The following is a 66,458-nucleotide window of genomic DNA, read 5'->3' as shown; positions in this document are numbered from 1 at the left end:
TCTCCCGCAATAACCTAATCTCAACTCATTCCTTTTTACAAGCCTTCCTTAGAGTTATAAAAATAATTACAGTGCTCACTTTTTCACGCTTAGCATTTGGCAATTTTTCCACTTAATATCTAACATAAAGGAGGCAAGATACCCAGCAAAAATTGTTTTCTATTAGTATCAGGCAAACTTCTTTTTTCTAGATTCCAAAGTCCTAATCGACCAAAGGAAAATGTATTGTTTCAAATATTTACTTCTTGATTATATTACCTTCGATTTGGTCAGTATTAGCTGCAGAAATCGGGCTGTAATATTAAACTATGATTAACAGTTAACAGTGTAATCATTATATGGTCACTAACATTAGTAAATGAAAGTATATTAATAGAGAATTAAATTAGAAAAGATTGAAAAAGTTAGTCGATGTTATCATATGCTTTTTTCGTTTTTTTTGTTCATGATTAGTGTTGGTGAAAAAGAACGACAAGTAAATTCTTATTTTTGCTCTTGACGTCTTGAGTTTTTGGAAAACAGTCAGACTTAAAGGGGCTTGCTTAATATTAGGTACTCGTTGTTTAATGTAACTGTGTTCTGATATTTACCAATTTGGTTTATAGGTTAATCTCCAGCAGTAATGGCTTCCGGAAAACCACGCCAAGATCCCTCTAGTCTGGACACTGAGAGGAAAGCGAAAATGCATCAAACGCCAGCATCCATTGAAGCTTTGAAAACATTCAATGAATCTTCGGCAATCACAACACATTCTGCGATGGCCTCACTTGAAGCTTCGGCATTCACAGTTGAAGATGCGGCAATCGTTTTGAATGAGGGTGAAGCTTCCTTGAGAGCAGTAATGGCCTTGGACGAGCAAGAAGCTGACTTGGGTACGAAATTGTCCGAAAATCCTATTCCTATCCGTCCGGGTACTCAAGAAAAATGCCGTCTGAAGAAGTAAGAAAGAACAACAGGTTGAAATGCAAGGAGAAGGAGTAGTGGATCCGAGCAAGCCCTGTTTGGTGGTAACAGTTACACAAAACGTGCTTCAAATAGTGGTTGTCCACCAGCCATCAGAATCAGATGTTGAAATGTCAGCTACAGCTACACTGGTTCAACCAATCCAAGAAGGAGAGCAGGCGAATCAACTGATGGATTCGCAGCTCGTGCCACCATCAGCTCATTTCGTCCTGCCACTTGCTGACTTGGAGTCGGATAGAGAAACCGTAGGTGAATCTATGATTTCTGAAGAAGCTCCTCAGTAACCTCCTCATCAGGCCCTTGATCTGTTAATTTTGGAAAAATTTTAAATTGCAGTAGTCGTTCTTTTTTTGTAAATGTTAATTTTTTTTTATTAATTTGCAGAAATCCTCGTAGGCCTACTGAGCAAAACAAGTTATGTCTCAACATGCAATGCAATGTAAACGAACATGCAATAGAGATATCATGGGTATCATTGCGCGCCGATGAGTTGCGCTGGGCGTCGTTGCGCTGGGCGTTGTTGCGCTGGGCGTCGTTGCGAAGGTATCATTGCGCGCCGATGAGTTGCGCTGGGCGTCGTTGCGCGCCAATGAGTTGCGCTGGGCGTCGTTGCGCTGCGCGTCGTTTAGCTGGGCGTCGTTTCGCTGGGTGTCGTTGCAAGCCGACGAGTTGCGCTGGTTGCCGTTGCGATGGGCGTCGTTTCGCGCCGCGTCATTTCGCTGGGTGTCGTTGCAAGCCGACGAGTTGCGCTGGGCGTCGTTTCGGTGGGCGTCGTTGCGCTTGGTGTCGTTGCTCGCCGACGAGTTGAGCTGGGCGTCGTTGCGCTGGGCATCGTTTCGCTGGGTGTCGTTGCAAGCCGACGAGTTGCGCTGGGCGTCATTTCACTGGGCGTCGTTGCGCTTGGTGTCGTTGCGCTGGGCATCGTTTCGCTGGGTGTCGTTTCAAGCCGACGAGTAGCGTTGGGCGTCGTTTCACTGGGCTTCGTTGCGCTGGGTATCATTGCGCGCCGATGAGTTGCGCTGGGCGTCGTTGCGCTGGGCGTCGTTGCGCTGGGCGTCGTTGCGCTGGGCGTCGTTGCGCGCCGCGTCGTTGCGCGCCGCGTCGTTGCGCGCCGCGTCGTTGCGCGCCGCGTCGTTGCGCGCCGCGTCGTTGCGCGCCGCGTCGTTGCGCGCCGCGTCGTTGCGCGCCGCGTCGTTGCGCGCCGCGTCGTTGCGCGCCGCGTCGTTGCGCGCCCCGTCGTTGCGCGCCGCGTCGTTGCGCGCCGCGTCGTTGCTCGCAATGTTTAACTCTAATATTTGCTACGAATAATACAATTACGGATAGCTTAAAAATTTTGATTTAAAAAATAAATATTTATGAATTACCAGAGATTTGTTATCCAGCAACACTTCAAATTTCTCAATCCCCAAAACGGTGGTTTTCATCAAGCGCAAAGCTGCTAGAACATTTCGGAGTAGCCAATTTTGTTGCAATAGAATAGTATTTGGATATGGAGTTTGCGAATTTCATTGCATGATATTTCTTTAGTCGCCTGTTCAAATATGAAGGGTCATTGAATGGTCTTTCACAGAATTCACACCACTTTTCTTTAGCTTTCGGAGGATGTTCATTCATTCGGTGATGTGCAACCTGTCCATTTGTATGGAAAACATCTGGCATTAATGATCTTATTTCATCTGTAATTCATAAATTTTTATCAGTAATTTAATTATGTTAATTTTTATTAAACTTATACCTAGTATCCTGTCTGCAATTTCGGTTTTTTCTTTCATTGCGGTAAATTTCTTTTGTTTTCTAAAGATAGCATCTATTGCACTAGCAAGCGCCAACTTTTCAAAACAGATCTGTCTCTCTTTAGTTATTTTCTAAATTAAAATAAAATAAAAGTTAATTGCTAACTAATTGATTATTAGATAACTGAATATACCCCGTAAACTTCGCGGAAAGTAATGTTCATGGTATTTGAATTGTACATTTGAAAAGCAAATAGATCGCTTAGCATGGCGACACATCCAAAGGGAGTAAAACCCACAATATGATTGATTTTTTTCAGGATTTCTTCAATTTTATTTCTTTTCTCTTTATATTCCATCAAAAGCTTGTTAATCTGTTTTAAAAATTAAAAATATTTAGTAAATATAACAAATGTTAGTAATTGAATTATTCAAACTCGTCAACCTTCCTCGGATTCGGTAAACTAGACATTTTTAAAAAATAATTCATTTACATTTTCCATCACTAATCTTCTTTTATTACAATATTTAGGCTAGGAAATTAAACAATGTTGTTGGATTGAAATCAAACTCGAGTTAGGACATTCCAGGCTCTAGCCCTGAAGTTATGGACGAAATGAACGTCGATATTCTCTCCATGGGCGTCTCGAACAACGGCCCGACACTGCTCTCAACCCTCATGCACCGACCAATTATAACGCTCACGGTACATAACCCAGCCGACCTCTCCCAATTTTTTCCCGAACAAACGAGAGTTTTGATGTCTATTCTCTTTTTCCATTTTATTTTATTTTCTTGTTTTGGGTCTGCTTGGAATAGATTCTACCTCCACGGCTCAAGACGACCACATCAAAGGGGCGTCATCGTCGCGAAATTCTAGTCCCGTCAACAACACCTCGATAGTGAAACTCGAACCTTCATCTCTGCTGGAACCAGACACGCGACCAGACGGCTTAGAACCTCAAGCTGGACCATCGCAAGAAAGCGAATTTGATAGTAGCAGACGCGGTGGGAAATTAGGTTCGCACATTAATCCGCTGGAACCTTTGAACGTGCGGACGGATATTCATTTCCCACATTCTTGTCGCGCTATTTTAGGGAAGGGCATACCGGAGATCCCGTGGACGGCCGAGAGGTTACGGTCACAACGCCAATTTGCTTGACCGTTCGCTAATGTCTGCAGACTCGTTGGACGACCCGGCCGGCCCGTCTCAGAGGGAAGGCTCGAGCACTCCCGATTGGACGCTTCTGACCGGCTCCAACAACAGCAATTCCAACAACACGGAGCCGCTGCAGGAGATGTCGATCCGGGGCTTGAATCTCTTCCACTACGCTTCCGTCTCGGAGGTGGGCATGTACTGATACATCCCCTGAAATTCCGCCGCCGATTGGCCGAAACTCCGGAGGTATAATTACTAGTCAATTCAAAAATGGGAATCGGGCGAAAAATTCAACGTTTAAACGGTTGTATAGATTGAACGGGAGCTGAATAATTGGGGACTTCAGTTCGCCAATAAACTCGTTCCCTGTCCGGCCGGAACTTTAAAAGCGCCGCTCCTTCTCACGGGAACGAATACAATTAATACGATGGCGACTGGGGCCGTGAAATGCAAAGTGAGTTAATATTCAATTTTTCTATGGAATAACTCGAATAAATTTTTAAATCCAATTCATTTCGAACAGAAAGAAAAATTTGCGGTTCTGTCAAGATGTCGGAATGGATCGTCGTTTATCCGACTAAACTCAACTGTCAAGTTCGATCCTTCGTTAATATGATGAAAAGAGTTGGCGGTCCTAAACGATTTCACCTGCCGGAACCTCATTAGTAAATTAATCAGCTATAAAAAGATTAAATGAAAACTAAATTTTGATTTAATTTAAAAAGCTTTCCACTGGACATGGATCGAACCAGTGATTACATCAATGCTTTGCGGGATAACACCCCCAACCGATACTATGACATCGTCATGTGCGTGTTGCGAACCAATCGAACGAACACATATTCGGCCATAAAAAATACACCTTTTGCGAAAGGGGTATCCCCTCACAGGTATTATTAATAAAACAAAATTATCCTGTCAAATTTTTCACCAATAATTCTCTCTTTCAGGAAATTACAGGTCGAATAATTGAGGGAACCGAAGGCAGATTAATGTCGGTGGCTACCAAAGTCATGACTTAAATTGCCTGCAAGTTGGGAGCACAACCGTGGACACTAGTTGCGCACCTTCAAAGAGTTATCAATCAAATCCGCCATTTACACATCCAGCAGTTAAAAATAAATTTGTTTATTCTAGCCCTGGATGATTGTAGGATACGACACCGATACGACACCGACACCGACACCACAAATACGAATACTATGTTCCTGCCTCTCTGTCGTCCACACACCTGGTGTGCGGACGCGAGTTTTCCCGGTCCGACAAATTCCAGCACCACCTCAAGACCGTTTACGACTACGCCGTGCCCCGCGAGTACAGCAACGCCTGCTACTCGCTGCCCTAGTATTCGTCACGGCTTCCACTCCTCGTCACTGCTGCTTTCTACTCTCGCCTGCTGATTGCTGATCGGCCAACAAGCTGCTTCTTAGATAACAGCAGGGGAAAAACCAAACCAAACAAAATAAGCAAAAATTCCTCTTTACTTTTTCTCTCACCTTATTCGCCTCCTCCGTCAGAGTTCCAAATAAACAAATTCAAAGTGCTTCCTTTATTCATCAAATAATGTCTCGCTCGCACTCCTCACAACCTTCATTCGACTCTACGCGCCGCTGGAATCCACCTAAGCTATGGTTGACGCGGTTCCTTATTCAATGGTCTCGCCCACCCCTACGAAGAAATCTAATCCGACTATTGCTCCTGCACTGGGACCGTTGAACTTGGGCCCGTTGCCCATGTCAGCCCCACGCACACAAAGTTAATTTCCTGGCTACATAGCTATCAAACTTTCTGAAGTTATAAGCAAAGGGACTCTTAGATTTTTAGCGCACTTTCTTCGAAAAGGTAGACACAACCGCAACAACAAAGTGGATCGGTGGTTCTCCTTACCTGAGCGTCGTCATTTTGGTGAGATGATTGTGTCTTGGAGGCGAGATTGCCTGAAATGACCATCGGTTCACCAGAGTCGAGCACGTGATGACTGGCCTGGATGTGAACATCGGGCTGTCGGACAACATTATATTGGGAACTCTCGCCTTGGCCTACGATGCTTCCACACCGTCCTCCCGATGGGTCGCACGAAAAGTTAACATTGCCCGTCTGCGACACAAAAACGCACAGCAAATTAAATGTCGACAGCTTCTACATACACCGCGCATTCATTTATTTAAAAATATGGCAACATGGTAAAGAATAGATTTTTCGCGCCAAAAATATTCGGCACTCTAAGCGCGTAAGTGATTCCCCACGTTATTGCCAAGAATTTAACACAGTGCGTGTGTGTTTTTGTTTACTGTGTTTGTTTACTTGATTCTTTGTGTAGTATAATTGAAGAATGGAAGAACTGTGGAAGAAACTTAGCGATCCAGAACAAAAGCAAGTGATTACAAAGAGCTGTCCAAAACATTGGTTCATTGAATGATATCCAATGATTGGATGCAACCATAATAGAAGGTAGGAATTAGAAATTAAAATTACATGTTTACATACTACGTTAAATCATTGTTTTGTTTAATCATATAGATTGCTTGGATCAAGTACGCAAATCCCCATTGCCTATTTACAGTGTTTGCTATGGAATTTTTGAAGAAAAAACGCCGTTTCAAGTGCACACTCGGAATTTCTCTCCTACATCTGGACTTAGTAACTACATCAATCGAACTTGTGCCGACGTCAAGAAAAAAATAGAGAAAGCTACCAAGGATTACCTTTCCGGTAACCTGTGGAAATCAGTGTTCTTGAAGAAATTACTAGAAGCTGGAACGGGACCAATGTCCGGTTAGTTGAACTTTAATTTCACATCTCCATAAGCTATTCATTATAAATTTTTTTTGTACTTTACAGATGAACAACTTCTTGCAATGTGGGACAACATGGTCGTCGAATCTTCTTACTACGCCTTGGTAGAACCGGTACTGGAGTGGGCCCCGGCGCCGGTGGGACGTCCGATGCTTTTGTTACCCCGCTGTCAATGCGGTGGATGGAAGCGTCGCGACGACGTACTCGGGAGTGTGGAGAAAAGGAGGTTTGACAGGTTAACAGGATCTACACCGAATACTATTTCCGCATGGGACATGCCGTTTTTGCGTGGCATATTCCGGAATTTTAGAATACATCTCAAAAAGTCGTCAGATGTGAGGGTGCAGAACAGCGTGAGTTTCAAAATTAATCTTTTCATGGCGTCAGACTGCCGCCTCCGCATAGCCGTTGCTTTGCGCATAGTATAGGGACGAATTCTCCTAGAGAACCCCTATTTACGCAGTGCATATTGAAATGCCCCTGCTCCGAACTGAGGTCCTTTATCGGTGCGTATGTGGATGGGTACCTCAAAGTCGACACTATTTCGAGTTACCGCCTGAATCAGATTTCATGCGAATGGGCGTAGTTTCACTGATGGATGACCGGCAATCCGGATAAGCGGTCAGTATAGTAGCAGTATGACGTAAACCTCAAAAACATAATTTTTTAAATTAATTTTTCAATTTCGTTTTGCCAATTAAATTATAATTAACTCCAAAATTTCCATCGATCATGTCAGTAAATACTCATAATAAAATGTTTTCAAAGTCAAATAATGGTATTACTCGTTAAGTAAGTCAAAAAGGCGTTAGTAATTACACCTACTCATGCAAGCCCGGTTTAAACCTGATCTCCGATGGCAAACTTTGTGTCTATATTTTTTAGTTAATTCACCAACGCAATCAGGTTTCATCAAAATTTAATTTCAAATAATTTATCAATTTCTATAAAGATCACAACAAGAGCGGGGAGATGGGAATGTTCGAATTGTACATCGCCATGGAAGTGAGACGCCAATTGGACGACGCCGACGTTGAGTCGTACACGGCGGCAGCCGAAGTGTGGGGTTTAGTCGTCATCCTACATTACATGCTGTTCGGGAGACATACTTCGTGCTCCCGTGCAGATTATACCAGTCGGTCAACGTCCACACAACGTACGTATGGCAAGTCTATTTATTTTCCGCTTTTCGATGCGTCTGGTTATTTATCATAGATTTTTTTATGTCGTTTTACCTGGTTTGTAACTTGGTAGGAAGCAGTTTGGTTGACGGCCACGGAGTTGCGGAATCCATAATCGGGACCCAGCCATCGGAGCAGCGTACGACAGAAACGTAGAGGCAAGACTAGCACGTCCCGCTTCAACGTACGACCTGGCCTGGGCTGGCCAAGGAGGAACACCCTGGGGGGAGAAAGGGAGCCGTACAACTAAATACCGATATTGTATTCTCAGGTTGTGGCAGCAATCAAACTGCTAAATACAACTGGTAAAATTAAAAATGCATTGTCCTTCTTTGTTTCCCTAATAAAAAAAACCTTCTTACATAGGAGCCCAACCAAATCAGTGACTCCAATAGCAAAAAAATCCGCTCTATCTCTCTCTGAAAAGAATTTTAGCTCTTTTCCAACAACAGGCAGCGAGACAGTAAACGAGCCAAGCAACAAGTCAAGCTCAACTAACTCGAGAAATTATCACTCAAGTAATTGCGGCCATATCGGCACCTGCAACGCCAATGGTGAATGTAACCACAACAGCGCTATTGACGTTTCGTAAGAAGCAGTTTGGTTGACGGCCTTCGACATGGCTGAATTCCACCTTCCAGAAAAATGGCACAGCACTGCCAACCCCCGGCACGATAATTTTTACCACTATTAATTTAAATTTTTCATTGAACCTATGTTTACCGTATTTGAGTTTTACTTTGTTGACTGCCCTGTCATTATATTGTAGCAGGTATTGCCCAATACAATGGTTTTCAGTTTGCAGTCTCATCTTTGTCAGAGAATTTTCACGAATTGCTGTAGTGGACTACGTTACGACAGCGAAACAGAACCAGGACTACGCGCGACAGTTTTTGGTTGGTCAACGGTAATGCATTTACACATTATGGACTGCGCCTCTTGCCCGTTCTGAATTACCGGTCTAGAATACGGTTAAAGTCACCATCACCTGATTTCGTCCGAGAAACTACGAGATAACATTTAAATCATGTTTTTGTTTCAACATCTAATAACAGTTATTCAGTGTTTTGTCTGTAAGCAATCATCGGATCGCAACTGTATTGAAACGGCAAAACCAAGATCAAGCAATAAAGAGTGCACATAAGAAGAGATGGACGTGAAGGAGAACCTTTGCGCGTTGAGTCGCGAGCCCAAATGCCTGCTTCTCTCTACAGTCTCGACTCCCACGACCGTCGTGACACCTATCCATGCATATGGATACTATCATTAATACACAACATTCAGTACGTGTTAAAGTTAATGTCTAAGCTAATACTCATCAATTAGTAGAAATTTTGCGTAAAAATCCTTCGACATCACCACTGTAAAATGAAAGCTGACAATTTAAGGGGTCTGTGAAGGAAAATTACAGATTTCGTTATCAAATGTCTTTTTTCTTCGATGTATAACACTGTTTTTTTTTCATTTCTAGGTTTTCTTTGTTTTCCTAATTTTTCATGGTGGTTGTATATTTTCCTCTGGATATGAGTTTAGCTGAGCCTGCTTTAACGGCAAATGTTAAATCTCAAGATAAGTAAAATTTTCCTTCGTATTTTTTCCTGAAACATTCTCAAAAATTGAAAGAGGATTAATCTGGTGGTTTAATAAATTGGCTTTTAAGTGGTCAAATTCCTTAATTGTCTTGTCAATTGATGGACCAGAAGAAAAGATTTCACAAATTTATAGGGGTTGAATGATATTCAACCTGATGGTTGACTCGAAAGGCTTGGCATTGTCTTGGTAATTAAGTGGTCAATTTCCATAGCTGGCTTGCTAATGGTAGTATTTAGACATTAAATGAAAATGCAAGTCAAACTTTTATTTACTGTATTTCTTTTTTTCCTTGGCAGTGTTCGCCATAGTTTAATAGGTAATGTGTTTAATAAGTAAATTGGAAAATATCGTTTGATGTTTCGTTTTATCATGTTTGAACGAAAATCCTGTAGTTTCCAAAAAAGAGGAGTAAATGATGGCCCCAATCGTCATTTATTCTCTCCTCGCATTCTTATCCTATACTCGTGAATCCCACAATTTGCTTAGTTACATACAATGACAAAACGGCCACCCTTGACTGTCTTCTGAAAAATAAGTTTCGGGCTGTTGAATACAAATTTAAGAAATAGCAGCCAAGTGAAAATATTTCAGTGGTCAATGTAAATTAATATAGTTTGTTGTTCATCCGTTTCTTTGTCTTTTCTGGTTTAGGTATCAATGTTTGCAATTCTACGATCTAACCACTATATTGATAATAACATTTCATATACATTCAGATCAATCACATAATTCAGACTACAAAAATATCTTTACGTTCATTAAGTTTTCATTGATGAAAAATGAATTCCAAGTAATTGGAATCCACTTTTAAGGTGTTCTGGCAAAATGCCCCTACTGAAAAACGGCATGGTTCTTTCAGTACTGATAAAGGGAGAACATGGTGCTTTGAATAGACATTCCCTAATCCTTAAATGGGATTTTTAGCTGTGAAACCGAAGAGGCGATAGGTTTCAGCAGTACACAACCTATTTTGAGGCAGGAAACGTCAATACACAACAGTATTTTCTCCTCTTATTGTAGCCAAAGACCCATGGGAGTATTCAGTGGGTACATTTTGCCTGATCCGCAAAAGTGGTTCACAATTACTCAAAAGGGATTAATTTTGAAAATGATAACTCGAATATTGTGAAGATCCATATATAATCTGATGACTACATTAGAGGAAATGATTTAGCATATGAACGATTGACAATCTAACTGCTGGAAAAAATGACAAGGCGGACAACACAAGTTATAGGTATTTAAATTTCATGTGTTTTATTAACATTTGAAATACAAAACACCAGTAAAACAGAAATTCTAAATATTTAAGACTGTCTTTGCCCTCCTTCTTCATTCTGTTACATTTATTTCTCGCTGTCAACTCTTACTTCTTCTCCCGTGGTGTCTTCTCGCTCTCCCAGTTTCAAAATATCTTCAATCTCTTTCTCACATTCTTCGGAATCCAACTTTCCTACCCAATGAGTTTTTCCGTCTCATTTTTTCCTTCCTGTTAAATTAAGAACATGTAAATATTAGTAACGCCAATATTTTTCTTTTTCTTTACACTTAACTCTTCGTTCGCTGCTGCTGGAACAGGAATCCTTTACGCAGCTGTACCCGACTGTGATTACTTTTTTAACCAAAGTTGACACCAATATTACGTCCTCCCAGGATTGCTACCAAAATGAAAACGGTAAGAAATTTTGAATGTAATATGTTTTTAGAGGTAATTGCTGTGTGTGTAAAGCAGGTGAGATTCTCCGGATTTAAAGGAGCATCTTCTGTAGCTTCTGATCGATTCATGTGACTATCAGCCTATAAAAAATAAAAATAATTGGTGCAAATTTTTAATTTATGGTTTTTTGTACTTAAAGCTATTATGATTTCCTCTTTGGTGCTGGCCATCTTCTTCGTCGGGTTTGATGTTTGAAGGAGAAATGAAGTAATTGTAATTTAACTGATGCCTATAAATACTAACTGAAAGGCAATTGCAAAAGGCCTTCGTAATATTTACAATCACTTCATTTTTCCTTCAGGAATTTCCGTTTCGTTAAACGTTTTTTAAGACGGAAATTTCACCATCAGTAGGAAGCTGTTTGAATTTTTGCCGTTTAGCAACACCTTTCATTGTTGCAAACACTACTCTGGAAAAAAAAACGATAACTATTTTCATCAGTCAATCAAAAACAGTTCTATATTTTATTTTATTTTAATTTTACAGATTGGTACTGTTAGTATTGCATATATTCAATAAGAAATATTACAAAAAGAAGTGTTACAGAAGAAATTTGCTCATGGACCAATAATGAAACATCTCAAATGTGTTGTCGATCTTGAGCCCGTAGGAAAATTTAAGCTAGTCCATTGTAAGGAATTAGCTAGCTATCATGCATACAGTTGCATAGATGGTTTCCCCTGGCATATGGGTTTTCTTTGAAACATACTTGCAGATCACTGCTATGCGCTTAAACTGGTTATTCATTAATATCCACAGGTAGGTATGATATGATGGGAAGGTAACGGAAATACACTAGTGAGTTCCATATTTTTATGATAAGCTAGTGTTTTCCCAAGCTTTAGGTCTTCTGTATTTATTACCTTCCACCCCCTCGTCGCCCAGTAAATTAAATACAATAAATGTTGATTTATGCTACCTTTTCTTTATTAACTGGTAACACTTCCTGGGTGAAATAGCAGATTGAAATGGCTTACATAAATGGGGTTGCAACTTTAAAAGATAATTTCAAAACAATAATTAACTTAAATTATCTTAATTAACTTAAAATTAGCAGGATCAACAAAAAAAATACATATAACAGAGAAATAAAAATCTTTTACACAGGAAATCTGTATCAGATAGCCCACAAATAGATATTGGTGGCCACGTATGCCAGCCTACTACATGTAAGTAATTAACTAGCCAAATGGATATGTATATCAATATTTATCCAAACTGATTGCCGCACGCTAATGTTAACGATAAATTATCCCACGCGCGTGACGTGGCGGTTGGTCTTCTGTTCATTATTAATTTTATACATTTTGATGATAAACAATAACAAAAAACAAGGAAAAAACTTTGAGGAAAATTATATTTTTAAACGCGTGAATGTTTTTTCTAAATATTTCTTCCAGGTGGGAATGATTTTACCATTTTACGACGTCAATCACATGCATATTTTCGTGATGATTCAAAATGAAATTGCTAACTAAGCTTCACACATTTCATTCTATTGTGGGATTGCGTCATCGAGTCTTTGGGTGGCTGGGCCAAATAAGTAGCCGAGATATTGATCAATTATTATGCCCTCGTGTGATTCAATAAAAGAAGAGAAGAGAAGAAGAGGTGAACTCTTATTTTTACATACCTGGTAGCAGCTAAATTTTGTGTTAAATTGCCTTCTTTATGAATCTAACTAGACACTCGAATGAGAGGAAATGATAGTTGAAGATTTTTCTCAAGAGAGGCTGTCTTCCAACTGCTGCACAAACATCCTGGTGTCCGGTTGTATGTGGTTAATCCAAAAATAAATATAGACTCACGAACTGATGAGCGTCGAGTTTTCCAATGTTCAATTTGCGCAGAAAAAATAAAATCCGAATAAAAAAAAACAAGTTTAATACGTTTGAAATGTTTTAAATAATTTGCTGAACACTGTTGTTCGATTCTGGGAGAGAGAAAAAAATACACGTTGTGAGTCGAAAGTGGCCAGAGGCAACTGAAGGACCAGGCTTTTGGCTTTTTCTTTTTTCTCTCCCTGCCCCTCTTTTCCCTCCCTGCCTCTCCGTAACATTTATTTTTTCATTACTTTACACACACTCACACTAATCCACATGTAATGTACGCACACGCTCGCAGCTACACATGTGTTCAAAGTGTGTAGAGACTTAGTGTTCAGTGATTATTCTCCGTTTTCAGTGTCAAGTGAAAATTTGTTTTTTTGTGTTTTTTAAGTGTTCCATAATCTTTTTTAAAATGGCATCCGATCATTTAAAAGTCTTTTCTCTTGGGATGTCCCAACATTTTGAAGCAGTTGTTGCTCCTGAAATTGTGCTGAAAGGTCAAGAATCTAAGAAGTGGCTCGATTGGTACTTTTCTAAACCGGAAAAACGAAAACTACAACAATTAAGTGAACATGTTGAACATCATTCCAAGGATGTAGTGTTAAAAAAAGTACTGTATCCAGATTCATTAATGGAGTTTGCAAAATGCTATTATATTGCAAAGAACTTGAGCTTTGGAAAAATTTGAAAAATCTGTAATATGTGTAGTGGATTGATTATTAGACGATTTCTTTCAGTTCTATCCAAGGATATTAAATTTCACAATCAAAACTTCAAGACGGACCCAATTATCGAACTTCCATACGAATTTATTTTCGTTGTTGGAAGACACACTGGTGGAAAAACGATGGACACAGCCCACCGTTTCCGAGCCGAAGTCTTGTATAACAAATTGTAAGTTTCCCCATTTATTTGTTAGAATGTATAAGCGACCAGTCAATTCCATAATTTCGATTTTAAGCAAATATATGGTAGAGTAATGTCACTTTTTTTATATAGTTTGAAGGAAAAGGGAGAAATAAACACAAATTTCAGACAGAAGTACATTGCACATTTCGACGCGACGCAAGATCCTCCGTTTTTGGAAATGATAAGCTGCTGTTGCAATTCTCCAAATCTCCCGACGTGTTACCTGTTGGATTGCATTCTGGCCAAATATCACCCCGAATCAAGGATTATATTTCTTCTGATCCATCCGGCAAACTTTACTGTCAGCTAGCGCTCCACCCGAATTGCGTTTGATTCGAATCGATTCGAATCGATTCGAATTGATTCAACTTGAATTGCGTTTTTTGAAATTTTTCGAATATTCAGTTCAACTCGAATTGGAAAAATCAAAATTCATATTCATTTGAATTGTGATATTTTGGGGTAAATATTCATGGAAATTTACTTAAATATCCATTTCCCGATTCATGAATATTCATTGTGAATATTCACGAATATTTGGGTCAATTCGTGGCAAATTTGGCAAAATTTTTGAAAATATTTTTAGTTTCATTTTCGACCGCTAGATGTGCCACCTCTTTTTTCGATTAACGAAGGGGATGGGTATTGTTTTGGTTCTTTTAAATGGACAAATATTCTATTATTATTGAATTATCACTAAATCCAGTCGATTTAAGTGATATTCTACTGCAATTAATTAAACAGTTAAAATTATGGATGTTTTTGTGTAATATTTCTTGTTTAATAAAAAAAAAGAATTTTTCGAATTTTTCGTGATTTCATTCGAATGAATTCGAATTCCATTCGAATGGATTCGATTTGAGTTTTTGGCAATTTGAATCAATTCATATTCAACTCGAATTGCATTTTCAAAAAAGCAATTCAGCTCGAATTGCGATTTTTGACGCGAATTGATTCGAGTGGGAGCGCTACTGTCAGCCCGTTTGATTTCGTGAGATATAATTCCTTCAAAAAACCAACAACTACTTAAGTTAAAACAAAAATTTCAGGCACAGTTTTCACTTCTTGCAGAAAAATTTGGGATTCCTTCCAGTTCCCTTTTGTTTTTCTACTACGGTTTGGGAGTAAAAATGACAACTGTATGATTTGCAACCGTACCATGTCGGGCTTTTTTTTCTGGAGCAGAATTTCTGCATTCCATTGATGGTCGTTTCAATCCCTTTGTGCCACAAAGTAGCCCGACAGATTTATAACTACAATGTATAACAGTAAAATTGTTTCCTTATAAATATAAGTTTGATTCATTGGGGGTTACCCAAGTGATCCTTTTGAAACGAACAATATTATATCTTTTTTTTGGTTTTTCAGAGTCAAATTCTCGTACTTATCGAGGAAAAGAAGGAAGATCACTTTGACTGTAACCGATCTCCATCACTGATCATTTATTTGATTCATAAGAAGTGGAATTGATCTTTTATTTTTGTTTACTACTGGCCATGTGATTTTTGCGTCATTGGTGGCATCAGGAACTGGAATTGGTGTCATTTTTCCCATCTATGATTTTTTAAAATTTCATTTGCTCTATATCCTATTTTCAAACAGTTTATTTGTGCATTCATTCATTTTTTTAATTCAGAAAAATATATCAGATTAACAGAAAAAAAATTAATTTATGTTGATCCCCGTCCGTCAGGTTTAATTCTAATATTCTGAATAAATCAATTATTCATGAATGATAAAATTCAAATTCTCAAAGTTCAGACGACTAGTCGACTGTGAATCAAAACAAACAACGTTGCCCCATTGAAGTTTTTCTATGGTAATTTTTCTGCTGTTTTTTTTCTTAAATTTTAAAGTTGTGCGATCTAAAATACTTTAAAATAACAACTAACAAACTATAAATTTAGTAATAGCCATCTGCTATACTATTGTACAAAATTTAAAGATAATTGAGAGAATATCTCAGTTCTCACTTCTCAGCTCTAGTGGAGTTCTACTGTCTCTCACTCTGTCGGGTACTGGACTGACTGGAGTTCTATTGTCGGGTATTAAAAAAAGGGAGTTCTTATGTCGTTGGAGTTCTACTGTCGCATACAAAGAAATTTTTACAAATTATTTAAAATATTAGGGTTCTATGACTATTGTCTTCTCTGTTCTATTGTCGGTGGAGTTCTACTGTCAGCAACCCCAAAAGTTTAGCGCAACGTCAGACTGCAGCGCACCTAGCGGCCTGATGTTGCAATAGCCAAAATACACGGTCGATTCTATTGCACCGTCGACCTGACGGTGCTCGAATGGGGTTTTGTGCTATTGCACCGTCAGGCCGCTATGAGCGCTCTGACGACTGACGGTTGGGGTACCCCTCTCTAGTCTCTATCTGACGGCTGGAGCTACCTTACCCCTTTCTGATGGCTGGGTGTACCCACTGTACCCCCTTTCCAGAACCGTCAGGCCGCTAGAGGCGCTGTGACGGCTGAGTGCTGTGTACCCTCCCCTTTTCTGACGGTTAGGGTAGGAGTTCCCCTACCCCTTTCTGACGGCTGGAGTTCCCCTTTCTGACGGCTGGGTGTACCGTACCGACATTGAAATTTAATCGGGGATGATGGGATACCTTATTCATAATGTTTTTTTTAAATATTTGTATTGTAAAATTTCAGCACAGAATGTAGTTAAAGTTGAAGTGTAGAAATGAAAATCTTTCTGTAAGGTCGAGGGGATAAGAATTGAAGTAAAGTAATAATTTGGAGAAAGGAAAGAAAATTTTGAATTATTTAACAAGGAGGGGTTGCGAAATGTAAAAGAACGATCTGCTCTCAGCCAGAGATATAAATATTGAAAAACTGCTTGTTGATTAAAAGTTCCCGCTAAGTATTTACAGCAACTACATACTACGTAGTGAGTGGACAGTGATGGTAGTAACCTACTTGTTTTTGGGGGGGCAAAACCTACTTACAGAATTTATATACTAATAATGAAACTTTACTCACTTAACTGTCTATCGTATACACGATGACTTAACAGTGTAAGTACTTTGCTAAAAAAAATGATATATTATACTGAGATATGAACTTTGAACTTTTTGTGTCGCACACCAGCTTACTAACCACTGTGCTAATCAGAACTTGAATTTGGTTCTAATCGTAAGTATTGAACAGGAGTTATGTAAATTTAAGTAGATTAAATTAAATCTATTGATGAGTATGTTGCTGATGGTACTTGTTATGTAAACATATTTTATTTTATTTTATTTTTTCTAAAATTTAATTAACGCTGAGCAAAGTACTTGTCCTGGAAGCACGTATCAGAATAAATGTATATAAATATGTTAAATCTTGTATTCATTTTACATTACACAAATACACTACTGGTTGTCGAGTAGGCAAGATTCATCTAAATTCCTCTAGTTCGTCTGCCAAAGCGTCTTTTCGAGACATTCGGTATGGAATACAGAATATCCTAGTCGCAATTTTTTATCTGGTGAAATCTTTTATTACTTTCCCCGTTTCAGATACGTCTACTAAATAACGTTGTGAAATTACTACGAATTAATCAATATTCAGTTACCCGAAAAAGCTCATCTCATACCAAGGCACCTGCTTCACCTCAAAACAGATGGCAGAAAAAACTGAAAAGTGAAGACTTCGTCACATTCTGGTAATTGCAGAACATGCCGAGTCAAAGGGAAAATAAGTGAAACGAATAAACGCATCTTTAACAGCCGCCATTAAAGTTTTCGTCGATATGGAGCAAAAAAACTGGGACAATCTTTTGCCAGACCAAATTTACGCCATCAACACTTATGTTCAGTCTACTAAAGAAGTAGACTGGTCAAAAAATTTCCCCCAAGTCGAAAAATTTATCTCCATTTGCATCCATATGGTCTTCCATACAAGGGAGTACAAATCCAGACTTACGTTTGATTCTTTGCAATTCTGACGGGAGCTGTGGGAAACAATTGAGATTGAATCGTCATCGAAATCTCTATGTTTAGAATTGTGGAAGCAAAAGTTTGGTAACTTTAAGAAAAAAATCACTTCAATAGTGAAGAACAACAGCCCCATAATTTAAAAAAGCAAAATTGAAAGAAGTTTCACTTTTAATATTTAATTTTAATTATTGCGTGTTCACAACAAACATTAAAAATAAAAATTTTTAAAATATGGAGTTTTTTATCAAAATCCAATTCTTCTGCTATAAACAAATCAAGAATAATGTCATATCTTTAATTCGATGATGAGCCGCATTATAATCTCTTGTGATTTTGAAAATAAGAAATGATATTGTAATGTACCAAATTGGATAGTAAGTAAAATTGTATATGAATGTGCCTATATGCATGTGCCTACATACATTTCATGCTGCACGACAAGTTGGTAACGAGACCATTCGATAACTCAGACGACATAATAAACTGTTTGCTTCAAATGGGCGATGTTGGGCCAAATTATTGTTTCTGGTCAACTTGACGTGATATGAAATCACTGACCGTAAGGCACTTTGCGTTTCGCAATCTACATTATTGTGCTTGCTCTGTGCTTGTCTGTTGTGTTTGTAAAGGCTAGAAATCCTTTAGAAATTAATCGCCTATTTCAAGAACAAGATAAAATACAATGAAAATAATCTTTTCAGTGAAAAATTCCGATAAGAGATTCTGATTTCAGGTATGGTGAACTCTGGATAACAAAATATTTACTGAATTCCGTTCATTAATTATCAATCAATGTATCCAAACTGTCGTTGCCACCAAATTCAGTTATCAGAAAAAGAGTATATAGATCTTTTAATGATGGCAAATTCATGGTGCGGATCATTTTTGGATGCATTATTGTGTCTTTAGTTAATTTCATACCATCACAAATACCTGTGGGAGTAGGCTAGATACTTGATTTACCTATAATCGTTCTTGATAAACAATTTTCCATGGAAAAAACTGTTTGAAAGTGTTTCTTACAGGAACACTTGAAAACCTTACAAAGAAAAGGTTTATTAGGTGCACTTGAATTATCATTATTGTGCACTTGAAGGATCTACTGGAATGCACTGAGAAAGAAAAAGTTAATGGTCAGTTTTCAAACATTATTTCTGAAATGACAATAACAACTAACATGTAATTCAAAAACATTCCTATATCTGAAGGAAATAAACACAAGTAGGAGTGTATATTATCCATTTTCATGACAGATATTTTTTGACTCCATGACAGTTTTCCTTTATTGAGCAACAATCCAATTCAATTCATCTGATAATAAACAAAATGTGTAATGTTGGCGTGGATTTGTGGAACTTTTTTGAAGCACAATACAAAACACAATATTTACCATCCAATGTGGTAAATCTGGGTTGGTCTTCCCTAAAAGATTAGTGATGTCGGTAATAATAATAACAATTTTTCGTTGCTTCCTCAAAACCTTGTAAGCAATTTCTCAAACGTTTCCTACTTGAACAGCTTGCTGTTGAAATTATGTTAAAATAGGTACCGTTTCATTCCTCTCCATCCAGATACATGTTAAAATTCAAAATCACCCCAATGGATTTTCCAGTTGACTCGTAACCTTTAAGCCTATCAATTGTGTCATCTTTAAAGCATCGAGTATAAACTTCAGCTTGGATCCCTTTGACAAATAGGCCAACGTGGATTCGATGACTGTGTGATTGTAAATTGTAAATCGTAAATTGCTTTCTTCGTTAAAAGCTAATTAAAAAACGAATCGCATACAATATATGAAAATCGATTGCTTATGCCTTTTCTCCCTAGTGATACTGCATTTTCACCATTTTTACACTGGATTGCACTTTTACACTTGAAGACAATGTACGTAAGTAGTAAAATTGCAAGTGATACTCAATCGTCTTTTTATAGTGGTGATTTATAGTGCTTTCGCTTTTTTCTTTGTTTGTACAAGAGAGATAGGTACGTCACGTGATCCCATTGTGACAACATTTATCTTCCTAAATTTCTGGAAGAAGTGAAATATTTTTTGATTGGCAATCTACTGGCGATCTAAGTGAAATGGTAGCAATAGCTTGAATATATCAGCAAAACCATGGACATAAAATTGTCGATTTTAAATTTACAAATTTTATTGCCTATTTAATAGTTTCAATCACTGCTCACGAATGGAGGTTCGAAGTCATTTAAACAATTGATATACGTTGACACATGTTGTTTTTTGGGGGAAATTTTGACACAAGTAGAAGTCGTTTTAGACAGACACTGTTGTTTCAATCCGAGTCAGAAGTTAGGAAAATCCGCTCCCTCTCCGTCGTTTCAATTCTCTCGGAGAAAAAAATTGTGGAATTATATGCTCACCCTGGATTCTACAAAAAATAGTGTCAGATTATAAGACTGTATAGAAAGGGATAAGCATTTGAAGAATACATTTATATAACATCATTACTAAGGAGGGCTAAAAATGACTCATCTTAACAAATTGAGGCATTGGAAATTACATTAGAGAAAAATCGAGAATTTAATTTGCTGAACATAACACAATTCAACAGGCAAATAAAGATCTCGCAGAACTAGAAAGAGACTGTAGAACAGAAAATAGAAAAGTCCCAGCAGATGATAGATCCCATTGGTTTAATATAAGCATTCCATAAACAAAACAAAGCAATGAAAATTTGGAATGTCTTGATTACAATACAAACAGAATCTAATACTAGATGGTTTGGTATTTTATATGTGAAGGTGTTTTGCGGTGAAGGTGATAGCATTTACCCAATCGTGTAAACTGAATACCATCCTAGTGCCCGGGTAGCACAAAACATTAATATGCACATGTTTTCAATGTTGAAAAATGCAAATTTGTAGTGTAGTTTATCTACATTCTCAATAAGTTCTGCCAAAAAGTGATGCTGTCACAATACATCACGGTGGTTTTACCTTTTAAGTTAATGTTGCTAAATCTACAAGAATACAACATGTTTTGTTGTGTTACAATCGTGTTTTGTGAACACCAACTATCCTCACAAGTAATAATTTTGTTTTAATCATGTTTTTAAAAAAATATTTTTGATTCTACAAGCAAAAACATGTTGAATTTATGTTACAATAGCGTACCGTAAGTTTATGTTCTCCGCGAACATCTGAACAATATGGCCTATTGTGTTATTAAAACAAATTTTATTTTCCTACAAGAATGTAACAAATAATAAGCCGTAGTAATGTTATTCAAATCATCTCAGATGGTGTGTCTACGTTATTGCTATGTGTTTGAATATTTTAACAACGAAATCTTCGTGATTTACAATACAAATACATCAATCACATCATATAACAACTAATATAATTTGAAAAATTATTGAATAATTGATTCTTGTAACTTAAAAGCGGAGACAAGTAAACAAAACTTTATTTTCGAGAAAAATTGTGCATCAGGGCCGGTGACGGTATGTATCATAAATTAACATCAGCAATGCAAAATGGGTAAGACGAGCAAGTAATTATATAGATAAGCGTCTTTTCCATCTTCCCTTTCATCTTGATTAAATGGAAACAGCACGCATTTTACACAAGAATTGAAGTCTGCTGTCGGCCAACTTTTACTCTTCCCCGAAACAAATTCCGGGTCTGCCACAATGTAAATACATACACTCAAGACATCCAATATAGTTTTAAACATATATTTAGTGTTGTGGCTGTACCGATAGTCTAAGTAGTTCCATAATTAGAAATACGAAGGTTGAAGTACGCGCTACCTAGCTTGGAAGAAGGAAGTGGTTCGGAAAATGCATCATAGTTGTCCCCATCATCGTCACCTTGCTTCATCAACAGTAATAATTCCAGCCCATCTACGCGACCAGGACTGATTTTAGTCACCTTGACAACTTGAACTTTGTTGCTATTATTGGAATCTTGAATGATTAAAAAAGAATTCGCTTCAGATTGCACACAAAGTCTTTCAATGGCATGACATTTGGATTCTTAAATCTGAAATGATCGAACAATATAATGTTTTAAAGAGAATGAAATATGATATAAACGAGAAAAAGATACATTGTATATAATATTTATTCAAAATATCTTATGAGCTCGGTGTCGTTCCAATTTTTGTAATTTCGGACAGACGCTTCTTCATTTGGGCTCACGGACGTTTGGTTCCACGAAGAAGCCGTTTGATTTTACCAAAATAATTTTTGAACGGAAATGTGCTGATTTCATCTGATTTCATCATCTACACCCATGTCGTAAAACATCCTATGCGATATGCATAACTGAGGGCACGTTGTATACAAGATATTCCTCCCAATAATTACGACCAAATTTCTGGACGAAGTTACAGAGACACTCGCCTGCATACTTGATGAAATTCCGAATAGAGTTTGGTGAAGCCAAAATTCTTATAGCTGTATTTAAAGTGGTCACATAATTCTTCTGTTATGATTCCCTTCAGTGCAGCTCGACCACTGTAAAGTAAAAAAGAGCGTAACTCAGCGGCCTTCCAATGGTGAACATCTTCTAATAATCTCGTACTCGTAAGTAGAGCATTTGTAAGGGTCACGGACTGGCACCCTTCTGTTGTTCAATTATGTATATTCATGGATCATGGTCATTCCAAGTTTAAAACTACAAAATATTGGGTATTATTTGTCCTTGTTATACATCCTCCTATTGAGCTCATAGCATTGATCCTATTGATTTCTTAACATCTAATAGGGTTAGCTTCCTCACGACCCTTCGGGTAAGATCCGAAAGGACAATGGCCTAGAATGAGGTTATGACCAGGTTTGAGACAATCGATTCGATGAACCATGAAAACGTCATCGAAAAAACTTAAAATTTTTTTTTTCTGGTATCGCGCAATACTTTTAGAAATGGGTATCAATCGATGAACGATACCGACACTTTTTAACATAGCGAAAATAGCAAAAGCAGATAGTCGACCTATTAGCCTTTTTGGTGTTTTTTCGAGCGAAATCAGACGTAGCCTCGGCTGTTTTTTACCCTTTTCGCAGGTAGAAAACGGTCGACCAATGGCAGCGTGCGCGCAAGGACACTGATAAACACACAAACTCCTCCCCCCTTCTTCCATTTTCGTTTTAATAGTAAGGGATTCATCTAAGCCGAACTGCTTGCTCCGCCGTTAAAATAAAGTACATACCACAAATGCTGACTTGTACGTCTGTTATTAATTAATTATTTTGACTTTATGAATTATTGACAATAAGTTAGGCCTATATGAATCTGATACTTTGAATGAACGTGCAAATGATATGCTTCGCAATAAAATACAGGCAAGTTATTTATTCCCATTCGTAAAAAGACATTTAAACTTGAAACAATATATGCCGACTGATTTTAAGTACCTAATATTTATAGCTTTTTAAAAACAGGCCATATGCGATCTTGCAGATTACAGATCGTGAAATGTGGGTAATGACTAATGAGCTTCTGTGTCAGAAAAGGACACAAGGAAAGGGACTTGCAACGTCAAATTTCCTAATTAAAATTTATTGTTTTTTTCTCTAGCCTGATAATTAATCAGATTTAACCTTCCTTTATTGGACACACAGGTATTTTTGCACTTATTTCTCAATCTGATTTTACATATGAAAAACTCAAAAAAGCAATTTTTTTTTTAATTTTCTTTAACTTTTAAATTTTTCGAGGTTTACAATTCTAGCCGCATTGGGCTCTGCCACTAGTAGGCATATAGCCTATTAGATAACTGTAGAATTTTGATCTTGTTAAAACTTACACTTGAAGAAATTTTTTTTTTTAACAACGAAAATTAATCCTACGAAATTTATTCAATTTTCTCTGGAGAATGGAGTCCAGAGGTTTTGTTTTTAATCAAATATTTGCCATCTGGCATGTTTTGTTTTGATTTGTGAACAGCTGATCCACCCCCCCCCCCCCCACCTTCTTGCCACGGCCCAACAGATTGAAGATTTTTGTTTACCCACAAATGTAAAATCTGAAATATCTTTTACGTTGGGTTTGATGTTTGAAGGAGAAATGAAGAAATTGTATTGATTACTGATGCCTATAATATTTACAATTACTTCATTTTTACTTCAGGAATTACCGTTTCGTTAAACGTTTTTGTAAGACGGAAATTTCACCGTCAGTGGGAATCTGTTTGAATTGTTGCCGTTTAGCAACACCTTTCATCGTTGCAAACGCTACTCTGAAAAAAAACGATAAATATTTTCATCAGTCAATCAAAAACAGTTTTATATTTCATTAAATTATAATTTTAAGGGAGGTACTGTTAGTGTTGAATATATTCAATAAGAAATATTACAAAAGAAGTGTTACAGAAGAAATCTGCTCATGGACCAATAATGAAACATCTCAAATGTGTCAATCTTGAGCCCGTACGAAAATGGAAGCTAGTCCCTTGTGAGGAACTAGCTAGCTGTCTTCTGTTATGCATACTGTTGTATAGATGGTTTCCCCGTATATCGCCTGTAAGTATCGTGCGTATTGCCTCACAATGCGCACCCGGTTCAAAAATTCAAACTGAATTGTAATCACCGGCAATCAACACGGGCAGCGAGGCCGTTTATTTTCCCAGGGGGAAACAACTCAAAGTCACTTGTTTAATGGTCGCCAATCGGAACCTATAGATCTTGAAGAGCTTTCCTACGCGGCTCCACTCGGAGGAGAAAAAGAAAAGAAAATCTTATCTTTTGGGTTGAAAATAAAAAAACGGACTCAAAGGTATATACAACACACACACACACACATATATATATATATAACGTCATAAAAATGACCTGTTATATTGTCACGGGCGGTTCAATGCGGGCTTCACGTTGCTGTGGCCGACCAGTGCTACAGTTTCACGGAGCTGGCTCCACGATTGCACGAGCCCAGCCTCCGCCAAAGCACATGCACTGCCGTCACTACAGACCGACGACAGTGCCCAACACCAGTCAAAACGGGAGACCCACACACCAGTCAGGGCCAAACTCGTCTACCTTAAGTCTACAGGGGGTCGTCTTTAAAGTAGAGGGAACCAAGGTGACCTTATGTCATCGTCGTCAGTCGTCCCCTTGTCGTCATTTCCCAGAATCGTCTCTAAGCTCGACGTCTGTACTAAACTTTACGTGACATTTTCCCCCTCCTTAATGGAATGATCGACCTCGATCATCCGAATCGTAAACGGCGGAAGGTTAAATCTACGACGCATTAGGTATTTTTTATTTTTTTTTAATTCGGCGACGGTTTCGGATTGTTTCGCTCGATAACTTTCTCGCAACTCGACGTGCCGGTCACACCGCTTGTGACATAATTGTACGCAGCTCAACTATACGACTTTATTTCGGCGAGCGTTTGTTTCACTCGTACGACGACGCCCTGTACAGTTCTACGCAACTGTATAAACTTTTACGGAAATCGCCCGGACGCTCTGCAGCTCAATTCGGTCAATTCTTTTTGTTTCCGTACGGCGCACTGCTACAGCTATGGACTTTCGCGAAATCATTGCCTTCGCTTTGTCTTCACGCAATGAGGTCTCTCAACCATGGTTCGCGACGCGCTTGGTGGCCACCATTTCTTTCGAGCTCTGTACTCAATTCCGGGCTCTGTGTTCAGCTTTGTGCTCTGCGCCCTGCTTTGCGCTCTGCGCTCTGCACGCTTGTGCTCTGCGCTCTGCGACTTGCTCCGCGCTCTGCACTATGCTTCAACACGACCCTTACGTCAGTCCGACCACGACTTCGGTTCGGCTATTCTCGCCGCGATCTTGACCCGGCAGCTCCTTGGTTCATTTGCATCCGTTCTGGTACATTCCGGTTGTTATTGGCCGTCCCGCCGCTTCACTTCAGGTATCAAACGCCATCCGTCACATCTGGCTCCATCGGCTATCATTCTACCTGAAACAGACTCAAAAACACTGGTGGTTTTTGTTATTAGCTTCAACACCTTATTAGGCCTATACACAATCCCAATTCAGCCGTTAGCTTAGATGCATCTAAAATCCTTTGAAACACATAAATTCCATTCGCTCATACATCAACATCACATCAGTTCAGTCGCGCAGTTTACTTCAGCTTAAACGGAAGCTTAACGCTTGTTAGACGGAATCTCCCAAAACATTTTACTCTGGAAATCCATACAAAATCGGAGGCACCATAAAAGCAGGATGATTCGAAATAACTTCGCATTAGTTTTCAGCATCCCTCGACCTGGTTCAGTCTAACACAATTCGCACATCGCCGCAGACAAAATTAAGCACGAATGGCGTTGCTTCCTGAGCGAGCCAGAAATCGCACATCAAAACGCGCGGTCGAGCGCGCGTTGCTATCCCATGCTCCCAAATACTACACGCTTGTATACGCTCCCGTTAATGTAAAAACGTGGGTCCAACGTACGAATAACAATAGTCCGTCGTGAGAACTTGGGAATAATTGACTGATGTTCAGATCAACAACGTAATTACAGCTGAAACTAACCCTGTGATAGTCTTGAGATCAAAATTAACGGTTTCCATCGAACGCAAACATTATTTCCCAAATATTTGGCCCCGCGAATTTCTCTAGTTGCCATTTTTGCGTAACGTTAATTACAAGACCGAATATCAGCAGATTCTCAATAGCGCTTCAACAGTTAAATCTCAGAAGCTAGCATGACAACTCGCGTATTTCAATGACAACGATAAAAACAACTGGACATAAAATAAACTTATTCTTAGGCCACGGAACGCAAGCCGTTGTCCGTCGATTTCTGGGAGTCAGCTATTCCATCCAGGGCAATCCAATGCGCGTCTTCGAATCGCTGTCTCCAACGGGTCGCCCACGTTCAATCAGGATAACGAAGAGATCGTTCGAAAACTCACTTAAACACATCTGGTCGAGCCACACGTGAAAGCATCCGCCTACCCTGCATCTCCACCAAATGTCACGGGCGGTTCAATGCGGGCTTCACGTTGCTGTGGCCGACCAGTGCTGCAGTTTCACGGAGCTGGCTCCACGATTGCACGAGCCCAGCCTCCGCCAAAGCACATGCACTGCCGTCACTACAGACCGACGACAGTGCCCAACACCAGTCAAAACGGGAGACCCACACACCAGTCAGGGCCAAACTCGTCTACCTTTCTACAGGGGGTCGTCTTTAAAGTAGAGGGAACCAAGGTGACCTTATGTCATCGTCGTCAGTCGTCCCCTTGTCGTCATTTCCCAGAATCGTCTCTAAGCTCGACGTCTGTACTAAACTGTACGTGACAATATGTATGTATATGCAGTATATTAATATCCATGCATTATGTATTTTAGATAAACATTCGAGGCTGTGTCGGTGGTAGAGAGAGAGAGAGAGAGAGAAAGAGCGCGCGGAATTTGAAAACAGTCCCAAAACGGACATATTGGATTATGTTTGATTTCGTCTGTCACAAATGTCTGTGTCTTTTGGCTTTTTTTTTTTTTTTTTTTTTGTCTCTTGGTCCGTTTTGTAACTCCGAGACAGATAAATTCGACACCGGGGGAATGTTGCGGCTGTGGTCCAGTCGCCCGTCTCTGTATTGTGTGTGTCGGGCGCCCTTTCCGCCCGCCATCGTTTGCCGCCTGCCCACATAAGCAGCGCATTTCTCAATGCTCTCCCGAAACTCTTTTGTAATATATACGTAATAATAACGATGGCCAGCCAAAGAAAAAAAAAATAATTGTAGGAGGGCAATATTCGCCGCATGTGAGCGGCGGGAGCAACTGACGGCAGCTCAGCGCTCAGCAATAAAGCGGCTGAATGGGGCGGCCAACGGGACCCCGTCACGAGCTTCTCCTTTCTCTCGTTATCTCATCTCCCCCCTCCCGTCCCGTCGTTAGCCCGGGCTGTACATTTGCCTCGACGTCACATGTAACGAAAAAATAAAGAAGAAAACGGAGATAGAGATAGACAAGAGAGAGAGAAAGAAAATAAAAGATAAAAAAGAAGAAGCAGGGCAATGGCGGGCGGCTGGAGCTGCGATGGATGGAAGGAAAGTAGACAAGGACGCGATAGGATGAGCCGGTCGAGAAAATAGCCCGTATTATATCCATAAGAGTTGATATAAATCTTGGCGGTAATACGTCGAATAAATAGAAATGACGACTTTTACACTGGGAATAAAAGTCGGGAAAGTTTTGAATCAACAAAAGGGAACAATCGGTTGTAAAATAAAATGAAAGAAAGAGCAAAAAAGCAAAATGAAAATTCTTTTTTCAAACGTGTGTAGTACTGCCTTCTCTAAAGAAAGATAGTCTTGCATGCGAGCAAAGATAAATTAACCAATGGAAAAAAGTACTTAACTTAACTCCAATTTAAACAAAAATCAAAATTAAAAAATATAAATCCCCGTAATTTGATTCAAAAGGTAGCTACCAGTGACGCACAAGTCCTGTGCAACCATTGTTACGTGCTTTTGTGATTGCGTCACGGAGAAAATGCCCATCTTTAAATTATTCTCGGTGGAAACCGAAAATTTCTGACCATTTTGACTGCCCATTGAACGAGGCTGAAAAAAAAACGCGTTTGCCCGTGATGTTTGAGCTGCAACAACTCCATTATCCGTTTAAGACTTTTCCTTCCTCCGGGCGAAAGACAATCTACCGTCTTGTTTCGCCAACAAGAGAAAAGAAAAAGAAGATGAAGAATGCTGCTGCCGGGATGGTTGGACTGATGGGTCTAAACAGAGACTTCCATTTATTTCCACGTTTTTCCAAAAATGGTTTTTGGACGTGTTCGTTCTTGTGCGAGTTGTCTACGTTTGTCTCGTCTTCCCTGTCAAATATATTTTTCTATTTTCAACTTTTGTTTTGTTTTGTTTGTTGTTTTTTTGCTCGGGTGGAGTCTGGCGGTCGCCACGGGAAAAAATCGTTTCGTACTGCGTGGCATTGTTGTCATAAAACACAATAACGGCCACCAACGGGAGGTAGAACAGCCAGCCAGAGCCCAAAGAAGAAGAAACGACGTTGTGTCAAGAAAATCTGATGATTTTTATTTGTATTTGACATTCTCATAAATTTCACCCAGCGCTTTGTGTTGTCTGGCCATTCTTTTAACTGCGACTCCCAACTCGACAAATGATCCCAACAGTCACTGGCCTGGCCGACGACTACACAGACGTTTGCTGTACCTCATCATCACGTAACATGCCATAGTATAGTCTGCTAGTAGGTACGTGTCCGTCAAAAATCAACCAAAAAAAGAGAAGAATAGAAATAAACGGGCGCCAAATATGCCAAAATAGTCGAGAAACAAAAAACCCAAATCCAGTCACAGTTGATGTAGAAAGCGTTGCACAGCATTCCAGCCATTTATTAAGATCCCGAAACGTGCGATATTTTATCTCGAAGGCAACCCGTCTTCTAACCTTATTACATTACAATGTGTATCAAACACAGGCACACACAATAAGACAAGACCAAATTGGAATTCAAATGTTGAGACAAATTTCACGAATTCCACACCACACACAAAAGCCGACAAAAGCTGAACGGGAAACTCGAGAAAACACAAAACTTCTTTTTGTGTGTTTTGTTTAGCTGTCGAGAAAGAAATTTGAATTTTTTCCCGCCTTGTGGGCACCGGCCAGCGGGAATAGTCTATCGGGACAGATTCACAGTCGTCTTTCATCATCATCAATTTCAATCATTTCGTTGCTTTTGATTTCTTCACCTCGTTTTCGGCCATTTTCACGACAAGTCCCAAGACAAAATGGACAGAACCGAGCAGAGACCCCAGACCCCCCAAAAAGAAGAAACTTTTTCTACACGCAACCCAAACACAACCCAAGAGAGTCGGGATTCCAATTAACAAAATGGCGACCCTATAGACCCCCGTTTCGTTGCCCCTTCCTGAAATGATATTTCTGTTGTTGTTTTTTTCATTATTATTCCAACAAGAAAACAACAGACACACAATTGCGTGTAATCAGGTGAGTCATTGTTTGTTAAAAAAAGTCCCACATACTTTTGATTTTTTTTTCCAGGGGGAACTTCATTCCCCCTCATCCATCCATCCCTTCCCCCTGCAAACTACATTCTCTCTTCCATGACTGACTATGTGGCCGCGGTTATATGCCGGCCAGGCAAATAGAATAGCGCATGTCTAAGTAAACTTTGTAGTACAAGCTGCGGGATTCTTCACCAGTGTATGCTATATACATATTATACGTATGTTGTGTGTATCTACCGATTCAACATCTAACCGGTTTGTCAGATTGTCTTTCATCCACACAATTCCCGATCGTGTTCGCCGTCCGTGAAACGTAACTTAGAGATTCTTACAGACACAATTCAGACAAAAGTGCCGCAATCATCACAGACCGCCGCTGGGGGGCACCAACCCCCGCCAAATACAAAAACCAAAAGAAAAAGAGAGAAAAACAGAAATGGATTTGAAAAGCTCATCAAATCCTCTTTGAAAATGAGAAAGGCAGTCTCCAAGTTGCAGACGATAAGTGTCTAATCTAAGTAAGGCATAGACTCCCGAGACAAAAAACGGGTCGGAGAGTCCAGACAGGCAAAAAACAAAAACAAGAATGCAAATTCAAAAAAGAAAAAAAAGAATTTCAGGAGAGAAAAATGACTCGAAAACGGAACCCCCCGTGTGAACAAGAAAATTGGTGGGGAAATTAAAAGGTTCCATTAGATAAGCGCCACCTTCACGCCACGCGATGATGAAACATTTGCAATCAAAAAATAGGAAAAATAAAAAAAAAAGAGTCGGCACACGACCTCCGTTCTTCTTCTTCATCTTTCTATCTTTTTATCTCTCTCCTCTTTTCTAAACATTTCCAGCCGCATCCATCCGATTCCGTCCATCCATTCACGAATCCAAAGGAGAAGAAGAAAAAAAGCACCAACCTCCAAACCTCCGATTCATTGTCAAGAAATCGAGAAAGGCGGCGAACGTGTAACCAATATTTGAAAACGTTTAATGTAGCCCACACGCCACATTTCATCAAATATAAAAGGTACCCAGAATTTGATTTACTGTTATAGAAAAATATGATGGTGGTGCGTTGGTATCTACCAGACACACACACAAGAGATAGAGGGCGAGCTATCTATCATCCGGCCGAAAGATGAAACCGAACGGCCGCCCGTCCCGAAAATAGACGCAATGTATAAAAATGCCTCCCTTGCTTCTCTCTTTAGCCCGTACATCTATTCGTGACTTTTCTTCACGAATCCCCTTCCTGATACTGCTTCTGAAAAAGATTGGATCTCCCAGGCAAAATTTCCACGATCCTCAAGAGCCTCTCCTGGAAAATTAAACCCTAAAACGGCCGCAACTTTTTGCGCTTCACCTAAAAGCCCGATTTGCTGAGGAGTAGTGCTTTGGATTTATTTTTACCACCCTTTGTGTTTCCACTAAAAATGGCGCCACAGTTCTTTTTTCAAATTAAAAAAAAATGATAATAATCGATTTTTTTATATTTAATAAAAAATTAATAAAATTAATTTCTGCTTTTTGAGGATTCGGTGTACCAGAATCAGTCGTTTTTGCCGGCCCCATATCCCTTCTCAGTAAACGACGGAACAGCAAAATCTCATCCAAACGATGCCCAAAATATTAACCCGGCCCTTGCGGCAGGAAAACGACTTCGAAAGAGAAAATCAATGCCTTAAGTGAGTTCTTTTTGCTGCGCACTGTCTCCCGCTGTAGAGAGAGAAGAGACTCTCGCCATTATATGTACACGCACGTTGATTGTGATTACATACCCAAAACGGGGCCGAGAGATACATGGATCAGCCGCGTGTGCGTGCAACCGCCCAATCGTGGATGAAATTTCACTACACCTCCCTCTTTTCTTCTTCTTCTTCTTCTTCTTCTTCTTCTTCTTCTTCGTTGTTTTTAGTTTTTTCCAACACGTTGTTACGCGTTCAAAGGTTAAGAGACATTCTCCGTGGTGGCTTCATTGCCTTCGTTTGTTTTTAAAACGTTTCCATGGAAATGGACAAGAAAAAAAAAACGAAATTGAACGGCGGGAGAAAAAAAAGGAAAGAAAGAAAAATCAAGTTCTCCTCCTACTTTTCTCTAATCAATATGATTACGTTCGCCAAGTACGACCGCCGCGGATGTTTTTGATGTTAGAAAGTCGAGTCCCGAGAATAAAAAGGGGAAAAAACGGGAGGAGGAGGGGAAAAAAAATTGCCGCACCAAATTCGGCGGCGACTTTTTTTTCTAAAAATAAACAGATTACACGGAAACCCTAGTAAAAATATCCCGCGGGATTAATTTAAAAAAAATAAAAGAAGAAGAAGAAAAACAAACGATAAAATTTAGAAAAAAAAATCTTCTAACCTTTTTTTTTACAGGAGGAAATGAACGAGTCTGGTAGAGGGAATCACGGTGTGGTGACCGAACGTTCAACCTATGGCACAAAGAAAAGAGACAAGAAAAAAAAGAGCAGTTAGAAAATTTGAATCAAACGGCCATTGCTTTTCACTGTCAGCCTGTTTCGCCTGTCTTTTCTCCACATCTATTCTTTGATTTATTCTTTTCCCGTATTTTTTTCAGAGACCTACTCCACTTTTTCGACAAGATATAAAAAAACATATTCTTATTTCATTTTTTATATTAGATTTTCTCTTTGGGTGGATTTTCTCTCTTTCAATTTTTCTTCCAGCGCGCTTAAATTTCAAATCGGGAATAAATGCATTCCGGTTCAAGGTGTACTTGTTTGGTGCACGATAATTGCCTCTGCTCTAGTCTATTGTGGCGACGACGACGACGCTTTTATTATTTCTTTAATAAATAATTGCGTAGAGCCGCCGTCGAGAGTATATAGAGACTGGCACACCTTACATTATTGCGGCAGAGACCAGTGACAGGGTTTATACGACACAAGTCGCGTGAAATCGGCCCGCAAAAAAACAAATAAAAAAACACAGCTGTAAATAAAGTCTAACACTGTTACAAATAAAATAAAGAAAAGATGGAACAAGAGAAGGGAAACACAAAAAATTCTAAATTGGTAAACCCCCTGCAGTGAAGAGAGAGAGAAGAGAGAGAGACAGAGGTGTCTTCATTATCCCGACAATCTCTTTTCTTCTCTGTGACATAACGGGAACATTCTTGTCACTTCGCCCGAGTAACCTCGCGATTCATTGAATGTCTTCCTATTCTTCTCTTCTTTTTCTCATTTAGACAACTAGGCCCCGCACTGCTGCAATTATCCTCGTTCTTCTTCTTTCTTTGTCCATTATTTGTTTGCCCCGTTGCGGTCGATAACGAGCGAAATTGGAATGCGACGACTAAAAATACCACACAACTGTCAAGAGTTTGTTAAGCGTTGGCTCAAGGGCCGGCACCAAGAAAAAAGATGGAAAAATCTCATCTCCGGATAAGAAATGAGCAACATTGAAGTGGTTGCGGCACAGCTTGTAATAGTGTGTGTGTGCTGCATTATGAACTGACTGGAGCTGGCAGTTGACAGGTGCCCCCCGGAGCTCTTGCAGGGGGATGGACAAAATTCATTTTCACCTGAGTGTGTGTTGCATCGCAATCAGCGTGCTGATTGTCCTGGCCCTCTTTTGGCATTGCTGGAGCCCGTCGTTTTCTCATTTTCACTTGAATTGAATTGGCCGGCAACTCGTTTCCCGTTGGCTTGTGATGTCAACAAGGCGTCGCCATGCGCGCCAATCCGCCTTTCCATTCAAACTGGCGTCCGACAGCCCCAAACAGTCAAAATCTGGACTCTTCCCTTTTATCATCCAACTTTCTGTTCAAAAAAGAAAAAGAAAGAAAAAAAAATAACCCAAAATGAATGGCGATATTTAGAAATGAAAACAGACAACGATATGCAACGCTACCTCCAGCACACACACACACACAAGTGAAATAAAATTAGAAAAGAAAAAAAGAAAAAAATGTATTATTGTGAGATCTCTTGTTGTCGGTTGGTAATTTATAAGAGTCTCCGCAACGATTCGCTTGCGTGTGTCTGTCTCATTTCTCGTTTATTATCTCTGTGTAAAACTGGGCAGGGCTGTTTTCATGGAGATCAAACAGTCAACTCGCAAGCCAGAGAACGAGCCCGCACCGAATCAAGAGGGCCCCCACGTTTGATTAATGCACGATCATGTGTGCCCTTATAGTCCCGGTCTCCCCCGGGCTCTAACCATTTTCGTTATCATCCACAGTATAATATGCAACAATGTCTTGTAATATTCAAAGCAAAGTATATCTACAACATTCAAGTCTAAATCATATGCATATCGACATGGAAAATCAGCCAGTCCCATTGCAGCGACCATTCATTTCTAATGCATATTCCCATCAATTTATCAATTAAAAACCAAACCTTATGCAACCGTAAATTCATTTCCCCAAAAACACACAAATCCCATATGAACATTTTCTGTCCATCTCAAGGCGGTCGGTCGGTCAGATGGTCCGGCATTACTCACGCTCGACCAAACTCCAAGTCGAATCCATTAGTAAAGACGTATAACAAAAAAAAATTATCAAAATTCGATACTTTTTCAAAAAGAAAAAAAAGGCCTCTAATAATATGATCCATTTAAGAGACGGTTAAAACACGTTTAAGGCCTTTCAACCTCCAACGACGCACTCACGGTTCCCGTAACACGGGCTGAGATCGAGTTCGCCAGCCACACCCAATACACCCGGGATTTGGCAATGGAAGTTTCCAACCACCTAGCTAAAGAAATTCGTAACTTACAATGCGAGCAACGGAAAACTAACCACTATGCAGCGATATCTACCGCTCAATACAATGGATGGATCGTGGCCAGCTATTTGGGTATACCCATTTGCTCAACTCAACTTTTGTAATCTTTTCTGTTTCTATCATTAATTGATTATATTCCCTTCCACGAGCAACTGTAAGTTTTTTTAGTTACGACTTTTCAACCTTTCCACCGCCAACCACAATTCGTAGCCTCCCTTACGGAAACATCTCATCTAATTTTATGAGAAATCATAAGTTTTCTCATGACACTGATGATTTTTTCATAATTTTTTATGATAAAAATTTTATCTCACTAAAATCTCACTTTTTAATGAGATTATAAATCGTAAAAACTGACCTAAAAAAAATTCTAAGTCCAAATCATCAAACCTCATATGAGATATCACTGATTTAATAGTTAAAAAACATGTGAAAATCATATTAGAATCTCATGTAATAATCATGAATATTTCTCATGACATATAGGTGTGAAAAGTTGAGAAATTGGAATAAAATCATGATATTTCCTGATGATTTAAATTTTAATAGCATTAAATTTTCCATTATTTATCATGTATTTATCAAGAATATTAATCATGAGATATAAATGATAAACTAGTAACAAACTCATTATATTTTTATGATTTGTAAAATGTTTGTATCATTAAATGTGTATCTATTTATCATGCATTTATCATGAATATACTCATGAGATTTAACTAATAAACTAGTAACAAACTCATTATTTTTTCATGATTGGTAAATTTTGGTATCATTAAATGTGCACTTATTTATCATGGATTTATCATGAATATACTCATGAGATATAACCCGAGGAGAATTTTCGCATTGTGTTATACGGTCGGATCAGCACATGCATGTAGAACGCAATTTTAATTCATTATTGGAATGAATTCTCCGTTTTTGAAGAGGAGTGGTTAGAAGGCGCTGACTGCGAAAAAGAATTTTCCGTTTCAATGACGGATGAAAAATGCAATGTATATGGTATCCAATAACTAAAATCAGAATCCGTTTAAAGTCATGTTAAAACATAAAATTTTGTATTTATAAATGCTTTCGTTACAAATATTGTATGGCTAAAATAAAAAAATCCTGTTCATTTGGAAGGCCAAATAACTCAAAGACTTTGAAAAAAGCTACTTCGAGGACAGGAATCGAACCTAAGACCGAGGAGCTTTGCCTAGCATCTCATACCGAAGCTATAACCACTATGTCAACCAGACCACATATTGCTTATATACATTGATAAACAATACAACACACAAAACGAGATAACTGTTGATCCTTTAGTCAAAATGGCCGTCTTAACTCTTTAAAATTATTTTGTGGAAGACGCATATCGTCGTCAATCAAACAATATTGGTTGACTCAAGAATAACCTGACTGTCTGAAGTAGAAACCGAACGTAGGCCATTACCATCTTACGACACTCTAACCACTGCAACAGTTTCAACAAAACAACTCCTGCAATCAAAACTGGTAACTTATATGCATATATAAAAGATAAGAATAAATGAAAGTCGCACATTATTACTCTTTCATTCAAAATACTCTAAATTCTTCATAATGATTAAATGTTGAAAATTTCAGACGGCCGAAGGATTTGAACGTTAAACTCATGCACCGCAACCCAACACTCAAACCACTACACTGATCGTTACGATATAAAGCTGCAAAATGTTTTCAATTATAAAATTTATAAAAAATGCGTGGATTTGTTTCTTATAAATGCGTTTATAACTTGAAACTGATTAGTACTTATACAAGCAAGTTCAAATCAAGACATGCAAAGAAGTCAAACATTTCTTAATGCTTACATGTTTATTTCAATATGGTATTACCGGGAAGATTTTAGGAGTGTTTATTGATTGCGGTTTTCATATGTGTGTAGTAAGGGAGCTAAATACCAAATGAGCTCGATATTTTCAAAAGATATTGGGGGGGATGGATTTAATGGAATAGCGAAAACTTTACAAAAAACGTCAGAGGGGCGCATGGGAAACGTAACACTGCTCAGATTTGAACCAGAAAAGATATGAAACCGGGAAGAAATATAAGGATATGTGAATGCATTGACAAGCTCGAGAAATTTGTGTGCAATTATTTGGGTAATACCATTCTTAATAGCAATATCGACGCATACAAAGGCATCGAATGAATTTGATAAAAATGCGTTGTTGGGAAACGTATCACTCAGAACAAAATCAGTAAAAACAAGCTTTTTTGGCCAGCGATTACCTCTATGTACCAATTGCAAAAGTTTGTTTGATTTCTTATTCAAAGTCTTTGCTTCAATAGTAAGTTGCAATTTGTTTTCAATTATCATTCCACACGATGTTGTTGGTAATTGGTATTTACTCTTTTCGATACAGCGGTTTCGAATTTGTTCGGCTTGTAGATTACCACTACGTAAGCACCGTCGAAAAAAGCCTTGAAAACTCTCAAAAGGGAAAGCACTATTCGTTTCAACGCCACACTGATATTTTTGTACGTCCTCCCACAAATGAGTCACCTGATGGCTCACAAACCTGCATGGTATACCGAGCTCAGTGAGACCCACAGAATATTGATTGAAAGTTTTCTTAGCTTCCGCGATATTTGTACTAGAAACTGGTTTTCGGTTGAATGAACCCAAGAGCAACATCCCGTATTGTAACAACATTATATGTTCCAGATCTTCATCGCTTAGAATCCCTTTAAAAAGTGGATACAGGAAATAATACAAAATGTTGCGCTTCACATGAGTTTTGAAATTTCTGCAGGTGGAAAGTTTCCCGACGGAACGATCGAAACCATGAGGGCGACAAAAATTAAAATGACCCATTCGACGGTCAGCTTCAGCTACTTGAGCACTAGAGAGTTTGCCTTCCCCCGAAACAAATATAAACCCTTCAAGTCTACGTCCAAAAGCCCCTTCAACTGCTGTGTGCATAGGATCAATTACGAAGCCTGTCACCATTGGGAAATTCATTTCTACAAACGGACTTATATCAGTTGGATCTTTTAAGTGGTCGTCGGCAGAAAACTTACTGGCGTGGTACGTCAAAAAATCAGTGTCCGTTCTCTTTGGAGCATTTACATTTTTTAATAAAATTGCTCGATTAACCATGTCCCCCTTCTGAATACAACGATCGCATGACCAATAACCAGAGTGACCCTTAGTACGTTTCAAATACGATCTCATGGGACCATCTGCTATTATGCAGCGGAGTGAAGCAGTAAAACCGCGTCCATTAGTACATACGTTGTCACAATTTGAGGGCGACAAACGACAAAATTCAAGGACAAGATTATACAGAAAGCTAGAGATATCATCGGGCTTTCCCCTACCAACATAGAATCCAATAACAAATACAGAGGTGGCAAGCAGAATTTCGGTACCTATTCCAGATGAAGCTGTTGGGCGAACGGAATGTATTCGTCCAAGAATGGGTGTAATGGTAGCAGCATTTTTATCCTCGTTCAGTTTTGCCTCGTCAATGTTGATATCTATTTCGTAATGAGGAATACCAGCTGCATCAGTCATTTCTTCTTCATCGATGAATTCATCTCGGAGCATACCCTTCGCTCTCTCACTTTGTAATTTGTAGTCAAAAGCCTGAATCTAAAAAAATCGTCCGGAAATAAATAGGAAAAATAAGAAAATATTTGGAAAGGCCTCTCAGTTTGCTGGAAAAAGTTGAGGAAAAATTCTATTTTCTCCGGAGATTATAATTGGTAAAAAGAGTGAACGGTCCCTCGGTTACTTAGATATATTATATATATCAAGATGAACAGCCTTATAAACGTAATCTACTAATCTTACCCTATCACGTAATTTTTCCGGTAGAAGACCTGGTTGTTTGCGATATAAGTCAACAAATTGGATCAGGTCCGCATCGCGATGAATGAGGCCAACAGAGGAGCCATTTAAAGCATTCTCAATCCCAAAATGAATATAATGGCCCTCATTTATTGGAATTGCTGCAGGCAGCTTTCGTGGTGTTGATTCATTTGAAGTGATAGGCCAGTCACTACCATCAATTTTTAACAACTCCTTTCCTGTGCTTGGCAGCAATGAATAACAGGGGATAGGCTCGTAAAGTTTAAACAGTGTCAACAGGTAACTCATGTGTTTCTGTTTTTGATTAGTATAGACAGCGAAATGTCTAAGCAGCTGTAACATTGTGATTGAATTCAGTTTGAAGTTATCTGCTTCTCTTGAATCTAAAATATGATTAAATAAATTATAGCTACGATTTTTTTATAAATTTTGACTTCCATGCTAACTTTGTATATCAGGGTCAAAATCTACGTTTCCGTCCGTCACACTATCTGTACAGTCATCACTAGGATTGTCATCCAATGTTCCAGGAACAAACAACTATAAAGTGAAAGACCCAATTACAAATTATAGTGAGCAAAAATATTTTTGATTGATTGTGTCATTCGTTTACCTCATTTTGCGATTGACGCATCGTATCTGCTTCTGGTTTCAATTGCAATTTAGACACCAAGTCAGGGTGGCTCTTCATATTCACCCAAAAATTGTGGGGAATTCCCTGATTTTGCCAAACTTCCACAATCTCATTAGCTCTGCGGCGTAATTTTGATGCATATTTTTTTGACAGTTCACTTATCGGGCGTTTTCTATTATAACTCGAATAATCATTAAGAACTTTTTCGATCTCATCATCCGACAGTTTGATGCTATTTTCCCTGAAAGAGTTCAAAGCCATATTCCTGCCCAAAAACTAGATGGAAAATTCAGAGAATCACTTCAATCATAGGTTGTTTTTCACTTCAACCACAGTCTACCAAATTCAGGGAATAGCCGCTGTAAGCTGTAATCATACTGTTAACTGTTAATGATACTGATTAATCATTATCTATTAATCATACTGATTAATCGATTAAAGCGTGACTAGAACAATAGTCCCCCCCCCTAAGTTGTAAAAGTGCGCAATCTGATCCGTTGTCTTCTTTCATTCAGAAACGCGTTCATTACACGTATAACTCTCGGGGCAGTCTACCAAGAAGAAATCACAATGGCGAATTTTGACGGTACCAGCTCGTCTCCTCTTCTGAAATTGGCAAAGCAAGTGAGTTCGAATTTCAACTTAAAAGTTTTTTTTGTGAGTGGGTAAAAAAATGTTACTTTGTTTTAAAATGCAGCCAGGTAGTCGTTACAATGGAGGCCTATTTCGAGGGACGTATCCCACGATTGGCCTTCCTCCAGGATCGTCAAGTCAAGAGCTGCTTTTTCACGTGGTCTCCAGTGATCAAACCGGGCCTGATGGGAAGTCGTTTGAACTTGTATCCTTGGTGCCAAAAGATTGGGTAGATGTAGATTTCAAATATTTTCTTCATCCCCATCCTGACTTTAATGTCAACGGACTCTACACTTGGGAATGGCTTTTGATTAATTTCAAAAAGCGCAGGTACCCTGAGCTGACTTTTGTAGAATACGACATAATGGATCTTACCACTGAATGCCCTGGTAAGTTCTGTAAAAAAATTTCTTACCTTCGTCTAAAGTGCTGTAATTTATTCCCGAATTATATTTTTGTCCATGTGTAGTTCCTTATGAAGAAGCTGAGAATGAAATTAGTAAAGTTTTAAACACCTTGCAAGAAACTCAGCTAGGAAGCAACGAGAGCCTCGAATCCTGGGAACGACCTCCGAAAGAGCTCTCTTTTTGTATGTAATTTTTAATATAAGGTGATTTCTTCAACTAATTTAATTAAAGTTATCAATGTTTGCCTTTATTTTTCATAAGGCTCTAATGGTGATACAAGTTCGCACGCCCTTATGCAGCTAGCGAAAAGAATGGATAACTCCAAAAACTTGTCTAGAAGCTTTTCTGCAAGTACTCCTAATAATAGACGTAATTATTTTCACATTCATTATCAAATTCTTGCTAAAATTATTTTGTTTATTTTGGTATTTAGCTGGTTCTGGTAGCAAGCCTTTTCCTACTACTTGTGGAAATATTGCGAAAAAGCCTCGAACAATTGTCAGTAAGAAAGGAGCAGCATCAAAGGGAACGGACGATGAGCGAAATTTTACTCATAGTAGAAATCAATCCGTGATTTCTCTTGACAGTGAACCGAACGCAAGTTCTAATCGTAAAAATTCCGAAACGAGATTTACGGGAGTAACGGCTTTAGAAAAACGAAATAGTGTTTCCAATGGTGAGACCGGAATTGCAGTTCAGAACAATATTCCAACAAACACTTCTGGTATTTATGGCGTGTTTCCTTCTTAATATTTATCTTTCTTCTTACTATACTTGATATGTCCCTTTTTCGTAATTCATTTTAGATGATGCAGCTTGGAAAGCCCAAGTGTTGCAGGGCATAAATGCCACTAATTCATTACTGAAGCATTTGATTCCGTCAAAAAAATTTATAGAAACATGTCTCGATAAAAACATGGATCACTTTCGGAAAACGGTAGACCGAAACTTAAGTCTTCCTTTGAACCGGTTAGAAGACGTCATGATACTCAACACTGCTCTAATTGATTTGGATCTATCCGTTAGTCTGGTAGGTCTAATTATTATATTATTACATCGCATTGTGCCAGTCAGATCATTTTACTTTGCTTTACATTTAGTGCGCGGTCCAAATTACGGATCTCGGTCACATTTCGTACTGTTCAACTTTAGCTAAAAGAATAATGGACTGCTTGATGACCTGTGAAATCTGCACGAAGATGCAGTGGAAGACGCGTACCAAAGATTCGCGGCCGGGTATTTGCCCTGTCGTCAACATTCTTTCAATTTTCAGAGGTTTGTACTGTGGTCAATAGCACCCTAACTAACGAATGTTTTAATGCCCATTTTTCGATTTGTTCTTTCATTTACAGCAGTGATGACGGCTGTTTTAGAGAAACACAACAAAACCACTTCAATGGCCAAGATTGTTTTTGCCGTCCAAGAAGCGAGGCGCCAGCATCAATGTGAATACTATAAGTCGTTGAACATGACGCCAGTAAATGAATCGGAGGAGGAAAGTAGTTCTGTTAAAAAGAAATGCGAAAAAAGCCAAGCCATCCTACTGATGCAACAGCGGACTAAGGCAATCTTACAGGCATTGGAAAATTATCGAGAATAATCACAAGCGCATTGGAGAACATAATATTATTTCTTTCAAGTGATTGTATTAGTTTGTTGGTGAATTATTTCTTTTTGGTTTTCTACATTAATTTTTTCAAGAACCAATAGTGAATTGAAACAATAATTTGACTTTTTTATGATTCTCAATTTCAACAACAATATAATTTTCCGTTAACAGCACATTTTTTGAAAAAGATTTAGTCTTGCACTTTCTTTTCGGGGTCTACTGTTTAGCGTCATTCATTTCTCAAATTATTTGCAATGGCCGCCATGTTTTGTAAAATGTCAAAGTGACAAAATTCTAATATTTTGATTTACGGGAGCAGAAAGCAGACCCCTACTAAACAATTTAAGTTGACAAAGTTGTGAAGAATGAATTCATTCTAGCCTTTTATCTAATTCATGACTGCAGTGTCATGAGGAGGACGCCTGTTATCTTCTTCGTCTATGTAAATCTTTAATGCCTCGTCCGCTACCCAGGAAGCTGCAAAGAAACTAATATTATGGGCCAGTAGTACACTATTTTGTTTCAAGACTGTCACTTACCACTTCCTTTATCTGCCAAGAGATAGCCCATCCTCCACATCTTGATGTCGATCCATCCTTATTGAAGAGAAAAGAATTGAGCCAGTCATCCAATTTTCTCGTTCCCTTCTTGTATCATAGCATGGATCCTTGTTTGGCATTCCTCCATTCCAATGAGCTAAATATAAATATATTTTCATTACATTTTTGCTTTAATTATGCCACACTTGCAGATAATGAAAATATTCACCCGATGGTTTGTGCAAGGTCCCTGCACATCAATATAAGTGTGTTCCCTTTGCTGTCAAACAGCACAGCAACTGAATGGCCACTTCCACTAGAATTGAATAAAAACATAAGTATAAGTATTTGTAATAAAAACATAAGTATAAGTATTTGTAACACTGATGAATATGAAAATACCCTTCGATTCACCAAGGCGTCTATATAGGTTTCTCTGACCTAATACCATAAATGTTATTGACGAGATCCTACTGACAGCATATCCCAGGCCTTGGAAAAACTAAAGGAATGAGAATATTAAAATTAATTACAATGAGAACATGTAAGTTAACTTACATGTCTTCATTCCAGTCTTCATAGTTTACGATGAAGAAAATTCCTCTGATAACCAATAATACTGGTAATTTCTTTAGAAAATAGGGTACCTGGATCAATAATATAGAATAATGGTTAATAACATTGAATGGCTGCAAACTTCCTATAGACAGAATATAAAATGCAAGAAACAACTTAGCGAACTGACCAAGCCATACCCCATAATTGATATTTTACAAAGAAAATGGGGGTATTTTGATGGGAAAAAAGCAGGTTACTGAATGAAATCTCACCTGTTATAAACTGAGTTCCTTAATATGATAAATATACCTTAAAATAACGAATTTACCATTTTGACAGTTCCCAGGCAAGAGAGAGAAAGAAATCTGGTAACGAAATTAACACTAAATAACTAGAAAAAGATGTGAGTAGGGTCAATTTAAAAGCTAAGAATGGATTAACACCTTTAAAATGGTCAAATATTGATAACAAATAAGTAAATACAGTAAAAATATATGGACCTATTTAAGACTAGAAAATGTAAACAAGAAAAGAAAGATGCGACTGCGTTGAGTACTAAACAGTATCCAAATTTAAAAAATTTGTTGTTTTTACAAATAATTTGAATATGCAAAATTTAGACTGTTTACAAAGAAAAATATTAAACAAAACATAAGAATTAATTGAGATCACATTAAAACAATTGAAATTTAAGTTTAAATTAACAAAACTCTATTTTACCCTATGCTTCAGAGCGAAGAAAAATTTTAACTTAACTAAGAATATATAACTGAATCTGAGTGTGTATGAGGTTTTTTAACACAGGAACCTATCAAAGAACACATTTAAATTAATTGAAATACAATGGAAGCTATTCCAATAAAAGAAAAACAACTTACATGTTCTCATTCTAGCCTTCATAGTTCACGATGAAGAAAATCCAACTGATAACCAATAATACTGGTAATTTCTTCAGAAAAAGGGTCCCTGGATAAATAATAATAGATAATGGTTAATAAAATTTAATGGCTGCAAACTACCTATAGACAGAATGTAAAATGCAAGGAACAACTTAGCGAACTGACCAAGCCATACCCCATAATTGATATTTTACAAACAAATGGGGGTATTTTGATGGGAAAAAAAGCAGGTTACTGAAGGAAATCTCACCTGTAATAAACTGAGTTACTTAATATGTTAAATATATCTTAAAATAACGAATTAACCATTTTGACAGTTCCTAGGCAAGAGAGAGAAAGAAATCTGGTAACAATATTAAGACAAAATGACTGGAAATAGATGAACATAGGGTTAATTTAAAAGCTAAGCACGAAAAACACCATAAAAAAGCTCAAATATTGATAATTAATAAGAAAATAAAGTAAAAATATACGGGCCTATTTAAGAAAAAACAAAATGGCCGCCAAAATCAACAAATCTGGAACGACAAATTGGCCACCGCGGCAGCACTCGTTTTTCCCTACTAACCTGAGAGCGCATTTTGAGGACGAGCGTTTGAGCTAGCTCACCAGTTCCGTGTTGAAATAATAACTACAGTCATGCCTGAAAGTTTCTTGAGCAAGAAAACTGCTCTATATGATGGTATTTAAAATTGACGGAATGTATACTAAAAAGGCACACCTTTCCCCCGTTAGATTTATTATCAGGTTTTCCATTATCTTCTTATCTTCCTTTCTCTCTTTCAACTTTCCCACCAGAATGAACGGAAATTAGAGGTAATTTTTAAATATTTTTTTAATTAACCGAAGTATGTGTATTTCTAATGCGAAGTTTGAATAAGCTCCTTCTATTTTAAATCGAGCTCTCAGCCATATTCTATGGGCGGTGCTTAATTTGGGATGCATTTGTAGACGACGCTCACCAAAATCACCCATTTGTATGTCCCCTTTAGGCACCAAAGGCGAAAGAGGGTTGTAGACAGCCGTAGGCAGTACGACAAAGGGTGATTTTGTGTTCAACCCAAACCTCCTCTTCAGCAAAAGACGCTTCTTCGAACACAAAGGCTTTGCGTTTAGAAGCGGCTCGAGCGTGTACCCGATTGGTTTCCACAATGTGCGCGCTGTTTCGGAGCGTTTACTCTATTGTGTATAGCTCCCGTTGCAGATGCACTGGTAGAAGGGCTACCGTTCTTCGCTATTTGGCAGCTGCTTCTTTGGCTATAATCTCGTTTGCTGCACGGTTAGACAAGACCACTTTTGGGGCTGTGTTCCCAAAAATTCGAAAAATGGAAGGTCAAACAATTTTGCCAACAGATGATCCTTAACTTGAAGCGACGTTGAAGCTATTGAGCCCTCTTTGCTTCGGGTGACTCGCAATGGCGACAAGACTGTGCGGAGTTGTTGGTTTCTTCCACTGCTAAGAAACAAGAAGATTGAGTTAGTATTTGGTCTCAGTCCCGTGAACCAGTTCGAAGGACCAAGGATTAAACAAACAATTCAAGCATGACCCCGGAGTTGGCTGCCCAGAAACAGCACGTATACATTCTACTGTTTACCAGCAACACGACGAGAGCCGTACACCTGGAAGTCACAAGAAACAAAAGCACGACCGCTTTCATGAATGCATTCAGATGGTTCTGGGAAAGGATGGTTAGAACAGTCAAGCTGACGCTCTATAAAACGTTTAACCTGAAGCAAATGGAATACGACATGTTCTGCACCGTCGTAACAGAAGTAAGCGATATAGTCAACAATCGGTCACTAGCCTATGTCACCGAGGACAAGTATTCACTAACCCTGAACCAACTAATTAATGGTGGGTTCGTGAACCAAAGTGATGTGGTACCTCTTGACGAGGCATCAGACATCATGAGGCATCAGATTAGTCAATTTTGCGTGTCTAGAAGTCAGTTAAGTTAGTAAGCTCGGCCATCTAGAGTCAAAATTTACATACTCGGTTCTCTACAGGCCATGGGAATAAAGGATTGATGTGCTGGTATTCATCAACACTCCCCTTTTCCAAAAGTCGCCTTTTTTTACTACGACCCGAACAAATACATAGTTATAATAAAAAATGTATATTGGGTAAAGCAAAATAATGACACAGATTTGAACAACAGTTGCCAAAAGGCGCAAGACATTGATGAAAAAAAAGAAGACAAAAAAAATCAACATTTTTTATCAATTGACATATCAAAATCATCTTAATCGTTTTTAAAAAGGATTGTCAGAGATATGTTCATTCTTTAGAATCTAAACAAAGACTTGATTTCCTACATAACAAGTAATTATTAACGTGATTCATCTTAATTTCATTTAGATTTTCTTTTTAAATACCTTTAACTTTTGGAATACAGCTGAGTAATAGACTGCTCTCCTTTTAGTCATACAGAAAAACAACAAATGAACTTGCTTAAGGTGTCCTTTGTTGTTTTATGAAACCATTGATTGATAATAACTATAAGAAAAAAGATAGTTTATTTTTTATTCCAACTGTGATTACGAGTGGAATGATAAAATGGCAAATAAATAATTACAATTATTAATATAATAATAATAATAATTAGTATTATTATTATTTAATAAAATTAATTGATTATAATTTAATAATTATAAATCATCATTATTATTAAACTAGGTAAACTCCGAAACATAAATGTTGCAAGCAGGTACAAAATGGATAGACGAGATAGTGACAATTTTCATGCAAAAACATACACCCGCAATACACCATTGCCCTCCATATAGGACCTAGAGCTAGGCATCCCATATTAATGCACATCTTTCATCAAGTGGATGAGCAGTGTTAGTAGGGTTACTACGTAATAATCACGATCTTAATGATCTTACCCGTTCTCGACACTTCCCATTTCTGACTGACCGTCCTTTCTCTACAATCTGCATTTTGTACCCGTTCGATTATGAAACGTTTTGAATCGTTCTATTACTATAAAGGAGAGTGAAAGGACAAGGAATTTGATGAAAATCTTTATAGTAACGCAGGAGAAAGTAAGAGAGATTCCTACGTTGAGAGCGGCAACTTATAACGTGACAATATTTCACCCAATATATTTTATAATTGTATTCAACCTATTGCCTGTATTTTCTACAAGGGGTTCGTGCTAGGGCATTAGTGTTGTGCAAGGCAGCTCAAATTAAGGGAATTTAGTGCTCTTTATCAAGATGATATGTCATTGTGAAATCTGTTGTCTAAACTAGGAAAACAAAGAATTGGCAATGAAACTCTCCAGAATGACATTATATTGCGAATTCCTTGCTCCTCCTTCACTTTAGCTAAACATAACAAAACGAACGTCATTTTTTACTGAAGTCATGATTTTAGTCGTTTTTTTCGCAAATTTTTGCGTTTCAGTGACTTGCCGTTTCGGAAACGAAAAAAAGACATTTATCCGTCAAAGTAAATAAAAATGATGGAAACCTTAGAAATCTTTTTGTCTGCTGTTTTCTAAATAAAACTCTGATGGTTTTTTTCAGGTAATATTAGTTAAATTTTCTTTAATTAGCTAACGTGAATAGTATCAATTGTTTTTTTTTAATTTCCAAAAAAATCCTTCAAATAGCATATTGAACAAATTTAGATCAAGAAAAATATTTCCAAAATTAAAATTGTATGTTTTGGTGACTTAAGTAATGGCTTATTTTGACTTTGAAGTATTTTGTTTTCTTTTACGGAAGAATCTTTCGTGACGTTCGAAAGACTTTTTTTAAAACATCAATTTCTTTTTTCTGACGTTTGGATCACTGGCTTAACATTCTTTTATCTTATAATCCCTGCCAAAATTTGAAAATCAAAATGCTATAATGCTTTTGAAATCACCATTTTACCAGAAGATTTTTTAAAACTGTCATTATTGTTACAAGAAAACAAACTAACACTTGCAAAATATGATCATGGAATTTTCATTTTTGTATAAATATGGAAGTTCTTTGTATAATAAGTATACAAATAAGATCTAAAAGATGCGTAAAACTGCTTAGTATTACCATATTCCATTTTTATGTACTAGTTAGTTATGTACTAGTTAGTCTACTAGAATTTTCTTTAAAACATTGTTTCTTTAGAACAACTAAGTGTGTTTTAAATTTTATAAAAAATGTTTTTTTGTTAAGACTAAGTGTGGCTTCTTGGATCGGTCTATCTTGACAAAAAAGCCAAAAATTGTTATCCAAGAAGCCAGAGACTAGAAACAAAGAAGCCACACCACATAGGTTGATTAAAAGCCATGGGTTTTGGTGCTGACTTCTTGGTAAAATGTCTTCTTGACTATGGACCTGAACTTGGCGCGAAACAGGAGACCTAACATTCGCACTAGAATACCACTTCAGTGACAACTTCTGAAGTTCTGTGTCTTTTAGCATAAATCAAGAAAAATACGGTATACAGCCACTTGAAGCAGCAGTAACAACAATTATGTTGCCCTTACATCAAACCTGCAAAATTTCTAGAAAAAAAACAAGGAATATAAAATATGACACGCATTTTTGAAATTACCACTGCATGTGTTCAGATATAAGCTAAACTGTAAACTAGACTAGCTTACAGTACACACCGACAAAACAGTTTCAGATAAGACGTTGTAGGTTCCCTGTTCACAACCATTAGACTAAAATTTTTATAAAACAACAACAATTATTTCTAAAAACAAAACCGAACTTCACCATAGTTACTTCATTCGTTTCCACGATCCACTTAAAAGTATGAAGCTAAGCAGTTGTTGTTTGAGTTGGATATCGTACGGTAAATAATAAAAGTTTTGTAAAGTTAACTTCGTCATGATTAGATATAAAATTCAAGACGATCCAAGATACCCAATTCAACCGGCTAGATATTTTTAGCCTTAGTTATGATGGCTGCCATATTATAATGGAATTAGAATGAAAGAAGCTGTTTAAAAGAAACTGGCAAGCCCAGGAGGTGATGTACAATGTTTGTGTAGAATGTAGCTGAGTGTAAATATAGGGTGCTCGTGGATTCGGCAAAAAAATGGGCTGCCGAATCGACACTTGCCTAATCGACATTTTGTCGAATCGCCTTTGTAATTCGGCAAATTTCCTGATTGTAATATGTTTTCCACCATGAAAAAATTATTTCCAGAACCCAAATAAATGATTCCGAAATCAAAATGACAAAAGTTTTTTGTCTCAGGGGTAATGGAAGCCAGGTTATCACTAAAATTCACGAAAAGACTGTTTTGAATATAAAAAGGTGGTTCAAAAATTTTGATACTCTGGTAGTCTTCATCCAGTCTACATTTGTCAGAATTTGTCTTGCAACTACAAATGAGACTTACATCAAATAATGCAAAAGCAACATCTTGAAACAAAAGGCAAAACTCTCCTACGCCTTTGTTGGTTTTAAAGAAGCTGGGATTGAAGTCGGATCGTACGACAAATTGGTTTTTATAGATGGTCTCTGCTGTGTTCTTTCACAGCTTTTAGTTTCGATTTCGCGAGGTCTAAATAATTTTAAATGATAATGTTGAATTGTGAATTTCATTTTTCATTTAATTTTGATGTCAGTTTTAAAGCACAATTTACACAAAATACTTACGTCTAAACGACATAAATTGGATGTGGTTTTTCGATATAAATTTTTGATATGTCAATTTCCTATTATTTTCAGGTTATATTCTGGCCAAAAATGATTCTAGTTTTGTCCACAAGAATAATTTTCCTCCGAATATGACATATTGTGGATTTTGTCTATGAACAACTCAGACTAAAACGAAACAATAAAAAAAATACATCAAGCTTACCTATTGGGTTTCATGATCAGCTTTAAAAGAAATTGGATATCTGATGTTCGAGTTTAATGTCGTGGGTAAATGTCATTAGTTTAAAGCAGGAAGCATCATATCCAGATCCTCCAAATCCATATGTTACCCTTGTCAAAATAACCAGATTGTTGGGTCTTAATGGTAATGGCTGCAAAAGTGTCGCTGAAATATTGGAAAACGTGTATTTTTTTACAAAAGCTGTAATTTACGGTGGCAGCTCTGGAGTAAACCCCTCACTACAAAACAGGCATTTGCAGAAGGTGATTTAAAAAATTTTGAAACATTTGCATGGTCTTCTTCCTAAAATCTGCATTTGACAGGATTTGTCTTGTATCCGCAAATGAGACAAATATGGCAAATTCTTTGAAGGGGTAACAGATGTACAAAATAAAGAAGGGATAGAAAAATAAAAAATAAAAACTCAAAGAAATTTTCTATATATTTCTACACCCAGGTCAAGTGGGACAGAGGTTAGGGAAATAGTAAATTACTTTAAGTTACCAAAATGTCCTCAAATGGATATTTGTGAATCTGTTTTTAGGGGAAAGTTTAAAAAGTCAGTTTATCCATTTCTTTATCCTTTTCTGTTAAAACTTTAATTTATGAGTATCATTTCGAGTCTAAGCAGCAATTTTACACAAATATGTTGTTTTGGGTCAGTTTTTGCAGCTGATATTGTGTTTCCAACTGAAACTACCCAACATTTTATACTTCAAACAAACAAACGTGTTGTTTATCCATTTGGTTTTCCTTAGCTGTTGATATTATAATTGTGTGAAGATTATTTCGTGTCAAGCAGCAGTTTTACAAAAATCCGATTATTTGAGTTCTGAGTTTTCGCAACTTATAGTTAATCCAACTGAACCTATTCAAAAATTGAAAAATTTAAACATATAAACATATTCTTTTGCTATTTCTTTATTGTTTACAATTAAAATATTCATTTAATAAACATTATTTGGTGTTTTTTTTGGAACCTTACATACATTAACATTACAAGCAAAAAACTTTCATCTCAAATGCTGTCAGCTTACTGTGCTACTGACCCAACTCAAATCAAGAAACAATTCATAAATGCCAATTTGATCAGCAGCAAGATTTTTAAGAAGGCGTCTAATTACCTGGCCTAACAGAATATAGCCAAAGAATTTTATTGGCAGATACCAAAATATAGACTTGTTTTCTTCTGCTCAGCTCACTGATATGATGATCAAAGATTTCGTTAGTACTAGCATTCATTTTTTAATGTCCTGTAAAACTCGTGTATTCTACACTGTCTTTTTAAATATCTATTTCATACTACTTTCTTTTTTCATCGGCTGCATACTTTTGAATTTCAGTTAGCGTCTTTGATCCCTCCTTATCATTTTCAAAATTCAATCCAGCAGTTTGGAGATATTCTTTTGAAACCCCCAGCTGTGAGTCAAGGTAGACAAAAAGTTGTAAATTTATTGAACTGGGCAAAAAAAATCAACGCAAGCTCCGTTGAATTCTGTCAGTCTTCATTAGAAATATGTAGCTTCTCAAGTGTAACCATGACCAAATATTTCATTGCAGCCCTTGAGTGGCCAGAAAATGGTATACAACTAACAAAACGTTCAACTGGATCTCTTTTTTCCAATACTTGACGAAAGATAAGTGTTAATTTATCTACACGAGACACGTCATCAGGTGTTGAATCAACTATAATTGAGTAGTACTTTTCTTGCTTTAATTCTTTCAGAATAGACTTGTTCTCCAATTAATTGAATACATTCTTCGCATATATTAGCCGATAAGTAGGACACATTTCCTTTTTCCTTATTGCAATAGTCTTTTAGGTATTAGCTAAAGTGTGTCGTATTAAGCAATGATTTCTAACAAACCAAGTTAATTGCCGTTTGGTGGGGGGAGCCAATGATTTCGTTTGAACCACGGAAGGCACGACCTTTCGATGACAAGAAGAATATTGATGATAGCAATCTATTTAAAATTTCCAGTATAATTTCTCGCTAAAGTAGGTTGCAACAAACTGACTGTCGATTCATGCTTGACCATTAATTTTATCGCACCAAAGAAAAAATTTTGTAATTGCATTGCGATATGATCTGATGAGCCTTCGTACTCATTTAGCATTTGATGCCAATTTTGTCAGTGAAAGAATCCAACAGAAGAGGCCAAATTACGTTTTGTTTTTCCAAAATTAGAGGCAAGGTAGACAATACAAGTTTCCTGCGTTTTCAATACGTAGCTGAATAAATCAGACAATCTTTTAATTGTTCTTTGTTATTGTTTACTTCTGGTAAACCTTGTATGGTTTGCGAATCGTCTTCGCCTTTTGGCATTCTCTCTCTTTGAAGCCGAAAAGTCTTGAAAGGGGGGGGAGAGACCTTAGTAATGTTTTGGTTCAAAGCAAGGTAATCAATAAAATTTGGACTGCACCTTTCCCATTCGGACAGATCTTATAAAAAAACTTAACCGGGCATGACGAGGTTTCCGGATCTTGAAAACTACTTGCATGACATTGGTATAGTTATAAAAAAAAATTCAATAAATCCATTTAGATCTTTTGCATTACGGGGCAGGGCATATGATAAAGGTAATGAGCTACGCCTTGGGGAATGGCCGAATGGGGATTTAAGATTAAGAATATTCAATCAAATTCAAATAATACAGTAAAAAATTTACAATTACCTATATCAACCGCAGTAAAGTCTTTGCATGGCTCTGATGCTGTTCCCGATAAAAGATTATCCACATTATTCTCATAATTCTCATCTCACAGTCGAGTGAGTTGACGATCCACGTTCCTTTCTTGAATTTCATCGGTGTCACTTTTATTGGTATGAACCATATCACTACCCGTTTTGCTCCTGAAGCACAATGTCTGTAGGTTAAAAAAAAAAACAATTAATTTTCCCTGTTGACGGAAGAAGGTTGCAAAATTATTATTTTTTCTTTGCATCTTATTTTCTTCGATTATACCCTTATTTTCTTTTTTTAATACTTTACTAAATCACTGAACAACTGAGGTCAAACCCCTTCGTCAGACTTGATCGACTGGTTAGATTGGTCTGGACAAGTAAGACTATCCTATTTTTGGACTTTACCTCTCCTCGAGCAGGGCAACAATTCAGCATGCTCTTGCCCTAGGCAAGTGGGTTATCACTTTTCTAGTGCATACAATATGTTTTGCAGTTAACAAAAAATATAATAATATACATAAGACATATTTAAATAATTAAATTGCCCAAAGTTGCCCCCCTACGCACCGTGACCCCCGACAACTGCCCAATGTTTGACCATTGTCAATTGTGAACATTGGTCAATGTTCGCAAATTGGTTCAGAAAGTGTCGGTTTTGCCTTGCAACTAGAGAGGATATCCAAACATATTTTATTGTGACCATATTCCTAGAAATAAGGAAAAAAGAATAATTGTGTCTTGACCTATTTACGTGACTTTCATGTAATTGGTGATTGTGTCCCAGATTTAATGCACGACATATATGGAATGTGTTTTATCAGTTACTTTTGTGAATTGATTGCATATTAAATTTTAAAGAAAACATTTTTACTTTAGAAGAGCAATTGGTGTATTTTAAAACTTCCAAGATGAGATCTCGAGATAAGCAATCCATAATTTAACCTTAAAATTTTAAATTTTAAAACAAAAAACCACCGAACAACTTATTAACTGGTTTCACATCCTAGAGGGAAAATAACATGGCATGGGATTGTTTTTAAACTCTTTTTAACATATCCAGAACAATTTTTAGTTCTTCCATTTCAAATTTAGAGTTGTTACGAAAGTATGGTTGATGAATTTCTTGTGGGTTTTAAAAATTGTTTTAGTCTGGTCATGATTCCAAAGATGCACAATTTAGCTAGAATTCTTCGCGAGATTAGGACACTTGAATCATACTGGTTTATGCGTTATGAAGCCAAACATGGTTATTTAAAAAAACTAAAGAAAATAATATGAAACTACATTTACGTCCCTTTTACTATCACATTGACACCGACAATGTCAATTCCAACAGTTTTTTATGTCGGGGAATGAATGATTGAATTTTAAAATTCAAATGATGAGTCCAATCCAGTTTCAAACAGTGTAATATTTCATCGATAAGATGAGCTATGGAAATATAGCCACAATGCTTAATATTTGAAACTTTTTGGTAAAGGTTGATGAGTTCAAGTGGATAATCATGGGTTCTAGGCTATTTAAAGAAAACATCACGATAATCCTTTTTAAATCTCAGTCATCCGCATACCATAAATTTGAAAGAATAGTAAAGATTGCTCGTCATCTATATCAGTTTATGTTTGTTTGTGAAATTCTTGAGACTGTATCGTTTTACGATCATTTCAAGCTTTATTCAAAGTAAAAAAGAGAAGAGATAAATTTTATATGGCGATTTCCTTAAATGATTGACAATTTTTTATATTTACAGATGCCACACTCCATCATTATCTAGAAAAGGTCTGATAAGCCAATTCATTGCAACCAAAATTGAAATGTCTGATATAGTGTTAATTCGTGAATAATAAACGTGTTGAACAAAAAATAAATATATCTTTAATGGGAATGAAAATGTAAGGAAACAATAAAGTCTCACGTAAAAATCATTGTATTGAATGTATTATTGCATTTAGATTGACTCCTATACATTTATGTCAACTGTCAAAGAATACTTAGGGTTTGCTATGGGAAAGAATGCAATAATAAATATTCAAACTGCAGATATTTCCTAAGTGAACTACGATTAGACAGCATGTACATATTATCAATATTGACTCCGATTATCTGAAAAAATGTAAGACATTATTTTCACAGCATTAGGCCTACAAGTTTTTACCAGCACAACTATTTTCATTTCAGAAATTCTGGATTAGGCCTTAGTTGATGTGGGAAGGAAATTTATTGTCAAATAATTATTAAATTTAATAAACGGCTAGTTACCTTGACGCACTGATGCTTGACTGTGAAAAGGGTGATAGTTATCCAAAAACTTCACTGTCTTCCTTAGCATTACAAACCAAATTAGAAATATCAAGAAGCTAAATGGCGTGTCCAGTGTCACTGGATGTGTAAACCACTTTCCATGTGGTTAAAATCTCGAGTACAATAAATACAACAAAAACAATAAGGAGATCTTTAGTATTAATCAAGCAAGTTGATTTAGTGAGGGAGGTTTTACGGCTTTTCTTTTCCCACCACATTTTCTATATGTGAACGCCAAGCAAAGCAATCCTTTGAATTGGTTATACAACACATAAAACATACATCGTAATCTTTCTGAAGAGGATGGAATATGATGGAGTCATTGTTCGACACAACAGAGGAGAAAATGTTGAAGGTAAAAAGCATAGTTAAAAGTTACTTCGGATTTACAATTTTATTTCTACATTCACTGTTGCCCACAAAGCCGCAAGATAATTTTAAAAAAAAATTACTTGAAGAGAAAATTTCAATAAACCTGTTGAGCAGTGGACAGATATCGATAAAGAAGCAAGAAAAAGGAAACTCAATGAAAGGCGATACAGATGAGTAAGAAGGGAAAAATGAATTTTTCAAAGAAAAAGTTTGTCATTGTAAAATGTGTGTCATGTAAAAGTAGTCATGTAAAATGGTTGAAACTCAGAGTAGGATATCAGTGATGCCTAGACCCCCATTGGTGGTACCAAGAGTGAATAGTGTTAACTAAACATAATCCCACCAACTATGAGGTCTTTCAAATGAAAAACAATTCCTCTAATGCTTGTGTAATTTGTGGTTTTATCAGCGTCTCTTAATATTTCACTATAAACTTTTCAAATGTTTGAATTCTGAACCAAAACGTCTCATCCATGACATAAGTTGGACGAGGAATTATGTTGAGGATCCTAGCGGAATAGCTTGTGATATTCAAATTGTCCTATTACAATAAATGTAACCGATAGTGTTGTAAATGAAACTGGTAATAAATTGTTACTGTGGTTCTTAGTTTCATTTCTTTACTTCAAAATTTTTTACTAACATATTTAAGACTAAATGAATTCCTTGTCAACTAGCTTACAAGAAGTTAAGGAAAATCCTTGCAATGATAAAACAATTCCCCTTTTTTTGTCTTTGGGGTCTGTCCCGGAGGATGAGAAGAAGGAGCTGCAGAAAGAATTGGAAACACACGTAACCTCTTACTGAAAAATGCCAGATTGAGGGAATTATACTCGGGAACCAGAGGTGCCAGTTTTAAAAACCATGCTTTACGTTAGTTTGTTGGAAATCTTCTGCTTCCATGACGACAGACATTCGTGTCGTCTGCACAACGTCATTCGTTTCGTTGTGCCGTGTTGTTGTTTTTGAGTTTGAAATATCGTGAAGTGTTCCGTGCCAAAATGTTCTTCTATGAGAGGAAGCTTAACTGCTTCAAAGACTCGCGTTTCTTATTTTTCAACACCAAAAGAGTCGTTGATGCTTAGTCAGTGGGAAAACAACATTGGGCTAATGGATGGTCAGCATCTTACTTCTAAATCCAAAGTGTGTGAACTTCATTTTGCAGAAAAAGATATTATTAAAGGAAAAAAGGTTAAGAAAGATGCCAGAGTTTCCTTTATCCTCCACAATATTGGAGATTGAATGCCAGTGCTATACTCGTGCGTCTTTGTGGTAGTTCACTAACATCTGACGTTGATGAACACCTATCCCCACATGCTTCAGAGGGTAAAGTGCATTTATTGAGTTACTGTGCTTTTTGCCAATGATGAATATTCTATCGTTCTTACAGGGACGACCAGCATTATGGTCATAGCTGTGAGAGAACCAACGAGTAGATTCGTACAATTGGGTGGAACTAACATCGTTAATTCTACCATTCAACAAAACGCTGGGGAAAAAAGAAACGCTGGGAAAAGCGACCGTTGCACATAGCTAACCAACCAACTGAATCAAATGCTGCAAAGCGGAATCGTTTAGAAAGGGCTACACTAAATGTTTCATCTGGTACTTCACCGCAAGTTGTAGGTTTTCCAAATGTATACATTTGATTGACTTTAATTGTTACATTTCTTTTGTTTTCGTTACTAGGCTTCTGCGTCAATGGAACAACAAGCCATGCATATTGTAGTCTCCTTACACCAGGGAAAAGAAGCAGTTATAAACGTACCGTTACCATCATTCGCGTGGACCTGGGTCAAGGATACCGTTGCCAATAGATGGTCTTGTAGCGAATTCATGTCATTTGATGTGTCAACAGCTACATATGCAATCCGAAAACGTATGAAGATTAACTTCGAAACATTACAAGTGGACCTATCCGTTTATGGGATGGAGTGTGCTACCCAAGATGTTATTCAAAAATCAATTACGATGAAATCCAACTTATCTGAAGCAAAAGCCCGTTTCAATGAAATGAAATTTTTTTCGGGTGTTTGGTTGGGTGACCATGACATCTCTAAATTAGCGGAAGTCAAGAATGGAATTCTTAAACGCGGCACTTGGAGGGCACTTAGATAACATTTTTTCCTAACGATAACCGACTGGCCAATAACCGAAGACACACTTGTACATCGTGTTCTTTTTTTTTTCGAAAGACATTCAGAAAAGATTGAAACGGTTGACCTTTAGGCGCCGGACTTAGTAGTCTGCCAATTATTGTTACCAGACCAGACAACAGCTACTTGAACGGTTGCGATTACAATCTAGGCGCTTATTTAGCCAAGCGTAAAGTAAGAATAGCGAGGCTTACTGTTAAGGTAAATTAAATTAAGAATATTTCACTATGTGACCGTCATTGATTTCATTTACATTGTCTTACAGTTGCTGAAGAAGAAGATGAAGAAACTAGAGGAAGACTTCGAAAAACTTGACCATTCGAAAATTGAGACGCTTGTAGCGGACGATGGTAACCTAACTGATACGGTGAACTGAACTCCCTCTTCAAGGTAAAGCACCGACCACACACAGCATTAACTTTGCAGCAATAAATGTACTAAACCCAATCTACTACACCCAACCTACTACACCCAATCTACTACACCCAGTCTACCACATCCAGTCTACTATACCCAATCTACTACACCCAGTCTACTACGCCCAGTCTACTACGCCCAGTCTACAACGCCCAGTCTACTACGCCCAGTCTACTATGCCCATCCTACTACGCCCAGTCTACTACGCCCAGTCTACTACGCCCTGTTTACCCAGACTAACACCAGACTAATACAAGCATTCTACTTCCACCAAATTTGCACTTAGCTTAGTTTAGTTCTCATTTTGTGATAAATTTGACACAATAAGTCTATTATTTGATCTTTCCGTGCGCTTGTTATGGTGTAAATATTCTAAGTATGTATGTGCAATGTGTACGCCATTTCGTGTAGTGCAATATAATTATTAATACTCTATTTGACTATGGTAATTCAACAGATAAGAGAACTATCCTGATGGTTTTGAAGAATGTAAAATGTTTGAATAAGAAAAGTATGCGGTACGATGCTGATTGGTTATAAGATTGTTTTATTCTACGTTAGAAGAGCAAGGCAGCCTATGACTAGTTATCAACATCCAAATTGATACCAATCCCTCTCACAAATACTTTTAGGCTTCTTTTGAGTGGCATGTCTACCCATTTTGGGTACAACACCTTCGCACTCCAGGCAATGAAGCGGGCTCAGTCAGGTTTGCCAACCATCCAACGAGTGGGATCGCTTGTTTTTGACGAGATCTTAATCAAGGAGGCATAGAATTTCAATTGCAAGACCTTCAACTTCGATGGATTTTTGGATACGCTTTTTGAAAGGGGTTCTACTGTCCTGCCCTTCACATTCGTCTTGAAGATGACGAGTTGTTGGACACCGAGAAATCAAAACTTGCCGACCATGCATTGGTATTTGTTTTCAGACCTAACATGGTCCCATGGATACAGCCTTTCGCTGTATTCGCATTAAAAAAAGCGACGTCCAGAGAAGACCTTTATCGCTTGATTTTGAAAGCCCTTGTGCTGCTGGAAGAACACGGGGCAATTGTAGAATCAATAGTTTACGATGGTGTGGCAACCAACAAGAAAATGTGGAGCTTGGCGGGTGTGTACGGCCATACCGACGATCGCGAGGCCATTCTCAACAATATCATGAAGCATCCAACAACGCAGGAGATGATATACTTTATGGGCGATGCTCCCCATCTCATAAAATGCACCCGCAATCATATATTAAATAAACAACAAATGTCCAAGTAGTTATAATAATATTTTTATAAATACGAATTTTCTGATAATAACTATTTTGCTACAGATGTCAAGGAAGCTTGCAAGCTTGACACTGCTTGACGCTGAAAATTGTCAGCTGGCAACATGTAAAAGAATTGTATGCCACTGACAGCTCAACTATTGCTGGACTACAAGCTTGTTCCTGATTGACCCCAGCTGTTCATATTCAACCGACTAATATGAAAAAAATGAATGTGTTGCTGGCGGCTCGAGTAAATAATACATAATCGTCTCGCTACATTTTCTTAAAACATAAATTATTTTACACCACAGGTGTTGTCTAAATCTGTCGCGGATTTATTCCAGTTTTATAGAACGCAAGATAAAGATAAGGAGCTTGCTGAACGTTCCAGAGACAGTGAAGAGACTGAAGATTTTTTCCGTTTGATAAATGATACTTTCGATATCATAAACAGAAGATGCAAGAAATATGGCATCACCAGAGAAAACTGGGAAGGGCAAAAAGATGTTAGTATGCATTATCATTTAGTTTTTTAGTTCCCTTTTAATAATATGAGCCTATATCCATCTATTACAGCGTCTCAAGGAGCTATTGAAAAATATAGTAGGTTCTGAATACTATGCGGCTGGTGTAGAAGATGCCGAGGACGACTTGCTCTGTCCACCAGGAGATCCTGTTCCTGCTTTTGCCTCAGCACTCACGCTCTCCACCTTGAGAGTCAGCATCCTAAGCACTATTAATTTAGTAGATGAGCTACTCGATATGGGCTTCAAATTCGTGCTAACTGAGAAGTTTAACCAGGATTGCAATGAAGTAAGATATTCTTTTTACTTCTGCTTCGGTCTGATTTTTCTAAAATTTAAGATTCTTGCAGAGATTTTCGTGATTATTTGGTCATGTGGAAGATCTTGTAATAAACCAAAGGCGTCTTCCTTCCTGGAGCTTTTCCAACTGCTGACACTATCCAACTAAACACAATGTTGGATCGAATGTGGTCGGAAAGGATAAAATGGTCCTACTGTCAATCTACAAGGACTGGTTGACAATTTTGTATAAAACAAATCAAAAACCTTTTGCCGCTAAAAGAGCTCAAATGAAAGATGTACTACTGAAGAGGATTTTCATTGAGCTGGGGCCATGAATTACAGAAAGAAATAGCTCTACAGAAGTAAGCGATAACATAGTTTATTACATTAAGGGCTACCTGGTGTACTCTTTTGGTCAGAAAAAGAATCAATGCACTAGTTTTTTTAAGTCAATGGCCGCGGAAAGCGGAAGAAGTCTGCCAGAAAATATGACAGCACTTACTCTAACTCATCTTATCTTATAAACTTATCTTATAACTGATTAAAATCAAAGGGTTGGCTTGAATAGGCGTCGCTAGAATTGTTTAATTTGCTGACTATTGTAGAAAGAAAAATTATCAATTTTTTAAATGAAAGCTGTGACGAGGCCCTACGGCCAATTCCTAAAAGGTGACGGTACCATCTCCTCTTAGACCATGAACCAGGTGTTCGCAGAATTCTTTTTAAAATGCAACACATCATACGAGATGTGGGCAAGACTCACACAGAAATATGAACAAAATGCTGCTGAAAATCTCTTTGTATGATTTGACTGTTACTATCAATATACCTTCAACGAGAGTGACAATATAATGACCCATCTCGCCAAGATTGAAGGAATGGTCGGCCAACTAAGAGAATTAGGATCCACAATCGACGGCAATCAAGTTGTTTCAAAAGTTTTGATGACACTACCACCAAACTTATAGAGAATCTTGGGGCCTCCTAGCAACTGCAGACCAAACCAAAACTAATTTGATAGCTAAACTCTTACTGTCAGAATCCATGCTGGAACATTTAAAAAATCAAGAACATGTCCAAAGCCAAGAAATATATATTGCTTTGATTGCTGCTAACTCAAGAAACGCTGGCCCCTATCGAATGAAATGCTCCATCTGTGGAATGAACAATCACAATCATATTGATTGCCAGAACAAAAATAAGAGAGAATTTTTTAAACCTCGTGGGCCATAACCGTACAAGATACCACGAGTCAAATGTACATATTTCCACTATCAAAACCATGTATATGAAGATTGTCGCTCCCACAAGAGACAGTTTCTACGTTCAAAAAAGAAGAACAAAACAACTCCGTGGCCCACTTGCCATCCAAGCAGAAGGAAGAGTCTGACAGCGAAATGTTCAATCTCGAACACGCTTTGGTTTCATTCAGTCTTGGAAAACTTGAGGTTGATGATTGCTTTGTGAATTCTGCCTCAATCGAACATATGACAGAACATCGTCATTACTTTACCTCTTTTGAGCCTACTTCCTACAAATGGAATGTAAAAGGTATTGGTAGAGATAATTACCCACTAGAAGTGAAAGGAAAAGGCGATATTAAAATCAAAATCACTGTTGGTACAAATGTTCATTACCAGATCCTTCAAGATGTTCTATATGTTCCTAGCATCGATGTGAACTTATTCTCCATCGGCAAAGCAACAGATCGTGAAATTTCAGCCATCTTTAAAAAAGATTCTGTGCGTATGTACCGTGTAATCAACCTCGAACTCATCGGCACGAGATCTAAAAATGATCTTTATCAACTTAATATGCTAGCAGTGTCGCCAGAAAGCTTAGATACATCTTCATCATCACAGACTGTACCAGGCACAAATTCACTTGCTTTCCCTGCTGTCCCCATGTCCATCATGCTGTTGTTAAGAAAAGGGAAGCGGCAAATTCTGTCATCGGACTCAGACTATTAAACGACCCAATCAATCCTGAACCGTGTAAAGGTTGTGCCCTAAATAAAAGTCATAGACAGCCGTTCCCAACCAGTGGCCGTCGTCTTGCTACCAAAGTTGGTAAAATTGTGCATTCGGACCTTTGTGGTCCAATTAATGTTCAGTCCATAACTTGTTCACTGTACTATGTACTCTTTCAGGACAATGCGTCGGGTTTTTGTGTCATTTATTTTCTTAAAACCAAAAGTGAAACATTTAATTATGTTAAAATCTATATTCCACGCATGTTAACTGAAACCGGTCACTGTATCTCAATTTTGCGTTCTGATAATGGTGGGGAATTTTTTTTATGGTGACTTTCATCTGTATCTTTCTATAAATGGCATTCGTCACGAAACGTGTGCGCCCTACAAACCAGAGCAAAATGGAGTAAGTGAACATTGAAACAGAACGCTCATGGAATCAGCAATGAGTAGTTTATTTGATATGGATCTACCTCGTGATCTGTGGGCAGAAGCAGCGAATACGTCAGTGTATGTTAATAATCGTGTTCACGACAGATCGAAAAATTCCAACCTGTTTTAGATTTGATATTTTCCCATGTCATGGCTTTAGATTTGGCCATGTCCCAAAATAAATTCGCCTGAAAGTCCAAAAACAAAGCCTGTTCTTCGTCGTTCCCTTCGCACCAGGACACCAAAAGTGATTCCCTCTTTCCTTGCAAAACCAAACGATCCAGACAATCTTTTCACTTATAACGATGCAATTTCAGGTAGTAATAGTAAAGAGCGGGTTACTGTCATGGTAACTGAAATGGAAGCTTTGAATCGCCTTAAGACATGGTCATTGGTGCCTCGCCCTTTGGATAGAAGGATTTATTTCAATTTGATGTTTCATCTGCTTTTCTCTATGGTTAACTCAACGAAGAAATTTATCTTGCCAGAGGGATTTTGTGTTTCCAGTAGGGAAGGAGATGTATACCGACTACACAAAAGCCTATACAGCCTAAAACAAGCTGGAAGAGTATGGAATGCTAATTTTGACGGACTGGTAACCAACTTCGGTCTAATTCCCAGTGCCGCGTTTCCGTGTAGGATATGCGTAGGAAGTATCGCCTAAGCGTATCGTGATATACAGCGATATACGGCGATATACGTAGTAGTAAGTGATAGTGCGCACGAAGAGGCGATAGGTTTCAGCAGTACACAACCTATTTTGAGGCAGGAAACGTCAATACACAACAGTATTTTCTCCTCTTATCGTAGCCAAAGACCCATGGCAGTATTCAGTGGGTAAATTTTGCCTGATCCGCAAAAGTGGTTCACAATTACTCAAAAGGGATTAATTTTGAAAATGATAACTCGAATATTGTGAAGATCCATATACAATCTGATGATTACATTAGAGGAAATGATTTAGCATATGAACGATTGACAATCTAACTGCTGGAAAAAATGACAAGGCGGACAACACAAGTTATAGGTATTTAAATTTCATGTGTTTTATTAACATTTGAAATACAAAACACCAGTAAAACAGAAATTCTAAATATTTAAGACTGTCTTTGCCCTCCCTCTTCATTCTGTTACATTTATTTCTCGCTGTCAACTCTTACATCTTCTGCCGTGGTGTCTTCCCGCTCTCCCAGTTTCAAAATACTTCATTCTATTTCTCACATTCTTCGGAATCCAACTTTCCTACCCAATGAGTTTTTCCGTCCTATTTTTTCCTTTTTGTTAAATTAAGAACATGTAAATATTAGTAACGCCAATATTTTTCTTTTTCTTTACACTTAACTCTTCGTTCGCTGCTGCTGGAACAGGAATCCTTTACGCAGCTGTACCCGACTGTGATTACTTTTTTAACCAAAATTGACACCAATATTACGTCCTCCCAGGATTGCTACCAAAATGAAAACGGTAAGAAATTTTGAATGTAATATGTTTTTAGAGGTAATTGCTGTGTGTGTAAAGCAGGTGAGATTCTCCGGATTTTAAGGAGCATCTTCTGTAGCTTCTGATCGAGTCATGTGACTATCAGCATATAAAAAATAAAAATAATTGGTGCAAATTTTTAATTTATGGTTTTTTGTACTTAAAGCTATTATGATTTCCTCTTTGGTGCTGGCCATCTTCTTCGTCGGGTTTGATGTTTGAAGGAGAAATGAAGTAATTGTAATTTAACTGATGCCTATAAATACTAACTGAAAGGCAATTGCAAAAGGCCTTCGTAATATTTACAATCACTTCATTTTTCCTTCAGGAATTTCCGTTTCGTTAAACGTTTTTTAAGACGGAAATTTCACCATCAGTAGAAAGCTGTTTGAATTTTTGCCGTTTAGCAACACCTTTCATTGTTGCAAACACTACTCTGGAAAAAAAACCGATAACTATTTTCATCAGTCAATCAAAAACAGTTCTATATTTTATTTTATTTTAATTTTACAGATTGGCACTGTTAGTATTGCATATATTCAATAAGAAATATTACAAAAAGAAGTGTTACAGAAGAAATTTGCTCATGGACCAACAATGAAACATCTCAAATGTGTTGTCGATCTTGAGCCCGTAGGAAAATTTAAGCTAGTCCATTGTAAGGAATTAGCTAGCTATCATGCATACAGTTGCATAGATGGTTTCCCCTGGCATATGGGTTTTCTTTGAAACATACTTGCAGATCACTGCTATGTGCTTAAACTGGTTATTCATTAATATCCACAGGTAGGTATGATATGATGGGAAGGTAACGGAAATACACTAGTGAGTTCCATATTTTTATGATAAGCTAGTGTTTTCCCAAGCTTTAGGTCTTCTGTATTTATTACCTTCCACCCCCTCGTCGCCCAGTAAATTAAATACAATAAATGTTGATTTATGCTACCTTTTCTTTATTTAATTTAAGCTAGTCCATTGTAAGGAATTAGCTAGCTATCATGCATACAGTTGCATAGATGGTTTCCCCTGGCATATGGGTTTTCTTTGGAACATACTTGCAGATCACTGCTATGCGCTTAAACTGGTTATTCATTAAAATCCACAGGTAGGTATGATATGATGGGAAGGTAACGGAAGTACACTAGTGAGTTCCATATTTTTATGATAAGCTAGTGTTTTCTCAAGCTTTAGGTCTTCTGTATTTATTACCTTCCACCCCCCTCGTCGCCCAGTAAATTAAATACAATAAATGTTGATTTATGCTACCTTTTCTTTATTAACTGGTAACACTTCCTGGGTCAAATAGCAGATTGAAATGGCTTACATAAATGGGGTTGCAACTTTAAAAGATAATTTCAAAACAATAATTAACTTAAATTATCTTAATTAACTTAAAATTAGCAGGATCAACAAAAAAAATACATATAACAGAGAAATAAAAATCTTTTACACAGGAAATCTGTATCAGATAGCCCACAAATAGATATTGGTGGCCACGTATGCCAGCCTACTACATGTAAGTAATTAACTAGCCAAATGGATATGTATATCAATATTTATCCAAACTGATTGCCGCACGCTAATGTTAACGATAAATTATCCCACGCGCGTGACGTGGCGGTTGGTCTTCCGTTCATTATTAATTTTATACATTTTGATGATAAACAATAACAAAAAACAAGGAAAAAACTTTGAGGAAAATTATATTTTTAAACGCGTCAATGTTTTTTCTAAATATTTCTTCCAGGTGGGAATGATTTTACCATTTTACGACGTCAATCACATGCATATTTTCGTGATTATTCAAAATGAAATTGCTAACTAAGCTTCACACATTTCATTCTATTGTGGGATTGCGTCATCGAGTCTTTGGGTGGCTGGGCCAAATAAGTAGCCGAGATATTGATCAATTATTATGCCCTCATGTGATTCAATAAAAGAAGAGAAGAGAAGAAGAGGTGAACTCTTATTTTTACATACCTGGTGGCCGCTAAATTTTGTGTTAAATTGCCTTCTTTATGAATCTAACTAGACACTCGAATGAGAGGAAATGATAGTTGAATTTTTCTCAAGAGAAGCTGTCTTCCAACTGCTGCACAAACATCCTGGTGTCCGGTTGTATGTGGTTAATCCAAAAATAAATATAGATTCACGAACTGATGAGCGTCGAGTTTTCCAATGTTCAATTTGCGCAGAAAAAATAAAATCCGAATAAAAAAAAACAAGTTTAATACGTTTTAAATGTTTTAAATAATTTGCTGAACACTGTTGTTCGATTCTGGGAGAGAGAAAAAAATACACGTTGTGAGTCGAAAGTGGCCAGAGGCAACTGAAGGACCAGGCTTTTGGCTTTTTCTTTTTTCTCTCCCTGCCCCTCTTTTCCCTCCCTGCCTCTCCGTAACATTTATTTTTTCATTACTTTACACACACTCACACTAATCCACATGTAATGTACGCACACGCTCGCAGCTACACATGTGTTCAAAGTGTGTAGAAACTTAGTGTTCAGTGATTATTCTCCATTTTCAGTGTCAAGTGAAGATTTGTTTTTTTTTTGTGTTTTTAAGTGTTTCATAATCTTTTTTTTAAAATGGCATCCGATCATTTAAAAGTCTTTTCTCTTTGGGTGTCCCAACATTTTGAAGCACTTGTTGCTCCTGAAATTGTGCTGAAAGGTCAAGAATCTAAGAAGTGGCTCGATTGGTACTTTTCTAAACCGGAAAAACGAAAACTACAACAATTAAGTGAACATGTTGAACATCATTCCAAGGATGTAGTGTTAAAAAAAGTACTGTATCCAGATTCATTAATGGAGTTTGCAAAATGCCATTCTATTGCAAAGAACTTGAGCTTTGGAAAATCGGAAAAATCTGTAATATGTGTAGTGGATTGAACATTAGACGATTTCTTTCAGTGCCATCCAAGGATATCAAATTTCACAATCAAAACTTCAAGACGGACCCAATTAACGAATTTCCATACGAATTTAGCTTCGTTGTTGGAAGACACACTGGTGGAAAAACGATGGACACAGCCCACCGTTTCCGAGCCGAAGTCTTGTATAACAAATTGTAAGTTTCCCTATTTATTTGTTAGAATCTTTAAGCGACCACT

General features: G+C 37.6%; 2 protein-coding genes and 2 long non-coding RNA genes across 6 annotated transcripts; 2 read left to right on the top strand and 2 right to left on the bottom strand.

Moving 5' to 3' along the window:
• The first annotated feature begins 4,262 nt into the window (after nt 1-4,262).
• Nucleotides 4,263-4,756, top strand: LOC124326933 (piwi-like protein 2). The gene is made up of 3 exons (XM_046785649.1): nt 4,263-4,310; nt 4,380-4,521; nt 4,582-4,756. Exons 1-3 carry the CDS (start codon nt 4,304-4,306, stop codon nt 4,754-4,756), a joined length of 324 nt encoding a protein of 107 aa, XP_046641605.1. The 5' UTR covers nt 4,263-4,303.
• A 9,990-nt stretch (nt 4,757-14,746) lies between these two features.
• LOC124327554 lies at nt 14,747-26,969 on the bottom strand. The gene is made up of 3 exons (XR_006916181.1): nt 26,958-26,969; nt 16,313-16,315; nt 14,747-14,852 (listed from the first exon to the last, which is right to left on the bottom strand). It is a non-coding gene; the product is annotated as an uncharacterized LOC124327554 (long non-coding RNA).
• Nucleotides 26,970-39,507: 12,538 nt separating this feature from the next.
• Nucleotides 39,508-41,807, top strand: LOC124327513. Its single transcript, XM_046786476.1, has 8 exons — nt 39,508-39,607; nt 39,681-40,005; nt 40,086-40,205; nt 40,285-40,392; nt 40,457-40,747; nt 40,830-41,053; nt 41,124-41,298; nt 41,376-41,807. The coding sequence occupies exons 1-8, from the start codon at nt 39,554-39,556 to the stop codon at nt 41,621-41,623; spliced, it is 1,545 nt and encodes a 514-aa protein (XP_046642432.1). The 5' UTR covers nt 39,508-39,553; the 3' UTR covers nt 41,624-41,807.
• Nucleotides 41,734-43,867, bottom strand: LOC124327546. Of its 3 annotated transcripts, XR_006916173.1 has the most exons (7): nt 43,794-43,867; nt 43,608-43,695; nt 42,730-42,818; nt 42,574-42,673; nt 42,401-42,487; nt 42,172-42,328; nt 41,734-42,109 (listed from the first exon to the last, which is right to left on the bottom strand). It is a non-coding gene; the product is annotated as an uncharacterized LOC124327546 (long non-coding RNA). The 3 variants fall into 3 exon arrangements; XR_006916172.1 differs by lacking the exons at nt 43,608-43,695; nt 43,794-43,867 and adding an exon at nt 43,230-43,272; XR_006916171.1 differs by lacking the exons at nt 43,608-43,695; nt 43,794-43,867 and adding an exon at nt 43,002-43,215.
• Nucleotides 43,868-66,458: the final 22,591 nt, after the last annotated feature.

This window comes from Daphnia pulicaria, chromosome 2, assembly GCF_021234035.1.
Source record: "Daphnia pulicaria isolate SC F1-1A chromosome 2, SC_F0-13Bv2, whole genome shotgun sequence".
Taxonomy (NCBI): Eukaryota; Metazoa; Arthropoda; class Branchiopoda; order Diplostraca; family Daphniidae; genus Daphnia; species Daphnia pulicaria.
Note: the sequence above shows the minus strand (reverse complement) of the source record. Positions and strands in the feature narration are given on the sequence as shown.

What these genes read in the sequence shown, in the direction of transcription:
- LOC124326933 (XM_046785649.1), top strand. An exon ending in CACCTGCCGGAACCTCATTA is followed by an intron (nt 4,522 to 4,581) that starts GTAAATTAATCA and finishes TAATTTAAAAAG; the next exon opens with CTTTCCACTGGACATGGATC.
- LOC124327513 (XM_046786476.1), top strand. Translation starts at nt 39,554, where the DNA reads ATGGCGAATTTTGACGGTACCAGCTCGTCTCCTCTTCTGAAATTGGCA. An exon ending in TCCGAAAGAGCTCTCTTTTT is followed by an intron (nt 40,206 to 40,284) that starts GTATGTAATTTT and finishes ATTTTTCATAAG; the next exon opens with GCTCTAATGGTGATACAAGT. An exon ending in TGGATCTATCCGTTAGTCTG is followed by an intron (nt 41,054 to 41,123) that starts GTAGGTCTAATT and finishes CTTTACATTTAG; the next exon opens with TGCGCGGTCCAAATTACGGA.